The 65,302-nt window shown below is 38.6% G+C and overlaps 4 protein-coding genes and 1 pseudogene across 4 annotated transcripts; 3 read left to right on the top strand and 2 right to left on the bottom strand.

Moving 5' to 3' along the window:
- The first annotated feature begins 20,535 nt into the window (after positions 1-20,535).
- Positions 20,536-24,143, top strand: LOC143586309 (uncharacterized). The gene is made up of 4 exons (XM_077067874.1): positions 20,536-21,479; positions 21,530-21,758; positions 22,458-22,548; positions 23,111-24,143. Exons 1-4 carry the CDS (start codon positions 20,715-20,717, stop codon positions 24,141-24,143), a joined length of 2,118 nt encoding a protein of 705 aa, XP_076923989.1. The 5' UTR covers positions 20,536-20,714.
- A 27-nt stretch (positions 24,144-24,170) lies between these two features.
- Positions 24,171-24,611, top strand: LOC143586307 (putative mitochondrial protein AtMg00240 pseudogene; annotated as a pseudogene).
- Positions 24,612-26,188: 1,577 nt separating this feature from the next.
- LOC143586297 (protein NRT1/ PTR FAMILY 5.2-like) lies at positions 26,189-30,495 on the top strand. Its single transcript, XM_077067864.1, has 4 exons — positions 26,189-26,449; positions 27,517-27,734; positions 28,570-29,129; positions 29,361-30,495. The coding sequence occupies exons 1-4, from the start codon at positions 26,287-26,289 to the stop codon at positions 30,250-30,252; spliced, it is 1,833 nt and encodes a 610-aa protein (XP_076923979.1). The 5' UTR covers positions 26,189-26,286; the 3' UTR covers positions 30,253-30,495.
- A 1,277-nt stretch (positions 30,496-31,772) lies between these two features.
- Positions 31,773-35,351, bottom strand: LOC143586295 (protein unc-13 homolog). The gene is made up of 5 exons (XM_077067862.1): positions 34,670-35,351; positions 33,664-34,521; positions 33,128-33,580; positions 32,850-33,036; positions 31,773-32,763 (listed from the first exon to the last, which is right to left on the bottom strand). The coding sequence occupies exons 1-5, from the start codon at positions 35,144-35,146 to the stop codon at positions 31,808-31,810; spliced, it is 2,931 nt and encodes a 976-aa protein (XP_076923977.1). The 5' UTR covers positions 35,147-35,351; the 3' UTR covers positions 31,773-31,807.
- Positions 35,352-44,101: 8,750 nt separating this feature from the next.
- Positions 44,102-46,100, bottom strand: LOC143586296 (ammonium transporter 1 member 1-like). The gene has a single exon (XM_077067863.1). It carries the CDS (start codon positions 45,785-45,787, stop codon positions 44,309-44,311), a length of 1,479 nt encoding a protein of 492 aa, XP_076923978.1. The 5' UTR covers positions 45,788-46,100; the 3' UTR covers positions 44,102-44,308.
- Positions 46,101-65,302: the final 19,202 nt, after the last annotated feature.

The raw sequence follows: 65,302 nt of genomic DNA, 5'->3' as shown, positions 1-65,302 counted from the left end.
ACCCGCCTGCTCAGCCTTTATTGAGCCACGAGGTGCGCGAGCGTCCCATCCCTGACAAATGCTTCGACCATGTCCTTTACGTCTATGCATTCTTCAGTGTTGTGGCCTTTTGTCTTGTGGAAGTCACAGTATTTGCTCCGATCAGCATCGTGACGATGTCGGATTATTGGAGGCTTTGGCCATGGGAGCTCTTCAGTGGCGAATATCTCAGTGACGCTTTTGGTGAGTGGCGTCCATCTGGAGTTTCGGTGCGACTGTACATTATCCCTTCCGCCCAACCGATGTTGCAAGCCGGATGAGGTGTCAAAGTTTACCCTTGACTGCCAAATGCCTAGCTTTCGTTTTTTATTTAGTCGGGCGGTGAGGACGTTGTCCTCTCTCGTCCTCTGGGTGTAGAGGTTTGTGCTCTGTGGGAGATCTTTACCCAGTTGCTTTTCCGTTTCCGCATAGCGTTTTGCTGCTGTCATGATGCCATCCCATGTGGATGGCATGCCGTCTTTACCCGTTAGGGTGCGGATGAGCTCTGGGTCATGTGCGCCCTGGATGAAGGCAGCGCGAACAAGATCTTCGCTGATATTGCCCAAACTTAGCTTCTTTGAGTTGAAGCGAGTGATGAAGTTTGGCAGAGATTCATCTTCCTCTCGTATGCATTTGAGGATTGTCCATTGCTCCTCGGTATACTTCCGTTGCTGGCTGAAGTGTTGGCTAAACTTCTGTTGGAAGTCTGCACAGTCGTAGATGTGGTTGACCGGTAGACGATCAAACCAAGCTCTAGCAGCCCCAACAAGCGTCATTTGGAACATGTAGCACCACGTGGGTTCCGTCCAATTGCTGACGGTTGCCCCCGCTATGAATCTGTTCAAATGATCGTCTGGATCAGATAAACCGTCATATGTGCCTATGTTAGGCATTTGTTTGGCACTCTTTGGGGCGATTGCTTCCGCAATGTCCCTTGCAAACTTGGACGTTCCTGCATTTGCAACGTTTGGTCTGAACGTTTTGGAGAAGTCTCGTGGACTTCCACCTGTGCTTTTTGGTTTGAAGGCTTGTCCAAAATGCCTTTTCGGTTGGGATTCCGTTTCCTTACGCTTCCCTTTTGCCCTATGGCGAGGGTTCGCGTCGGAGTCGGATTCCTCCGAGTCATCCTCCCAGTATTCGAATTCGTCGGCCTGTTGCACGGAACGCAAGCGTTCGTCCAACTCAGCCTGGAATTCCTTTTGTCGTGCCTCCGCCCATGCCTTAACTTCATCGAGAGTCTGGCGGGGGAGTCTTCGTTTCTCAAACTGGGTATCGGTGGATCCCAGTAGTCGATCATTTACTGCACCTGCCCCAGCTTTGTTAAGTGGGGTAGTGTTCGCAAAATTTACTTCACTTGCCCCGGCTTCGGTAGCCGGGGTAGTGTTCGTAAAAACTGTGTTGCCGGTATTTCCCCCAGTAGCTGGGGTTGTGGTTACCGGAATTTCTCTAACCATCTTTGTAGAAGTTTGAAAAAACTGGAGAAAATTGTAGTTCTAGCTTTATGCACGGATGGCGCCAATGAAGAAACACTAACCGGACCCCGGACAGATTACTGGTAACCTGGGGGTTAGATAGATGTTTCCCACGAGGGGTTAGACCCTGAGAAGATGGTTCTTCTGATAACCTGCAAAACAGACACCGTGAGCTCGTCACTGAGAAGGGGGGGGGGGTTCCTCCTTGTGACCACCCTCCGGCGTGAGAATCAGACTAGATTGCCCTTTAAATATAAAAATATATTAAGAGATTGCTAGAGCAGATATCAGGTATATTGTGATGATATAAGATAATGTAATGTGTCCAGATGATCATACCATTTGGGGTATTTATAGCCGAAGGTAGGTTTCCAAGGAGGTATGGCCGGCTGCAACAGTGTTCCTGTTCATCAACAGTAGCCTACGCACGTGCCCTGCTGGTAGTTGGTGGGTAGGCAGCGGCTGATAGTGACCAGGCCTGCTGTATACTATTCCCTTTCCACCAACTGCCGGCTACGTACGTGGTATGACAGTAGTTGGTGAGTAGGCAGCGGCTAATAGTGACACAGTATAGGAGCATGCTGCTCGCCATACTGTATCAGTGAGCTGTCGTATCCCTGATCAGATCTTTCGCCCATACCTCGTCAGGTACAGTAAAAGATCCTTCAGTATACAGACTGGCTTATTTGGGCGGGAGTATTCCCCTTCCCGCCTCTGTGCGGGATTGCTCCCGGCTTTGCTCATTCCTTCAGGTGACACTGAATGATCGAGAGCTAAGTGCCTTGTGCGTGTAGCCATGCTGCGCGGGTGGCATTCCCTAATGGCTTGTATCCGAGGCTGCGGGGACAGGCGGAGTCCTTCACCATTGGGAGGCATTTCCTGCGGGACCAGCTTGCGTACTGCGCGTAAGGACGTCACGTCTCTGAGCATGGTTGGTCCTGCGGATCCAGTTGGTCTCTGCGCAGACGTCCCTGTTTAAGGTGAGTGTTGCGGGTCCAACTGGGCTCTGCTGGGACCTACCTCTTCAAGAACCTCCTAGCTTTGAGCTATATTGTTGGATTATACTCACTAACTCCCACATGTGAGGGTTTGAACCGATAGTGTCATTCATGTTTGACTGGGTTTGGACACAATTGTTACCACTGGTTACAACTCCAATTGGGTTTTTGTTATTCAACGACTCTTTTCCATGCACGGTAGGGTTCCCACTGATCTCATATTTCAATGCATGTTGTTTAGTTGATTGAGCGAAAGTAACCAAACGACAAGGAAGAAAGTTTATACCGTTTTTCAGTATTTGATGAACTCAACGGATTATCTAGCTTTAAATATTCTAAAGTGCATTTTCTAATAATTAATTTGAATAACGTTCTCATTAAGAATTATTTTCAACAGTCATTTTAATCGTTGAGAGTCTACTAATCCACCCAGTCATCTCCATTCCACTATCAGAAGAAACCCACAATAGATGAAAAAAAAACCCCTTCTATTAATTTCTACTTTAATCATCTCCATTCCACTATCAGAAGAAACCCACAATAGATGAAAAAAAACCCGTTCTATTAATTTCTACTTTTATATAGTTTAAATCTTTTGTTGCAAATTTTGACAGACGCTTTAGTATGTGAAGTTTTCGTGATTGAAAGCGAATTTCCTAGTGGTGTATATTCATCTTGTTGAAAGATGTATACATATACTTTCATGTCTGGCATGATAATAAATATGTTGTCATAGGTTTCAGGATTTCCTGTATCCAAGCCAGTTTCTTATGGATTTAAGATATATATAATTCAAGAATGTCTTCGATCAACTTGAACAGAAACAACAAAAGTAGGGTCAACTGTTATTGGTCAACTTAATTACATAGCTGGTCCAAGTCCATCATAGTCGTTGATTGAAATATCATCATAAATGGATTGAAATATCATCATAAATGTATTTGACTCCACACGATCCTAAAATTCAACTTCCAATAGTAGGCCCCACCCACCACCACAAAATGAGAAATCTAGGATGGACTTGTGAATTAATAAAGACAGACTAAATCTGTCATAAAACTAGAGCCGGCCGGACTTGTGAATTACTGGTTTACTGGTTCCGGCCGTCTACGGATGTAAGAGAATTTATAAGGTTTCACTCGGCTCTGCTCACTTACACCCTAAGTTCCATCGTAATTCGCAGCAGAACCGGATTTATGCAGAATCCTAGTTTAACTAATACTTGACCCGTCCGGTGGACGGGAATATCAACTTAGAAATGTGACGGTTTGTTTACTTTCCAACACATTTTGGGAGTTACGGGTTCACGGGAATAGCAAATAAAATAAAATTGTATTACTTCAACAGGACACACAATGTTTACTTTTTTTTAGAGTTTAAAATCAAAATATTTTAGTGAAGGCAATAGGCCCAAACATTGTGTATGAAAACGTAATAAAGGTTATAAATAACGTTCGTGTTGCGTGTAAGCCTTGTTTTAGGTATTAATGGTATTTTGTAAAACAAATAATGCATCACTCATATCATGATTAAACCTTAATATATAATATAGATATGAAAACAATTATCATAGATATTTATAAAATCTTGAACTGAAAAGCAAACCCAAATTATAGCATGCTAACAAACAGTAAAATTAATTAAAAAAACATGGAAATATGTTGCCTTATTTTGTAGGAGATCATGGGTTATATGTAAAATGGGGTTAGTGGGTGTTAGAAATAACAAAAAGATTTATTAATTTGAATGTTGAACATATAAATCTATAACCGCATGTTTACATAAATGCAAATAATAACATGTGATTAGTAAATAAGTTGAATTTTTTTTCAGTTTGTTTAGAATTAATAAAAAATTAACATGGTCAACAGAACACACGTTTTAATGTGTCCTCAATTTGTGTGAAAACAATTAACACGTTCAAATTTTCAAATCAATATACAACGGGTAGAATGAAAACCGCTTTCTTATATAAATTGGTTCTATAGCAGCATCCAACTCAGTCAGTTGATCCTCTTCAGCACATTTGTTTCATCTTGATTTAAAAGTGTGTGAGCATGACAAAATCTTTCTTTGTCGTTGAAAATCCCGAGGATCCACTTTTGGTACTTTATAATAATTTCATAAATCTATATATTATATATATAGATAATTATTGGAATTTGACCTTGACTTTTGTTGATGGTCATAACGAAGCAAGCTTTAACGGCAAATTGTCTTTGCCTCATGTGAAAAGGCCAACATGTCTCGGTTGGAGTCATATCAACCCTTTGAATAAGAATTTTCTCACCAACATGGGTAATCGTAATGATAATAGCTTTGATAAACGCGCCGACTTATTTAACTAACGACTAAACGGGTACCATCTGTAACAAAAAGTCAACCTAATGATCTCAAAAGACAATTAAGTGAAATACAATGATAGAGAATCAGAATTTGATGAGAATGTGAATGTGATGCAAATTAAAAGTTGTCAGTTATCGTTGGAACAAAACAAAAACATATCTGAATCGAATGTGAATGTGATGAGTGTTGGTTAATATACAAGTTTAACTTAAGAGAATCTGACTACAATCAGAGTTTAGATCAAGTGATGCTGGCATGGGCAAGTTGCTTTAATTGATCATGTTACAATGACATTTAGCTTGTAAAAAGACCATTAATTAAGAATTAAGAACACGAACTAAAGCAACAACTATTGTAATAGTTGTTAAATAATCAAATTGTATCATAACATATTTGAGCCATGCTCAGTAACTGTCTAGGGATGAGCAAACTCGGGACCGGTATCGGTACCGAATCGGTACCAAAGTTTTAAGTTTCGGGATCAGTACGGTACCGGTATTTCCCGATTTTTTACCTCTGGTGCCGGTATAATCCCGGTACCGAACAGAATATTTCGGTACCGGGACTGGTACCAAGAATTAGGGATTTTCGGGATCGGGACCGGTCGGTACCGGTCCGGTACCATGCTCATCCCTATAACTGTCTATAGACAAACTTGGATAGTAGCAGAAGAACACATCCAAAAATCAAATCATCGTATTTATATGATAAATAAAGTAAACAAACAAAGTGCTAGTAAAAAGGAATTCCAGTAAAACTATTTACCTGAGGTTCGGAGATAAGGTTCTATGAGTGCCTTGTTCATCGGATAAACCTGCATTGTGACATGTAATAAAAAAGATCATCAATTGTTACCAAAAACACAAATAAGAAATAAAATCAAACAATAAAATAATCAATCTGAAGTTATTTGGTATAGGCACATCTAATTCTTCACAAATGGAGACAATTGCATCTTTCAAAGTGACATGATCAATAACATCAAAAAACATTGGGAAGTTGTGTAAGAATAAATATATTTTATATATTTATTTATATGGTCATCATTATCATTTATATAATAATAGATCAAAATAATTAATTATACTTTATTATATATTAGCTTGGTAATTGTTGATAGGCCATATTACTCTTAATAGCTAATAAAGGGTTTTCCCTTGAGTGTATATATATAGATAATAAATTAACATCATAACCTAATCCCACACATATAAGTAAATCATGTGTTTCCTCTCTCTTCTAAACCGGGTTCCTCTCAAGAACCCTAACTATCCTTAACTATACATCCTAAAGGGGAACTCGATCAAGATGACAAGCATGTCGACTACATCATACCCTGCTGCGGTTACTATTCTTCATGCTGTAACAGGTTCATAGGTTTAATATTTATCATGTTTTATATTACTTACATGAAGAACTGATCAACAAGTTGATCTTTTAGTGGTTGTGGCGTCAGCTCATAGGCTTCTGCTCCTTCACCACCCCCGCGCATCGATTTTCTTGTGAAATTACCATTTTACCCCTAATATGAAAAAGAATATATATAATTAAAATTCAGCTCCCAAATGATTCAGTTATTCATGACAATCACATCAAAAACCATGATTTTTATAGACCAAACAACTCTCATGCAGAAGTCAACAATACTAAAATAGTCTAATTAAAAAAAAATGAGTTAAATTTGCTTCAAAAGACAAAACAGATTATGATCATCAAATTTTCAATATATCCCAACCATTGGTTTATTAAATTTGCCTTTTACTAAAAGCTCCAAGGATAAAAACAAAATAGCTAAATATGAGTTTTTTAGGTTTCAAGTCAAGTAAGTCTGAAACGGGTAAAATGCCCAAATACGTCGCCGTTAAAAAAAGTATAAAATGATCATATAATGAAAATTTGGGCAAGATATTACTTTAGAGGTTTAGATTCGGATTGTATTTGGCAGTTTGTTGCTGATTACGGGTCTAATCGTGCCATTGAAGGGAAATTCTTGCCAATGTTGCAGAAACTGTTTTGAGTACGAAGCGAGTCATAGATTTTTTTTTTCGAGTTATGCCGTAGCAGGTCAGTTTTGAGGTCTTAGTAAATCACAGCAAACGTGTTGTAACTTATAAGTCTCAAAGTGAAAAGAGTCATGGGCATGTCTTGAATTAGTGTAATGTGCAGTTTTGACCATTTTATATCAAGTTGTACTACTAAATTGAAAGCATAATCGTAACAAAGTGTTCAGTTATATTAAGAGCATAGCCGTAACAAAATGTACAATTATATTAAAAGAATAACCAGAATGTTAACATTCTCTATGCATTCAAGCTAGTACATGTGCAAAGGTCAAGGGTCCACAAGGCTACCGTAACAAAACATAGAATTTGCTTATTAATTGTGTTTTTTATATATTTTTCTTATATCTAATGTATTTTTTAAATTTATGTTCTCAGTAATGTGTGAACCACCTTGGCAGTAGTAGTGAAATATTTCATTACAATTTTTACTATATCAATCAAATATATCATCTTTAAAGATCAAACAAATTCGTTACCACAATGTTCAAATTCTAAATGTGACTTCTTTACCAGTTTGCCCTTGAGATAAATAAATCTCATTTTAATGTAAATAGTACAAATTAACTTACAAATTTACTACATGGTAAAAATATCAGATTTTTGACAAAGTGGTGAGCCAACCCGTATTAACTTTACCTTAATTCATGTGAACAACTTCTGGTCAATGGTTGGGAACTATTAAAACATGCCTACATAAAAAAGTGAGACATGAGATGATGCCAGCTAGTGATTAATATTCATTACTCATAAATTCTCAATAAAAACAAACCTTAGAAATGTAAAGATTGCTACCCTGCAACTCCTTATATGTTGGATTCCTGACTACATATAGAAAATGAAATAAAAACTAAATAAGACCAAATATAGCCTTAGATTGTTGTAATTAGCTGACTACATGCCCATTGACTCCATTCATGTCACAAGAAGCATCACCAACTACCAAAGGATTTTAATATCAGAGTATCTTGCTGAAGAGGTAGGTCCCAGCAGAGCCCAGTTGGACCCGCAAGACTCACCTTAAACAGGGACGTCTGCGCAGAAACCAACTGGATCCGCAGGACCAACCATGCTCAGAGACGTGACGTCCTTACGCGCAGTACGCAAGCTGGTCCCACAGGAAATGCCTCCCAATGGTGAAGGACTCCGCCTGTCCCCGCAGCCTTGGATACAAGCCATTAGGGAAGGCCACCCGCGCAGCAAGGCTACACGCACAAGGCACTTAGCTCTCAATCGTTCAGTGTCACCTGAAGGAATGAGCGAAGCCGGGAACAATCCCGCACAAGGGCGGGAGGGGGAATACTCCCGCCCAAATAAGCCAGTCCGTACGATACAGGAAGATCTTCTGTACTGTACCTGACGAGGTATGGGAAAAAGATCTGACTAAAGATACGACAGCTTATAGACAACAGTATGGCAAGCAGCATGCTCCTACACTGTATGTCACTATTAGCCGCTGCCTACTCACCAACTCTTGTCATACCACGTGCGTAGCTGACAGTTGGTGGAAAAGGAATAGTATACAGCAGGCCTGGTCGCTGTCAGCCGCTACCTACCCACCAACTACCAGCAGGGCACGTGCGTAGGCTACTGTTGGTGGAACAGGAACACTGTTGCAGCCGGCCATACCTCCTTGGAAACCTACCTTCGGCTATAAATACCACAAATGGTATGACCATCTCATCTGATCATATCTTATCACATTATCATCATATTATACCTGATATCTGCTCTAGCAATCTCTTAATATACTTTTATATTTAAAGAGCAATCTAGTCTGATTCTCACGCCGGAGGGTGGTCACAAGGAGGAACCCCCCCCCCCCTTCTCAGTGACGAGCTCACGGTGTCTGTTTTGCAGGTTATCAGAAGAACCATCTTCTCAGGGTCTAACCCCTCGTGGGAAACATCTATCTAACCCCCAGGTTACCAGTAATCTGTCCGGGGTCAGGTTAGTGTTTCTTTATTGGCGCCATCCGTGCATAAAGCTAGAACTACATTTTTCTCCAGTTTTTTCAAACTTCTACAAAGATGGTTAGAGAAATTCCGGTAACCACGACCCCAGCTACTGGGGGGAATACCGGTAACACAGTTTTTACAAACACTACCCCGGTTACCCAAGCCGGGGCAAGTGAAGTAAATTTTACGAACACTACCCCAGTTACTCATGCTGGGGCAAGTGCAGTAAATGATCGCCTACTGGGATCCACTGATACCCAGGTTGAGAAACGAAGACTCCCCCGCCAAACTCTCGATGAAGTCAAGGCATGGGCGGAGGCACGACAAAAGGAATTCCAGGCCGAGTTGAACGAACGCTTGCGTTCCGTACAACAGGCCGAAGAATTCGAATACTGGGAGGATGACTCGGAGGAATCCGACTCCGACGCGAACCCTCGCCATAGGGCAAAAGGGAAGCGTAAGGAAATGGAATCCCAACCGAAAAGGCATTTTGGACAAGCCTTCAAACCAAAAAGCACAGGTGGAAGTCCACGAGACTTCTCCAAAACGTTCAGACCAAACGTTGCAAATGCAGGAATGTCCAAGTTTGCAAGGGACATTGCAGAAGCAATCGCCCCAAAGAGTGCCAAACAAATGCCTAACATAGGCACATATGACGGTATATCTGATCCAGACGACCATTTGAACAGGTTCATAGCGGGGGCAACCGTCAGCAATTGGACGGAACCCACGTGGTGCTACATGTTCCAAATGACGCTTGTTGGGGCTGCTAGAGCTTGGTTTGATCGTTTACCGGTCAACCACATCTACGACTGGGCAGACTTCCAGCAGAAGTTTAGCCAACACTTCAGCCAGCAACGGAAGTATACCGAGGAGCAATGGACAATCCTCAAATGCATACGAGAAGAAGATGAATCTCTGCCAAACTTCATCACTCGCTTCAACTCAAAGAAGCTAAGTTTGGGCAATATCAGCGAAGATCTTGTTCGCGCAGCCTTCATCCAGGGCGCGCATGACCCAGAGCTCATCCGCACCCTAACGGGTAAGGATGGTATGCCATCCACATGGGATGCCATCATGACAGCAGCAAAACGCTATGCGGAAACGGAGAAGCAACTGGGTAGAGATCTCCCACAGAGCACAAACCTCTACACTCAGAAGACAAGAGAAGATAATGTCCTCACCGCCCGATTAAATAAAAAGCGGAAGCTAGGCATTTGGCAGTCAAGGGTAAACTTTGACACCTCATCCGGCTTGCAACATCGATTGGGCGGAAGGGATAATGTACAGCCGCACCGAAACTCCAGATGGACGCCACTCACCAAAAGCGTCACTGAGATATTCGCCACTGAAGAGCTCCCGTGGCCAAAGCCTCCAATAATCCGACATCGTCACGATGCTGATCGGAGAAAATACTGTGACTTTCACAAGACAAAAGGCCACAACACTGAAGAATGCATAGACGTAAAAGACATGGTTGAAGCATTTGTCAGAGATGGGACGCTCGCGCACCTCGTGGCGCAATAAAGGCTGAGCAGGCGGGTGCGTGTAGAACCCCAGCTGGGGAAAACACGAATAAAAATTCCAGCTTCAATATCGAGACTACATGCTGCGTAAAGAACGAGATCCCGAACCAGGTGCGTATCGGCTCGATGGCACTCCCATCCCAACAACATGGAAGGGAGCTCATTTACACAGTTTGCATGTAAATCAATTCCAATTTGTAAAGAAGGCCAAGAGCCACTTCTAATGGAAATGATTCTCTTTAGAACATCGAAGCTGATGATTTTACTTTTCTGCACTAATATGACGATATTCACATTATGTGAAGTCGTTGCGTGGGAAGGCGGTTCTACCCGCACAAACCCAATAATGTGAAAAAACCTTCACGCAGGTCAGTTGAAGGGGAAAGGTTCAGCACCCAAAAATGAAAGTGCCGGTCTATCCGCACGAATCATAATGAGGAAACTGAACAATAACCTATCAACAACCGCGTGTCGAACGGTTAAACTATGCAACACTGGTGACGGCATTCACATTAAGGGAAGTCGTTGCGTGGGAAGGCGGTCCTACCCGCACAAACCCAATAACAGGAAAAAACCTTCACGCAGGTCAGTTAAAGGGGAAGAGTTCAATTATTCCATTAAATGAAAGTGCCGGTCTATCCGCATGAATCATGAAAGGAAACTGAACACTAACCTATTGACAACCGCGCGTCGAACGGTTCAAAACAAAATTCTCAAAAGGATGAGGAAAACCTACACGCAGGTCAGATAAGGGTAAAGTTTTGCCATCCTACTAAGTGCAAGTGACGGTTCTACCCGCACAATCACGAAAGAGGAAGCAAAACTTCACACCTATTATCAACCACGTTCAAAGGTTAACTTATCCTCAAAAGATGAGGAAAACCTATACGCAGGTCAGATAAAGGTAAAGTTTCGCCATCCTACTAAATGCAAGTGACGGTTCCACCCGCACAATCACGAAAGAGGAAGCAAAACTTCACACCTATTATCAACCACGTTCAAAGGTTAACTTATCCTCAAAGGATAAGGAAGACCTACACGCAGGTCAGATAAAGGTAAAGTTTCGCCATCCTACTAAGTGCAAGTGACGGTTCTACCCGCACAATCACGAAAGAGGAAGCAAAACTTCACACCTATTATCAACCACGTTCAAAGGTTAACTTATCCTCAAAAGATGAGGAAAACCTACACGCAGGTCAGATAAAGGTAAAGTTTCGCCATCCTAATAAATGCAAGTGACGGTTCTACCCGCACAATCACGAAAGAGGAAGCAAAACTTCACACCTATTATCAACCACGTTCAAAGGTTAACTTATCCTCAAAAGATGAGGAAAACCTACACGCAGGTCAGATAAGGGTAAAGTTTCGCCATCCTACTAAGTGCAAGTGACGGTTCTACCCGCACAATCACGAAAGAGGAAGCAAAACTTCACACCTATTATCAACCACGTTCAACAGGTTAACTTATTCTACACTTGGAAAATTGCTAATTTAAACTAAGTATGCAAGTCATAAGTTTATAAAGCAAGAAACCCAAAGAAGGAAATAACAATCTTATATGCAAAAAGATTAATATTTCACAAGTGAATTATTACAAGAATGGCCGGGTAACTACCCGCCTACGAAAAGAAGAAAATAAATCTATACAAGCTAAAACTATCCTAGCAGTGGGAAGGGATCTTCAGGATCAGGCTTCAGGGCCACTTCCACCTGGACCAGCCCCATCGGTAGAGCGTGGCAGTTCAAGGAAAGCTTTGAGGATAGCTAGCCCATCATCAGCAGCAGCTACTTGGTTCACCTTCTCCACCACTGGATGCGGGAAGGCGGCGTATTGATTTACTGCTTGGTCGTATATGGCTTCAGTATCAACATTGTACAAAGGGAAGTTGGAAGGCGGGAAGCCTTTCTCAACGAACCCTAGACCAAGCAGGAAGCCGGCCCGTTCCCCATCCTCGTGAGAAGCGTTGAGGGCTGCGCTCATGGCATCATCGTAAGTAGTCTCTGAGAAGACCCGATGCACAACCTACAAAGAAAATATACAAGTGTCAAACACCTTTTCTATGTACAAAGGAAAGCGTGAAGACGTAAAGCTAAACATACCTGAGGCAACGCCTCTCGAAGAAGCCATTCCTTGGCAACCAGAGCTTCTTGGAGGGCGGCTTGAGCTTGGGTGCAGGCGCGTTCGGCTGCGCTTTTGTTAAGGTTTGCAAGTAGCACTTCCTTTGCAGCAGCCTCTTCAACGCCCTTAAGCTTCCGCTCGGTGTGATCAAGCACGCCCCTCTGATCCAGGATTTCTTGAAGCTTCTTGGCATCCTCCATCGCCAAGGCATCATGAGCACGTTGGAGAGCCTCCAATTTGGCCTTGAGCTCCTCGTTCTCCACGCGTAAAGGCTCAGCAACGGCTTCAGCCTTGGTGGCCCTCTCGGTTGCGTTCCTCGCAGTCTCCTTAGCCAGCCGAAGCTGTTCGTTAACAGCTTGGGCAGCCTTGGAGCGGGCCTCGAGTCGCGCTTGAACCTCAACCTCGAGGGCCTTGAAGGCCTTCTCCTTCTCCGCAGCAGCTGCGGCCAACTTTTGGTTCTCCTCCCGAAGAGCCCGCGCTTGAGATACGTCTTTGGCGCGAGCTGCTTTTAACTTGTCGTTTTCACGACAAAGCAGCTCGACGCGTGGCTGCATCCGGGCCTGGAGAACACGAAGCTCATTGGTTAGCCTACCCTCCTGGTAGCTAGCCATGGCTTCCCCCAACGCACCATGGGGAGCAGCGTGGCGAGCCCATTCCACGCACTCCACAGGGGTACGAAGGGTTGTTCCTCGGCGTATGTTCCATCGCGGAACATACACTTCATTGGAATCCGACACTGCAAAAACAAAAAAGCAGTTAGGAAAAGATGATAAAAAATAAAAGTGAAAAAGGGCCAAAGGAACCCTACGCACCTGTAGGGTCTATAACAGGCCGATAGCCGCCGAACCCATCACCTGAACCCAAAGGAAACCCATCCAAAAGGTCAGGCAGATGGGAAGGTGGCAAAGATTGGCGAGTACTCCTATGCGTACCTGATGGGCCGGCCGTCGTTGCCGGTGGCGGGGGCATGGTGGCAGCCGCCGCAGTCGCTGCCGCAGAATCCGCAGCAATCGTAACCGCCGGCTCGGTGAAAGATGCTGTAAAAATCACACTTACCACCGGCGGTGACGTCATCTCGGCTGGAACAGTCGGCTCAAGGGACTGAGCAACTGATCCAGCGGAAGCAGGCGCAGGCGCCTGGGTCGTCGCCTCAGGTAGGCTGACCGAGCCTACCGTCATTGGCGGAGAGGTACTCCTCTGCGCTCCACCCTGGAATGCGTCAACATCCACGCCTGCACAAGAAGATAAGTGTTAATAAATTTATGAAGTATGATAAATCTACAAAAACAAGGATGTTTGTACTTACGGGTTTTCTTGAGCCTGAACGTACGGACGGGCGGGGACGAGCCCGATGGAGCCGGTCTCTTGATGCCGGTCACCGTCGTCGTCAATGGTTCTCCGGAGGTAACAGTCGTAGCCTCCGGAACAGTGGTCTTCTCACCACCGGGGCTCCCCGCCACCTCTTCACTATCTGAGTCGGTGTCAGATAGGAGCACCGGATCAGCTGTGGAGGCCACCTTCTCCTTCCCTTTCCCACCGGCAGCCTTCCTCTTCCGCACCAGCGGAGGACCATCTGCGGATTCCTCAGAAGAGGACAGGATGTCAGGAATTCCAGCAGCGGGTACAGCATTGAGGGGTTGAGGATAGAGTATCGCCTTACCTGGCCGCCGTTGGCTCAGGATCTCGTGGCCCAGCGGATAGACCTCCACAAACCGATCCGCCGTTTGCTCCAGGATGGGCAACTCGTTCTCGTCCAGAGCACGAGTGCCCACCCGCACGGGACCGTCAGCTTCCCGCGGGTACAGGAGCGACTCCAAATCGTTCCCCTCTGAAAGAAAAGAAACAGTTAGAAGACAGACTCATATCAGCAAAAAAGACAAGACATACCATAAGGAATAGAGTTCAAACCGTATTCGAGAAGGATGGGAAACCGGGACGCATCCTTCCATACCCGGCTCATCCCCAGCATCACCATCCCGGACTCCGCAAACCGGTAAACCGGAGATTGGACCCGGGATATCTTCGCGAACCATTCCGCCTTCTGGTAGCTGGAAGCATGAAGGCTCGGAAGCGCTTGCCCCTTCTTAAACTTCATGGCAATAGGAATGGCGCGGGCAGAAACGTAGAAGAACTCCCGCTTCCACGATCGGAGACTGCGCTCGGTCACGCAGATCTTCAAACCCTTAATACGGGTTGTCAAGGTGTACCACCCCTGGATGCACCTCCAAGTATAGAAGGTCATCAGGCGGTCCACATAGGGCTCAATACCCAGAATCCGGCACACCCACTCGAAGTGCCGGATCTTGGCAATCGCCATCGGATGCAACTCGGTTAGGTGCACACCGTGCCTCTCCAGGACACGGTACACAAACTTTGTCAATGGGAACCTAAGGTTCCCATAAACAAAGAATACAGCATATACCCCGATCTTGCCACTGGGGGCATCGTACACAGTCTGGTGGGGTTCAGGAAACTCAGGCTCAAGAGACTCAAGCATGAATTTCCTGACGACGTACTGGTACTGATCGACAGGTAGAGCACACTGGCACTCGCCAGCAGTACTCCTATCGTCGGCTACAGCTTCAGCATCATGGGAAGACATATTGCAGAGGAAGAAGAAAACGATTTCGGGAAAATGCTTGCCTGAAAAGGGGAGTATTTGCCGGAAATCGCTAAGAAGAAGAAAAGAAGGGTGAAAGTGTGGATTACAAAGAACCCTCTCCCCCTTTATATAGTAATCGCAATTAATGCGGTGAATTTAATGCGGAGGAGAGAGAAATAGAAGGTGCAATGAAACTATGACACGTGGCAAAAAGCAAGCTGGAAACAGCTGTTGAAAGGACGTGTGCCAGTAATTTCGCGGCCACGCGCCCGAAAATCGCGCCCACGCGCCTGAAAAGCGTCTGGAATGACCATGTACTGTCACGTCACCATAACTTCCTGCACGTCCTGACACAGTCAGAAGAAACCGTCGCACGACGTTTCAGAGGTTTGGACTGTTCCTATCTTTCCACCAACCCTTCGAATTTCAAAATTCAAATTTTGAAAATATTAAAAAGTAAGCGGGAAAATACCCCTTACCTTGGCAAACAAGTAACCGTAAGACGGATGCGGGTACAGTGTAAAGGCAAAACCCTTCACGTACCTAGCACCCGCAGGGAATTGAAGCCAAGTAAAACCTTGGCAAACAAGTAACTGTAAGACGGATGCGGGTACAGTGTAAAGGCAAAACCCTTCACATACCTAGCACCCGCAGGGAATTGAAGCCAAGTAAATTTTGGCGAACAAGTAACCGTAAGACGGATGCGGGTACAGTGTAAAGGCAAAACCCTTCACATACCTAGCACCCGCAGGGAATTGAAGCCAAATATTCCTCGACAACCAAGTAACTATAAGACGGGTGCAGGTACAGTGTAAAGGCAAAACCCTTCACATACCTAGCACCCGCAGGGAATTGAAGCCAGGAATACCTTGGAAGTAAAGTAACCATAAGACGAGCGCTGGTACAGTGTTAAGGCAAAACCCTTCACATACCTAGCGCTCCGCTGGGAATTGAAACCAAGAAGGATCTTCTGGGCAATGCTTGCGGAAACGGAAATAACATCCCCGCATAGCGGGAACGTCGAGAACTACGTTGTTTGAAGCTCCAGGATGGAATTGGTGGTTTTAACATAATTGATCACTATGTTCAAAACTACCAAAACCTCATGGAGAGTCCACACAAGTGGGACTCAACGCTCCTGACTTGCGAGGAGGTTACAGACCTACCCGCATCATACCCAAAGACCAAGCAGGAAACTCGGGAATTTCTGCAAGTGACAAGGACTTCCGCGGGAAGAATCCCCATGGAAAACCTTAAAAAACCCTTTTCAAAACCCTTTGCTTAAGTCCAAAAGTTCACCTCACTTTATTAAACACGCATGAGAAGAACATTGGACTGGGGGGACTTGAAGAGGTAGGTCCCAGCAGAGCCCAGTTGGACACGCAAGACTCACCTTAAACAGGGACGTCTGCGCAGAAACCAACTGGATCCGCAGGACCAACCATGCTCAGAGACGTGACGTCCTTACGCGCAGTACGCAAGCTGGTCCCGCAGGAAATGCCTCCCAATGGTGAAGGACTCCGCCTGTCCCCGCAGCCTTGGATACAAGCCATTAGGGAAGGCCACCCGCGCAGCAAGGCTACACGCACAAGGCACTTAGCTCTCAATCGTTAAGTGTCACCTGAAGGAATGAGCGAAGCCGGGAACAATCCCGCACAAGGGCGGGAGGGGGAATACTCCCGCCCAAATAAGCCAGTCCGTACGATACAGGAAGATCTTCTGTACTGTACCTGACGAGGTATGGGAAAAAGATCTGACTAAAGATACGACAGCTTATAGACAACAGTATGGCAAGCAGCATGCTCCTACACTGTATGTCACTATTAGCCGCTGCCTACTCACCAACTCTTGTCATACCACGTGCGTAGCTGACAGTTGGTGGAAAAGGAATAGTATACAGCAGGCCTGGTCGCTGTCAGCCGCTACCTACCCACCAACTACCAGCAGGGCACGTGCGTAGGCTACTGTTGGTGGAACAGGAACACTGTTGCAGCCGGCCATACCTACTTGGAAACCTACCTTCGGCTATAAATACCACAAATGGTATGACCATCTCATCTGATCATATCTTATCACATTATCATCATATTATACCTGATATCTGCTCTAGCAATCTCTTAATATACTTTTATATTTAAAGAGCAATCTAGTCTGATTCTCACGCCGGAGGGTGGTCACAAGGAGGAACCCCCCCCCTTCTCAGTGACGAGCTCACGGTGTCTGTTTTGCAGGTTATCAGAAGAACCATCTTCTCAGGGTCTAACCCCTCGTGGGAAACATCTATCTAACCCCCAGGTTACCAGTAATCTGTCCGGGGTCAGGTTAGTGTTTCTTCACTTGCATTGTTTATGGCAAAAAAAAAAAAAAAACATTGAAAAGAATTGCCAAAAAGGCACACTCAAGGTGCATAGGCTTTGGCTGGGGCATAGAAGCAAAGCGCAAAAAAGCGAAGTCCTAAGGGAAAAAAACTCCCTTAAATAAAAAAATAAAAAATATATGGTGTGTATGAAAAATAATACAATTCTACAAATAAAATAAACAAAAGCTATTATATAACATTTAATATCATCGAATTAATATGAAAAGTTCTAAAATAGCCAAGATTCGTATGTAATTCCAAAACTCGAATAATAAAATGTTCAACGTAATTCCTTTAACATCTCCTAGATCTAAGTTTCAGTAGCACTCCCTATTTTCTTTTGCTCGTTTTTTTTATCTTCTCATGTTTATGTCCTAGACAATGCCAAAGCGCTCACCTAGGAACTAAAAGCGCAAGAAGCGAAGACTTTTAATAACTATGGCTGAAACATGATGAATGGAGAATTAACTGACATTGACGGTTGTCGAAGATGATTATGAACGATGCTTGTTGAGCTATAGCATTGACTCTAGCAATCAAAATCATTTATGAGACTCAATAATCGAATAAAGTGAACATTGTAATAAAAAACATTGTGTTAGTATCTGACTAATATACATACTGTAATTAGTAGTGAAAACAATAACAGAATGATTAGAAACTGACTAATATGCAAAAGAGGTAAGTAATTACATGATGCGAGGTGTGTATTTGATTTGGGAGGCAACTTTAGTTCGCCAAGTATCTACGTTGCCTCACTAAAACTGATCTCTTGATGCAGAAAATCAAAGATGATGGATAAATATATCTGTAACTTGAGTAAATATATAATTCCAATTACCAACAAAATCATATGATATATTTAACAAAAATATACAAATTCCCAACTCAAAATAAATACCTGATTGTAGCTCAATGGTAGAGCACTCACTTTACTAGTGAGAGGTAGGGAGTTCAAACCTCACTATCACCAATTTATATGGGAGATATGAGGGATGACCCTGGCTTGCCAAGGTTCGAGTCCTGATCTCACCCGGTTTTACCGGCTCCTCGATGTCGTGCCGTTTGGCGGGCGTGGGGGTCTGGTTTTATCCGGTGAATCCCTCAATAGGTGGACCGCTAGGGGCTCCGTCCGTCCGGACTAGTGGCCGGCTCGGGCTCTTTAGCCAATGAGGGATGCGTACGGAGTACCCGGCGTTACTTAGTTGGCCGTTCAAAAAAAATACCTCATGAAACAGAATTTGCATCTTTAATATAGTGTTTGGAAGACTAAGTATTACAAATTGTGAATTTGATCAATCACGAATTAGTCTATAGTAACTTGACAAAATTCCTAAATAAACAACTGTTAATTTCAAACTGACAATTTAAGATTTAGGGAACAAAAATAGGTAATACAAAACCAGTACCTAGCAAAACATCACGAAGGCTGAGAGAGAGTGTTAATTGATAAGAGATTTCTCATCGCCGGTCCACACTGCCGATTGAACCGTAATAAAAACTCCGGAGTATTGAGATTTCTATAGTAATTTAGGGTTGAACGCTATGGATTATTAATAGAGGAGTATCCTGGTAACTGCTGTAGGATGAGAGGCTGTAACCTCCCACGACGAACATGGACGAAAAAAGGGGGGGTGTGAAACCTCCGGTAACTGCCTGCAAAACTGCCATTTGAGTTATATTATACGGCTAGGATTTAATCTCAGCGATCATCTATGGTGAAGATTCAAGGAAAAAACAGTTATAACTATCTTCACTCTTCTCTGGCTATATAATATATAATTTATGTATTACAAGTTTACAACTGCTAAATTAAAGAAATACCTTGTAATTATTTGCTAGCTTGAATTTCAGAAAATAATAATAAAGCTTTATTTGCTTATATTTTGAATGTTGCTTTCATGACTATATCTGATAGTTGCATAAACAATATTCTACGTTATATAATTATAAATAACAATAAACTAAATAACTTTCGTGGGTTATTTATAAGCAACCTTGACAAAGATGGATAGTGAATGATCCATTTATAAAAAACCCTTGAGGTGTACACTTACAGTTTATAATAGGCCCAAAGTACTATTCAAAGTCTTCTGAAAACGATCAAAATAAAAATGTGATCAAATAGTTCACACTTGACATGCTTGGAAGCAGGACAGTGATTAACAAGTTTTCTGGCTATTCAAACCACAGTTGACTTATTATGCATGTGATTCATGTGGACCGGTAGGTTAACAACCAATTCATGCCGTAAATGCTTAGAAGTTAAAACAACCTACCGACTCATGCTAATTCAATGTTTCCTGTTGGGAAAATTCGTGATAAAACACTTGGATACTTTGGGAGTAATGAGTAAACTTTTAGATAAAATGTTTCGGTGGTTCTCCCGAAATTTCAATCGGATAAGCCTCGGTAATTTAATTGACAACATCTTCGTACGGATTTGTGAGAGAATTTTGAACCAGAGAGCCTGATCAAACAAGCTAGTGTGCACCCCACATCTCTAGACTTGTGCGTTTGATGTATATTATATGACTTGTTTGATGTATATTATGATTTAGATTGGTCGACAAATAAATCCAATTACATTAAATATCTAACATTTGTTGTATACTTTTTATCTAATGTAAACTTTAAATTAGCTCATTATTCACCTGCATGAATTTTCCCTTTAATGTAATGTAATTAATGGTCATGGCGAAACAAAGGTTACTTACGTTAGTAGTGTAGAAGAGAATTATACATTTATCTTTAGTCAACAAAGATGGATTACCATATTGGTTATTACAATATAGTCTTTGATGGAAAATGAATTTGGGCCGGATATGATCGTGTGACAATTGGCATCCTAAATAAATTACGTACCCGCTTTCCAATTGGCATCCTAACTTTCCAATTTAATATAGTTAGTTGACTGTTAATTGTTAGTAAGTTACACGTTTGTCTGTTAGTTTAGCTCTGCTTTCTCCTTGTATATATGTATGTTCCAGATCATAATGAAAGTAATGAATCTTCTTATATTTTGTTTTCTCAATCAAATCAAGATGGTATCAGAGCCAAACTAGCTCTAACCGTTTCTGTTCGTTTTCCGTTGCAATTCCGTTCATTTTCCGGCAGTTCGTTTTTTCCGGTCATCTTCTCCGATCAAATTGATCATCTTTTTCTGTTCAATTCACTCAGTTTCTGTTCGTTTATCGATATTTTTCTTCTCAATTAAACATCTATTCAATCAATTTCCATCTTGTTCTCATAAATCATGTCTGAATCGAGAAACACATCCAGTGCCCTAACTATTGATTCTTCAAATCCTTTGTATCTTCATCCTTCAGATCATCCGGGAATGATTTTAGTCTCAAAATCATTTGATGGAACAGGTTTTGGTGCCTGGAAACGGGCCATGACAATTGCACTCTCAGCAAAGAACAAATTGTCCTTCGTTAATGGAACTTCAATTAGACCGACTAATTCTTCCTCTCTTGCTCAATGGCAGAGATGTAACGACATGGTAATATCTTGGATTCTTAACACTTTGTCTACAGATATATCTGCTAGCGTTTTGTATACTGAAACTGCACATAATCTGTGGATTGAGCTGAACGATCGATATGGACAAGTGAATGATGCTAAATTGTATCAGTTACAAAAGAGTATTTGTGCAATCTCACAAGGCAGTGGTGATATCGCTACTTATTTTACCAAAATCAAAGCAATTTGGGATGAATTAAATGTGTTGAATTCTATTCCTCCGTGTTCGTGTGGTGTTTCTCATCTTCTTGCTAAACGAGAAGAGGATCAACGTTTAGTACAATTTCTTATGGGTTTGAATTCCAGTTATGATAGTATTAGAGGTAATATTCTCATGATGAAACCTTTTCCTTCAATTAGTGAAGCATATGCAATCCTTATTCAAGATGAGAATCAACGAGAAATACATTCCACTAATATTTTTTCTACCGAATCTTCATCAATGAATGTTAATTCTCGAAACTCCTACTCAAGGTTTGAAAACAAGAAATCAGAGGTCTGTACTCATTGTAAGAAGTATGGTTATACATCAAACAAATGTTATAGATTTGTTGGTTGTCCAAAGGATTTCAAGTTCACAAAGACCAAAAGGTTTTCTGCAAACAATGCTTTTGTGAAGCTGATGTGACTGAACAAAAAGAACAGGCGCCACTTGCTTTAACTTCTGAACAAATTGGTGATTTACTGCAGCTTTTACAAAAGTCATATTCTGGGAAATCTGAAAATGGGGATGCTGCTTTCAATACTTCTAAACTTAGTCATGCCAACTTTGCAGGTATAATGGCTTGCAATTCTTCTATTTTAACTACAAATTGGATCATTGACACGGATGCCACTGATCATATGTGTAATGATGAAAGTCTTTTGACTAACATACAATCTCTTTTTCAACCTATATGCATAGGTCTTCCAAATGGACATGCTATTAAAGTTCACAAATATGGAACTTTTATTTTAAATTCAAATCTCTCTCTAAAAAATGTTCTTCTTGTTCCACAATTCAAACACAATCTCCTGTCTGTTCCCAAGCTTTGTGATGATACAAGTGGCATAGTTTATTTCACTAAAACTTCTTGCGTGTTGCAGGACCCCTCAATGAAGAAGCCACTGGTCCTTGGTGAACTTCTTCCTGGGTTGTATCTGCTGCATCCATCTTTACCTTGTCTTTCTTTGAATAATTGTACTTTGTTTTCTCAATCTTCTTGTTGTAATTCTGTTGTCACTAGTATTACATGGCATCAAAGACTTGGCCATTTTCCATTGTATAAACTCAAACAATTACATTTCTTTTCTAATACACATGTGGATCATATTGAACAATGTGAGATTTGTCCAAAATCTAGGCAACATCGTTTACCTTTTTCTCCCAGCCTTAGATCCACATCACATGCATTTGATTTGATTCATGTTGATACATGGGGACCATATTCTGTTCCCACTTATAATGGCTATAAATATTTTCTTACCATTGTAGATGACTATAGTTGTACCACTTGGACGCATATGTTGTCCACTAAAAGTAATGCTTTTGATGTTCTTCAAGGATTTGTTGAAATGGTTGAAACGTAATTCAATACTAAGATTAAGTGTATACGTTCAAACAATGCATTTGAACTTGGTTCAGGTACTAGACAACGCGCTTATCTTCTTAACAAAGGCATTATTCATCAAACCATTTGTGTCGGTGTACCTCAACAAAATGGTGTTGTTGAGCACAAACACAAGCATCTTCTTGAAATTGCCCGGGCTTTACTTTTCCAATCTAAATTACCAATTAAGTTTTGGGGAGATTGTTTGTTGACTGCCATTCATCTTATTAACATTTTTCCAACAACTCTTCTTAATGGGAAAACTCCTCATGAATTGCTTTTTGGGAAATCACCTTCCTATCATCATTTGAGAAGTTTTGGATGTCTTTGTTATGCTTCCACTCTTACTCGTGGCAGAGACAAATTTCAGCCTCGAGCTTTGCCTTGTCTCTTTATTGGTTATCCTTATGGTAAGAAAGATATAAACTCTATAATCTTAATACACATCACATTTTTGTGTAAGATTGTCATTTTTTTAGCATATTTTTCCCTCTGTTTCTTTTACTTCTTCATCTTCTATTTTTCCTTCTTTTGACAGTTTTTCTCCTTTTGTTCCTGATGTTTCATTCACTCTTCCTCTCGAGTACATTCCTTCTCCTACTTCAATCCCAACTACTGATTCTATTCCATCTACTACCCAATTTTCTTATGATGCTTATGGTTCTCCTCCTCCTCCTCCGGTTCTTCGTCGTTCCTCTAGAACTCATATCCCACCATCTTATTTGCAAGACTATGTTTGTAATCATGTTCTTACTGATGTTGATTCTTGTCATCATACTATTACTAATTTTTGTTATTCTTCTACCTCTTTGCCTTTTCATAATCTATCTATGTTCACTCAATGTCTTGATGCTGCTATTAACCTACTTCATGAACCTACATCCTATCAAGAGGCTGCAGGGCACCCTGAATGGCAGGATGCTATGGCAAAAGAATTTGATGCTCTTACAGCTAATCACACCTGGGATATTGTTGCTATTCCAAATAGTAAGAAGCCCATTAAGTGTAAATGGGTCTACACAATTAAGTATCTTGCTGATGGTACAATTGAACAGTGCAAAGCCCGTTTAGTAGTTCGAGGAGATACTCAACAAGCCGGCATTGATTATAATGAAACTTTTTCGCTTGTCATTAAAATGACCACTATTCGCAGTCTTATTGCTATAGCCACAAAACTGAAATGGGATTTGTTTCAACTTGACGTTAATAATGCCTTCTTACATGGTGATCTTGATGAAGATATCTATATGCATGCACCTCCTGGCATGCCTTTACCTTTTGGTCAGTGTCTTAAACTTAAAAAGTCCATTTATGGACGTAAAAAAGCCTCTAGACAGTGGTATGGTAAACTTTCCGATGCTTTAAAATCAAAGGGTTATATTCGATCATCAAATGATTATTCTTTATTTTTCAAGAAAATGGGTGATTCTGTGGTCTATGTAGCGGTTTATGTAGATGGTATTCTTGTAACCGGCAATCATCTTCCTGAAATACAAGTTTTAAAATCTTTTCTTGATGCTACTTTCAAGATTAAGGATCTTGGTCATCTCAATTATTTTTTGGGTATATAAGTTTTACCTGATTCTCATGGAGTTACTATGACCCAAAGAAAGTTTGCTACTGATCTAGTTAATGAATTTCAGTTGCTATCTGGTACTCCTGTCTCTTCTCCTCTACCACCGAATTTACAACTTAAGACTGGTGTTGGAGAATTTTGTTCAGACCCTTTGCAGTATCGAAGGTTGATTGGGAAAATGAATTATCTTACTCATACTCGCCCTGATTTGGCTTTTGCTGTGCAATTTCTTAGTCAATTCATGCAAGATCCAAGACAACCTCATTGGGATGCTGCCTTACACGCATTAGCTTACATTCATGGTACTATATCTCAAGGGTTATTCTTTAATAATGCCCCTGATTTTTCTCTTACTGCTCATTGTGATTCGGACTGGGCCTCTTGTCCAAATACTCGACGTTCGATTAGTGGTTACTATATTTCTCTTGGCGGAAGTCCTATATCGTGGAATTATAAAAAGTAACCGACTGTCTCTTTAAGCTCTGCTGAAGCGGAATATAGATCTTTGCGACGTGTGACCGGAGAACTTGCTTGGCTTACCCGGCTTCTTCATGAATTTAATGTTCCAAACGTTACTCCGGTTCCGGTTAAATGTGATAGTCAAGCTGCGATTCATATTGCTAAAAATCCAGTTTTTCATGAAAGAACTAAGCATATTGACCTGGATTGTCATTTTGTTCGTGAAAAATTACATGATGGGTTGATTACTTTGTCACATACTCCTTCACATGAACAACTTGTTGATCTTTTGACTAAAAGTCTTCATCCTTCTCATCATAGTCTTCTGTTATCCAAGTTGGGGGTTTCACAACCACCAACTTGAGGGGGGTGTTAGTATAGTTGATAACGTTGACCGTTGATATAGTTAGTTGACTGTTAATTGTTAGTAAGTTACACGTTAGTCTATTAGTTTAGCTCTTCTTTCTCCTTGTATATATGTATGTTCCAGATCATAATGAAAGTAATGAATCTTCTCATATGTTGTTTTCTCAATCAAATCAAGATCAATTGATTATTGGATTCTTAGGAAGACTTGAGACAAACTTGTTAATCCAAAGTCAGTCACGCAATTTGAAAAATAAACACCAATTAATTAGTCGTTGTCATCCAGAAGGGAGACGAGTCATATTGTCAACAGGAACTTTTATTTAAAGTCCTAATTTTACTCGAAAAGTCTTCTTTACATCCAAATTACAGTTTCAGTCCATGCTCGTGCTAGTATAGAGATCTTAAATTTTCGTTTTTCCTCTCATTCACATTATGTTTCTTCGAAAAGTTCATATACAATAAAATCCAACTAGGGAGTATGGGTATCCTTATTTGCAAAACTAGGAGAGATTAAACCTACAAGAGAGAAAGAAACATAGTGTGAATGAGAAGAAAATCGAAAGGGTCGTCGCCTAACAGTTGCCACTAAAGGTCCTAAATGCTGTCGCTCTAGACGCCGTTGCTATAGATCAACCCTATGGCATTTCTAAAGGTTTTCCTATAGCACATGATGATTGATCAATTGCTAATAGTATGGGACTAATTTTATGCGACGTATGTTAATGATTGATAATCAGGCTAATATTATGACACCTTAGTACTAGATTTAATCACAAATACAGTATTATATATGAGGTTCCGGAAGGAAATATATAGACTGTCGAACTTCAGTCTGAAATACATTTCGTCTATACTTATAATGAAAACTATCTCAGTTGTATGGGTGATTGATTTGGATTATTTTAAAAATATTTGTTTAAAAGAAAGAGGCTATAGGCTATATATAAACTAGACTAATGAAGAAATGTGAAAGTATAAATATGCAAATTCAAAAATTCAATGAATCTTTTTGTTTATTGGTTTTTAATGTAACATTTATATATATATTATTTTTCTTTAAAATGTACCTTTTCCTTCAACTATTATTTATGGGTTTTAGTTTTTGTAAGATTGCGACTATATTATTGTATATTAAAAGAATATATCTTATATTGATACTACAAAGCGTGAGTTGAATAAGATGAGTTTGGGTCCACATATCGAAAACGAAGGTACAGTTTGGATGTATATATATATGCACATGTGAGAGCACGGCAAAGAAGAGGATATTAGATTAAATATCTTACTAGCTTACTTAGCTACATATATAGATGAACATGATGTTGAATGAGAGAAGAAAAGGTGAGATGGAGGTTGAAGAAAACGGCAACGGTGGTGGCCGAGGATACACCGAAGACGGCACGGTGGATCTCCGTGGAAACCCCGTCCTTCGATCAAAACGTGGTGGCTGGACCGCTTGTTCATTCGTTGTTGGTACGTATATATGTTATATATCTTATCTTTTCATTTTTCATGCCAAACATACCTTTTTTTTTTATCTTTAAATATATATACACTTTTTCATTCCAACCTTTTTGGACCATTTTATGTATTCAACAAGCTCTGATTTCTTTCTTAGATATCTTTGTTTGCTTGGATGTAATTCATGTACGTACTCACCACATGTTTATAGTACTATCATGGGCCATGCTTATACTTGACATTCGTGGACCCATTTCCATGTAATTGGACATTATTGGGTGTTGGAAATTAAGTGTTGGAAATTAAGAAGTAACATGGAAATGTATTTAAGAGATGACTTTGTTTGACTTATAAAAGTCGTTGCAAGAGATAAGAAATGAGAGAGAGAGAGAGAGAGAGAGAGAGCGTATCGACAAATTTATTGGTTTTATTAAACAAAGAATATGATATGCATGAGTAAGTAGGAAACTGGCAAGTCATGCACACTCACCCACGCCTCACACCCAACTCTTGACTCAAAACTAAACTCACCCTAGCTTATTATTCTTAATTAGTAAAGTTTTAAATTGTAATATCATTATACAACAACCGTATCTAGTATATCCCATAAATAACAAAGTTATTGATAGGATCTAAAGAGGATGAGATACGAATAAACCTTACTTCTAATCCTATAGAGCTACCAAAACGAATAACAAAGGTAGGGAGGGAGAAACATAGTAAAATAAAACATATGTATAGAATCAATAGACCACTCATAGACATATATTGTTTAGACAAATTTACATGCAAAGGTCACCTAGAGTTTTAAGGAAATCCAAGCCTCTACCAAGAAGTTAACCCCCCCCCCCCCCCCCACCCCCAAATGTACCATATCTTAAAAGTCACTTTAATCATACGTTTTTTACCATATCTTAATGTATTTTCCGTAAGTTTTTGCTTAAAAATGAAACAACTAAATTATAAATTTATTATTGATTTAACGAACATACGTACATAGCCAAGTAGATGTATGAAGTTTAGATTTTAGTTTAAAAATGAAAAGAGATGAATATCTTGATGGGTGTTTGTACATGCAGTGTATGAAGTGTTTGAGAGGATGGCATATTATGGGATATCATCAAACTTGGTCATATACTTGACGAAGAAGCTCCGGCAGGGGACGGTAACATCGTCAAACAACGTGACCAACTGGGTGGGTACCATTTGGATGACTCCCATTCTTGGCGCTTATTTTGCGGATGCCGTCCTTGGCCGTTATTGGACTTTCCTCATCTCAGCAGCCATCTACCTCTCGGTAACTATTTCAATTTCATGTATATTCATATAGACCTGTAAATGTTAAAATTGGTTAAAGAAAGAATAAGTTATATATTATATGGGATATTAGTATTTATTCAAGGGGTGAGTAGAGAATTTAGAGTCATACCAGTGGAAAAAAATGTGTGCTATATATTTAAAAATTATATTAGTTTAGAAGAAAAATCCCATAGGTCTTTATTATATGAATTTTAACCTTCAAAGTAAAACCAACACTTCCAAACTGTTTATATTAATGCTCACATATTTATTATTCATGTGAAATCTTGACTAAAGAATCTGCGTGTCGGCCAACTTGCAAATAATTTGCGGGACTTGGACTGTAATAAGATACATGCACATTCATTTGAAATGTGTGTAAGTATTTAATATATTCTATAAGCAGGTAATATCATATCTTAGTAAATACAGTAGTAAATAATCTCTTGGCTTTTTAACAAATAAAAAGAAAACGTAAAATGAAATTAAGATCATACATTTAATTAACTTCGTAGAGCACTAGGCCACTAGCCAGGAAAAAAAAAAGAATTCCTTTCATGGATGCTCAAAAGTGTAAGTTGATTTGATAAGAGTTTTCGAATTTCGAACACTCTTCATATAGTTACATGTTTACTTGAGATTGACTTGGGTGAGATATAATTTCTTCAAAAAAAAAATCTATCAAATCTTGTGGAATTGGGTGTGATATTAAGTACGAAATTAAGGAGGTAATGAATTGTATGTTTATGACTAGCAAACAATATGGTTGGACAATAATAAATATTTTAGTTAATTTGTTGACAAGATGAACTTGTGTGACAAACCTGAAACAGGGAATGACCTTACTCACGCTGGCAGTTTCGCTACCAGGGCTAAAGCCTCCCAGTTGTAATTCAGGGACCGACTGCAAAGAAGCGTCCACCTTGCAACTAGGTGTTTTCTTTGGTGCCCTCTACACACTCGCTGTTGGAACCGGTGGCACCAAGCCTAACATCTCAACCATCGGTGCTGACCAATTTGACGATTTTGACCCGAAAGAAAAGGGCCAAAAACTCTCCTTTTTCAACTGGTGGATGTTCAGCATCTTCTTTGGTACCCTCTTTGCCAACACGGTTCTTGTCTACATACAAGACAACGTCGGATGGACCCTTGGTTATGGCCTCCCCACACTCGGACTCCTTATATCTATCTTGATCTTCTTGGCCGGGACGCCTTTTTATAGGCACAAAGTTCCTACCGGTAGCCCCTTCACCAAGATGGCTAGGGTCATTCTTGCTGCCCTAAGGAAGTGGAAGACACCCATTCCGAGTGATCCCAAAGAGCTCTATGAACTTGACTTGACCGAGTATGCTAAGAAAGGGAAATACAGGATCGATTCTACTCCCACACTCAGGTCGGATTACTATTTACGTTTAAGTTCATTTTTATTCTATTTTATTTTTTTAACGACAAATATTACTTATACCCCTAGTTACTCCTAAATTACACCAAATTTACCCTTTCCTATGATTAATTGAACTCAAATCCAAGAGGTTTGCACCTCTACCATGTGGGCTAGTCTCACAATGACACGTTTATGTTAAATAACCTCATATTTCTAAACATTAGTTAATTGGTTGTACAGGTTCCTAAACAAAGCTTGTGTTAGAACAGGAGCAACTTCATGGATTTTATGCACAGTAACTGCGGTTGAGGAAACTAAACAGATACTACGAATGATACCCATCTTGATAGCAACCTTTGTCCCAAGCACAATGATTGCACAAGTTAGTACGCTTTTCGTTAAGCAAGGAACAACTTTGGAGAGGAAAATCGCCAGCTTTGAAATTCCACCAGCCAGCTTAGCCGGATTTGTGACCATATCCATGCTTATATCAGTTGTGCTTTACGACCGCTTCTTTGTTCGAATAATGGCAAAGTGGACCAAGAACCCAAGAGGGATCACCCTCCTCCAAAGAATGGGAACAGGCATGGTCATCCATATTATTATCATGGTGGTAGCTTCCTTAACCGATATGTATAGGCTAAGAGTTGCAAAAGATCATGGTGTGGCTGAGAGTGGGAAGCAAATACCTTTGTCAATTTTCGTTCTCCTTCCTCAGTTTTCGTTGATGGGAATGGCGGATGCATTTCTAGAGGTAGCCAAGATTGAGTTTTTCTACGATCAAGCACCGGAAAGCATGAAGAGTCTTGGGACTTCTTATTCCATGACAAGTTTAGGAATTGGGAGTTTCCTCAGTAGCTTTCTTTTGTCGACGGTTTCTCATCTCACCAAAAGGAATGGTCACAAAGGCTGGATTCGCAACAACCTCAATGACTCCCATCTTGACTACTATTATGCTTTTTTTGCGATTCTCAACTTGTTGAACTTCTTTTTCTTTCTAGTAATGACTAGGTTTTACGTATACAAGGCGGAGGTCTCAGATTCTTTGATCATTCTTGAAGAAGAGCTGAAGTCAAGAACAAATCATGTGGTAGCTAAGCAAGAAGCGGCCACAAGATTCAACTTAGCTTGAAGATTCAATCGTAGTAACTTATCGATCTCAAAGGAAAATAATGATGTAAATTACTGTGGTAGTTCTTTCTTTGTTTTGGTACTCATGTTGATCAGTGATACGTACCACTCCAGATACCCATGGGCAAACCCATACCCGAACCACTAAAGTAAAAAAAGACTAGCTCGTTTATAGTTTTCACTTTTTTGTTTCCACCAATATATGTTGCAAAAACTTTCCCACTTTCTCAGGACTTCTTGCCTTTTCTTTTTCTTATAATGTAATTTCATTAGTGTAATATAATTTACTATAAAACGATTACAATAAATTGGCAGGCAAACGGGCAACAAGCTGTGCCGCAACCCCAGTGTAATATAATTTACTATAAAACGATTACAATCAGTGTAATGAAGGGTGTGAGAACACGTATTGCGGGCTTCCCATGATCTGTTTTTTGGATTGTGACTTCATGTGATCAAATAAACACACAAGTATGATAGGTAATTGAATGAACAAATGAGATACTTGATAATCACACAAATTGCATTCACAAATCAACGTACCAAAATGTTTACAATATACTTTATATGGAAGTTCTCTCTTCTGTAATCGGTTAACACACCGATTCAAAACAAACTGATTGAGCGATATCGTTTCATCCCATGGCATACAACCCGACATCAACTAAACCTAGGACGAACCAAAGCATATATATGCTTCGGCCCATATTACATAAACCCAAATAAATAGTGAATAATACCTCATAAGAGTGAAGGCGCGCGTGACTGCTTGAGCTCGTTTATTTAGACCATCGGTAATGGTTGATGCCTCATAAAGAGCATTTTCAGCTATGTCATCATCATTTTTTAAGCTAAAATATATGTAATGGACTAGTGGTTAATGCCCTTAATACCCCTTCATTCATTACTTTTCAAGCCACAAGGGGCTTTATTGTAGAAACGGTCATGCCCATATAATGCCTCATAAGAATCACTTCTAAAATTAAGCTAATCTTATATATTATATCCATTATTATGCTTTAATTTTTGTTTTCAAAATGATAAAATAAACAAAGACCTTTGGCCTGATGGTAATTATATGTGGTGGTTATGGTTGTCACTCCACAAATTTTAAGGGTTCAAAGTCACCTCATCAACATACATAAAGATGCAGATATAGGGGTAGTTTAGAGAGTGTTTTGAGTATACGGTTTTAACTATAATAAAGCATATATTTTGTGTCTAATAAAATTGATAAACTAGTAATACAAAAGATGATTACCTCTTTTACCCCTTTTAAGATATTATTAACTTTCAGTTACTTACGAAACTGTTACCGCTTTAATCTTAAACGCTAAATTAATCGTTTAACGACTTGTGTTAATATGGGCTTTTATGGGATCACCATCTGCAGAAGAATGTGGGATAAGAAAGTATATATGTGGAATTAATTAATCTGTTGTGTTAATTAATTACATAAAGGAATCATGATCACAAATTACCTAGTCTGCTACAAAAGGCCAATGGTTAGTACTTACTATACAATGCTCAACTCAAGCCCAAAGATTCTATTTAGGCTATCTCTTGGCTAGGTGGAAAGTTGTTTTCAAGAACTGATTTGCCACACGATCTTTCCTATGGCACAAAACGCGCAACATAGTGTTCGCGTCACTGCTACTCCACCTTCCTGTTGTTGGAGGCATAGGCAGTGTTTGCCCTGAACTCACTCCCATGCCACTAGCTTCACAAGCCGCCACTGTAAACTCCTCTATCAATTGCTCGGTCGGCTCCCCCATTAACTTAACCACTCCTTCGACCGTCGCAGCCTCCTTTTCCACCTCATCCTCTGTTAAAACCCCTTCATACCTCGCAAACACCCGTTTCAAATGCCTTAAATCATCCTCAATCATCTCATGATCCGCCTTGGTGAACCCTCTCCCACTCCCTCCGGCTATTAAAACCATAAGGTAGGCCTCAAAAGAAGCCTTCATCACTTCTTTTATAGATAAATGTTGGGCACGTTCGGTAACAATGGCACTCAATAGAGTTAGGTTCTGCTTGAGTACTCTTAGAGCCGGGCTGATTCGTGCATTCGCTACATGACCTACGTAAAGGCTTCCATAAAGAACCGAGTTTGAATCAAGGAATATGAGGCGGTAGGCTGCAACCTCAGTCACATGTTGAGTTGCGGCCATAACTGCCGATCGAGTATGCTCAAAGTGAAGTTGACGACGTTTAGACGATTTGTTTTTCTGGGAAGGAACTATTTTGGAGGAATATTGAGAGAGGCATTTTTCAAGGGATTTGAGTTGGGAAACAATGTAGTGTAAGGTGTTGAGTCGGATGTAGAGACGTTGTGTTCCTCTGCTAGTCAAAGGGCGTGAATTATTGGCTTCATCTTCCAATCCCAAATGATACGGGCTCATCCCTGCCGCCGCACAAGGAGTTGCCTTCTTCCAAAGCTTGATGAACTTGGAGCCTCGGCTACATCGTGTTAGGGGAGGAAGGGTAGGAATATAGTTTTGTTTTGAACCTGATCAATCAATGTAACAAAATTTTAAAATGGTTAAACCGAATTCATTTATGTATTAAGCTTAAAGATTATAGCTATGTACGTACCACATGAAGCCACGAAAGTAGCATAATCTCGCAATATGTTCTCAATTCCATCCGCAAATTCACAAACTAAATCTTCAGATATAGAAATTGGAATGTCGAAAAAGGAAACCATAAGTTCTCTAGACTGCTTCAGAAGCTCGGCTGCTGATTGTGAATAAGGTTCGGTTTTTGACTTGGGATTCCATGTCTGGTTGGTTCAAAAAGTAAACAAATTAATGAGTTGGTAAGTTATTGAGATCAACCATGATTATACTACAAATAAAAAATTGTTAGCTTACTTCACTTTCTTTTGCTTTGTGAAGAACATCTTTGATTCTTTTGAGCCTCCCGGTAACCGATTGTCCCAAAAACTTGACAATAATGGAATCAACCTCAAAAAGAACCATCTCTTTAACAACTGTCATGCCCCCGTCATCGCAGTCCACGGAGTCCTCAACCACCATGTTAACCAAAACCTTTTCAAGTTTATCCGCCCTTTGCAAGATTGTGAGCATCTCATTGTTAATGTCGGTGTTAAGCTTCAAAAACTGCTTCAACAAAGAACCATAGCATGAGTGAAGTGTCACCGCTGCCACTCCAACTGATACCGGGTGCCATTTCTTCAATGCCATGCTGAAACTCCTCTTTTCTTCAAATGCCATATCCTCCGTTTCATTTGCTAATCGAATAAGTGTATCGCAAACTTGTTCGAATGGCGTTTTTCTGCTTATTACATTTCCATCCCCTACCATCTGTATGTTAATATATTATGCATTAACAATTCAACCCCAAATAAAGATATAAGTATATAGCAATGTCAGGAGTATGTATATACCTTAGCGAATGCATTCTTTAAAGAAGATCTAGTGTATTGATCAACCTTATTTCCTGTAGTTACGTCGCCTTTGGTTCCATACCCCGGCACATTTTCTTCCAAGATTCGGGTGGCCGTGAATACCAAAGGAAGAATATGCTCCATCACCTCAATCTTTCCCTTGCTAAAACTGTGATGGTAATCCATCAATCGCTTCTCACACCACTTGGTCATTGAAGTCAACACTTGCGACAACATCTCCATATACACAGCCTCTCTATAAACTTTCTTTGAACCATTAGCAACTTCACTTAACATGGTGAATGAGGCACAGAGCAGATCATTCTCTACTTGGCCAGTCAAAACATATTGTTGAAACAAAACCCAAGTGAAACACAAGTCATGCATGGATTTGTTGAACCCCAAAGTGATCCATGTTTTCTTCATTAGCTCCAATAGCTCATCCACCTCGTTAAGGACACACGTGCCGTCTTTCAAATCGAATATAGACCGAAGAAGAGACATATAAAGGTTGACATTTAAAGGGAAACCATCAGCCCAGTGACAAATGTCTGTTGGGGTAACATCCGCGCTTCTCCACGCCAATGAAACGACACAATTACATATGGTCCTCATGGTCTCAGAGTTTTTACCCGTGTCTATGGGTTTGAGGTCGCTACTAATAATATCGGTAAGACACGTAGCCAAGCTGTCATTTTTGTCCAAGGGGTTGGAGGGGTGAAGCAAGAGCCCGACCTCAAGGATCTTGGGTTGGCGCTTTTGCCACATGTGATATTCGTTTGAATCATCGACCTCTGTCGGCTTTAGATGTCGAAGAAGCTCTAACGGCAGAATTATCGTCTCCGCCCGTCTCCCCATCTAGTAAAACAAAACAAGAAACATTCATAATAGGTAAGTATGAATGTGACCATGATATAATAATTACTGTTTTTTTTTTCATCTAGTATCTTGTTGGTCGGTGCTTTTTAATAAAATACCAGTAAAAAAGTGATATAATTATAATTACTTGGCCAACAAGGGTTCTCATGAGGGTCTTTCGAAGCCGATTATCACAAGCCTCAGACACCTTCATCTGCTGTCTCATGATCTCCGCGGACGTCAAGGGTCTTCTAGACCTCCCTCCGGGTACGGTAGAGAAACCAATCCCGGGGCTAGAAATAGCCGGAGACAAGGGATTGTTCCCACACGAGTTGCTCCTTCGCGAAGAATGAGACCGCTTATGCATCTTCAACCCAAGCGCCCTCTTAATTCGGCTAGCTACTCCCGTCCCCCCTCCCGGGCCACCCTTAGCAGGAGGCCTGGCCCCATTCTCACCATTACTAGCATCAGACGAGTAAAACTGTATGGCGTTACGACCTCCAAAACCTGGGGACGACCTGCATGACGTGAAGAGTAGCTCGTAAGCGGTGGCTTGGACGTCGTCCGGACTAAGGCCGTCGAGCGTTTCAAACGGGCATGAAAGGTCGAGGTCGGGTGGGAGCATGGTGGTAAAGGGACGTCAAATTCCGTCGATGAGATAATCGTTAGATACCCGGCGGAAAAGACAAACGAGGAATCATTTCCGAAACTGAAGTGGTTTCAAAAACGTACGTACGATTTTCTTGAACTAACTACTTTTTTTCAACAGCAAATTTTTGGTTTTGCGTATTTAACTCGGGGCCTTTAGTTTCTTAATTTATTGGATTCTCTCTCAAATGCTAAATAACTTTTAACTTACACCATGCTCGATCCTTTTTCTTTTTTTTTCATTTTTATGATTTGTCATTTATTTAGTCTATAAACGTAATTGATGAAGGCAAATTAAAATGTAGCATTTCAATATCATCTAACTATCATATATAAATAAGGCTAATATATTTCTGAAAAAAAGAATATAAGCTAGTTATAATTTGTTTTACGCTTTCTCCTATTAAACTAGGTGGTCGTGGCCTTTGTGGGCGGGCACGTGTTCCAGCGGTGAAATTAACATGAGCAAAAAATCAGTTTAGCTTGTTACAATACTAAAATTCATATAGTTCATGATACCAAAAAAAGGTACTATATTTTAAACGCAGCTATGTTTTTAACTAACATTATTGAAACTGGAATTGGTATATTTGATAATATTTGATAATTTTAAACGCAGCTATGTTTTTAACTAACATTTAGAAAAAAAAAAAAAACCAATGTTTAATCAGAATTGGTTTGGTTAACTTTTAACTGGTGACTTCACCGGTCCCTATCGAGGGTTGGTTATTTTTTAGACTTGTTTTTACTCATAATTAATTGAATGTTGTATTATCAAAGTTAAAAACAGATGATGAGTAAAAAATATTAATATTTGATATATAAAAGTTACAACTAAACCATCAAATGTTGTTTACACAAAATTAGTTTGAGATTTATGAGTTATTTTATATTGTGTAATATATACTACTCAGATTAATATATGAGTATAGTCGTTTCCAATATGGTGTAGTGGTAAGAAGTTTTGGTTTTTTTATGGAAACTCAAGTTTAAACTCCACTATTTAGAGGAGGCGGGGGTGACTCAATGAAGGAACACTGTGATCTTTGTGATCTCTAGTTCGATCCTGAGGGTGTTCAGGTTTTACCACCAGTGGGCCTTCGGACAGGTGGGTTTTACCACAAACTGGAGATAACTTGGAGTGGCTTAAGGACTCCGTACGGCCAGGTTGGGCAGCTAGCGATGACATTTTGTCATTGGGTCACCCCGTACGGAGTACCTAAACAATTTTGTTTGTTAGCCGTTTAAAAAAAATACAAGTATATAAGTTAAGCATATTTTTCTATTTCACATTTTGTTATTTGTAGGGGTGTATGGTGTGGGTTAATTTTATAACTTGGGATCCCTGATTCTTCAGGATTCCTAATCTCCGCGAGATCCTTGCTAGGATCCTTGATTCCGACTTTTTTTCAGGATCCTGAGTACTAACGGTTTATATTGATCTTGACTTTGATTAATTCTTACAACTAAATATTGGTGACTTAATTCGCGTTAAAGGCTCACTAAATAACTAAAGAAAAACGTGTGAAAAAGAGTTATAACGGATAAGAGTGTTGACGAAGTAATGCTTCGGGATCCTCGTAGTCAGTTGCTTCTATTTACTAGTTATACTTGCAGGCTACTCTATGTGAACTGTTGTAAAACGGCTAATTGACTAATTCTACCTAAAAAACCGAAATTATAGTCAATAAACACATGAAGAAAGTGTGCAACAAGGCTCTAACGGTCATAAGAGCTAGGGATTCCAGATTAGTCGGATAGTTAGTTATTTTTCATTTCTATATAAAGGGGCTTGATAAACGATGTAGGACACATTCAAAACACTCATAACACTCACCATTGTACTCTAGTCGTTGTTTTCATCAAAGTTGTGGAGTTGTAATCTTTGTTCATCATTAATAAATTGAGACAATGGATAATTTTTCCCTCCTAAGGTTTTTTTTCCAAGGATCCTCATCAGGTTCTAAGGTTTTTCCTTGCTATATCGTGTGTCAACCATTAAATTTTACCACTCATTCACTACTTTATTGAAGAACACACTACCTCACATATTAGATTTGTACACAAAATTGTTTCGTTATTTTTTACCAAAACAATGTAAACAAGCCAAGCCCCAGTTTGACTAGCTTAAGCTCGACTCTTTTTGAACTACCAGAGCTCAAGCTTGGCTCCTAAATTGTTTTTTCAATCTCAAACTTGGCTTGTTTAGTGATTGCTAATTAAAGTATATATGTTTTTAATTAATTAAAATATTTTATGAAATCCTTAAGTGAGCCAAAGCTTGGCTCGAGCTCGGTTGTGCAATGTGAAACTAATGCATAAAAGCCAAAAAGATGTAAAACTTAAACATACATAAGACTCAGTAAGGCTCGACAAGCCTAAATGAGTTTCCCATACAAGGCTAGAGCTCAGGCTCAATAACTAAACGAACTTTATTTGAGGCTCGGGCTGGACTCAAACTCAAAAAAGGCTCACCTTTTTTCGAGCATTTTATCAATCAAAGCTCGGGTAGCTCGCGAGAAACTTGGCTCGTGTGCACCCTAGTCATTTTTTCAACATATTTATTTATTTCACATTCTGTCATTTTTTCAACCCGTGTGGTCTATGTGCATCTAACCTAGTATACATTATTATGTTTGGAAAAAAAAGATAATTATTATGTTCGAAAAAAGATAAGCTTTAAATGTGTGAAGGTCATAGTGCCTTTTATATATTGTGTTTTCTTTTCTTCTCCTTCTCTTATTTGGTTAAGCATCGCTTTTTTGGTGCATCTTCTTTTGTGTTAAGGTCTTGGTCGTTGCTACCTTTTTAAGTCTTCCTAGCTTGTCGTTAGCTGCTCTTGCAAAGTGAAAACCACAGTAACAGTGATACCTAAGTTTTGATTAGTAATGATTAGGCATAGATGTGATTTGTTTCTACTTGATCATGAACAGAAAGCAACTTTTCTACTTTCTAGCCATCAGGATTTAGTTGGGAACTATCCACGACCACTCCTTTTTCAAGATAATTACCCATTTGTTGTAGCACTAATCACGTTTTATGGTTTATTTCCGAAATTTTGATTTATAGATAGATGATTACAATATTTTGAGTTCAAAACCAAATATTTTTCTGCACAGATTGAAAATAAATCAGCATTACTCCTAAAGATAATAACCCAATCAACGGGTGAATATGTAATGGGTGTGTAATGTTGTTCTAGTCAAGCTCTTTTTGCTAAACTAAATTGTTGGTTTCTAATATAATTGATCGTTCAAAAAAATAATAATAATAACCACCAAAGCATTGAGATTCACATTCTATTGCCCGATTTGAAAATATTGTCTCATGCCGGCTTAGGTTGTGTTTGTTTTTGCTTAAAAGGTCATATGTTTGCGGACGCGCAGACATAAATATATGAAGTCTGTTTGTTTTTGTTTTTAAAAAAGATCTTAAATGTGCTTTTATTATTTTAATAAAAAAGCTAATTTCAACATCTTCACATTGCTTTTTTGTCTCTGAACATCATCTTCAAACCCCTAAAAACACACATTTTTTCAAAGATCTTTACACTCTTCGATCCCTAAAAACACACTTTTCCAAAGATCTTTACACTCAATAAGAAACACCTCCACGTCTCCTCCGTCGCCCGCCGCCGCCGTCGGTGCCGGCGTTGTTCGTTATCAGTGACTCGTCTGTTGACGGCGGGACGAATAGCTTTCTTGGTACGCTTGCACGTGCGGATCATCTCCGTATGGGTGTGATTTTGACACGCGTAAACCCACTAGACGGTTCTCTAATGGCAGGATTCCGGTGGATTATCTTGTCCTGCTATTAAAGTTGTTTTGCAGCCTCCAAAGGGAAAGAAGAAGAAAGGAGGAACGGGTCAAAAGGCAGGATTCCGGTGGGTTTAATTTGTTGTAGATGTGTGTTTGATAATATGCTGAGTGTGTATTGGGTTGCTTTTGTTGATTTATATATTTTTGAGTAATTGCAGATGAGGTGTTTGATGAAATGCCATGGTATGTAACGGTCCATTGAGTTAATTTTGTTGAATTATTTCTGCTTAAGTGATAAAGTGTTTGATGGAAGGTCACAAATATCTATTGGCTTCGGTTGCAGACGGTATTCAGTTTATTAAACAAACAGTATTATATTTTCAGATTGCAGATCTTCAGACCACATCTTCAGTTGCAGACATAAAATCAGATAAAATAAGATTGCAGACAGTTCTTGTCTTAAAAACAAACAACACCTTAGTATATGAGATATGAGGTATACTCACTAATTTGTTTTTAAAAAATTGCTACATCACTTACTATTTTTATATAATTTTCTTATCCGGAAATAAAAAATATCAAATAAAAACGTTATTTCTAAACAACATTTATCGATTACTTGTTTTTACTGTATTTTCAGTTTAAAATCAGATATATTTTTTGAGATGGATTACTATTACTAGGAAATTTAATTATCAATCATTTAGACGATAATGGGACGGATTTTAAATGAGTACTGATTATTTCAGTTGAAACTAGACAAAATACATGTCTGATATCAAGAATATCAACTTGTAGATATTTCTAAATGCATTTCTTGCTATTTTAAATCTGGTACAATTTTATTACAAAGCAAATTAGAAATATAAAAACTAAATTATTAAATTAATCGACTATTCTTTTGGCGGACAACGGAAAATAAAAACAAGAAAAATATGTGGGAGTACGATTCGTATAGACGGATATATGTTTTCAGTAACCGGTTTGGATATTTAATTCTATACCCATCTTGCACACGTGAAAATTTAATAAATACTCTAATGTTGGTCTCACATCGAATATCCGTCCTACAACCCTCCACAAATGTTTTAGCACTTGAATTTAACCTCAAATTCGGGTTACGTTTCATATGGCATCCGTAATCATCATTTAGAACACCCACAACCACAACAACAAACTGTCACATCTGCTTCAACTCAGTTCAAAGTCAGATTCCAAACTTCTTTAAAAACAATAATTTCTTCTACAATCATAAACTGTCACCCTCTTGACTAAATAGAAATTGTCCTATTTGATCATGTAAGGTTTCCAAGGCTACCGCTTTTCATTCCATAAGTTTTTGCATTTGCTTGGTGAGTTTGTGATAGCATTTCGCTCTCCTTTTTGCGTTTTCCTTTGACTTATTTTGGCCGATTGGGCGAGGCAATTTTTCAAATTCATTAACGAGATTGATCGCAATTTCCTCATCCGTAACTAGAGCAGTGTGTGTCAGGAGCTGTTGTGCTATAGTCCCATTTGGTTTGAAAGGGGGACGGTTCAGAACTTTGAATTGTTTTTACGACATTCCAAACATGCTCGTACCTAAAAACTGCCTTTATCTCTTCTTAGTACTCTTAACTACTTTTCTTTGCACGTTGTGTTGTGGTTGAAAAACTCAGTAAACTTGTTAACATGACCTGCCATCATTTGCCATTGTGACTTTAATTTTTTGACGAATCGAGTAGGAGTTTACAGAGATGTAAGTGTATGCATGGGCTAGAACTTCTTCACAATCCATCTAGTTGTTGCAACTTTTGCCTTAGAAACTCAATGAAGCAGTCTAGGATGGGAACAAATCCTAACAACTGAGTAAATATAGGGCATGAAATCTTTGTGTACGGATTAAAAACAGCCGAGATATCATGGTGAAAATTGAAGTTAAAGATTTTGAACATGTTGATAATTCTGAAACTCGTAGTTCAGGTTTTCGAAGGGTGGAAAACCTGGTTGTTGTAATTGGCCAAGAAACAAAGATGCTGAAATTTAACCAGGTTTGGAGAAAGGGGGGGGGGGGGGGGGTTGTGTTTGGAGTTGTGATGTCATTTAAGAGTTCTTGAAATTGGATGTTATCATCAACTTGTTTGTTGAAAATGGGTGGTTTTTTTTATGAAAATCACATGCTATGGTGGTTGAGAGAAAAATAAGAAATGGTCCGTGTGAAAGTATGAAAATACGTGGATGATAATTTATAAATTTTAACTTTTTCTAAAAAAGTTAGCCGTTAAAAGGCTTTGTTTTAAATAATTTTTTTTTCTTAAAGCTAAATATTATCGTTTGAAATGAGCCCCACCCACGTTGTCGCTCTTCATCCGGATTCATGGACTTGCCATCCACGCTTTGAGCCCACAACGATGTGGGTCCACCTGCTCCTTGTTCGCTCGAGCTTCGTCTGCTAGACGACACCCACAAAGCTACCTTTCCGAGTGGTCGTACCAAATCAACTAATAGTTAGTCTCCTTGTGACATGCATGCTTATCTAGATTGTCAACAATAATAAAAAAAAATGAAACATGCTACTTTAATTTGTTTTTGAAAAGTATAATTACACCAACTTTAGACTTCCGACTTTTATAATCTGCTTACTAATTTTCTTTTCAAAAAGGCGGCCTACATTTTGCACTTTATGTTATGTTTTTCTCTTCAAATAATAATTCATTTGTGGTAGTAAAATAATCGTTTTTACGACTAACTTTGTTTATAACATCATAACTTTTTAAATTTCTTTTCCAAAACATTATTAATTTTACTTTTCATCCATAAGTAATTTAATGTTTAACGAAAACAATCAACTACCAAAAGGCTGTTAGCCAAGCAACCTCAAAATGTTTGATAAAACAAGTGTTGTCAAAAAAGAGATGTAACATAGGAGTAAGTTAGATTTGTTGTTTCATAATAACAACGAACTATTTATGAATTCATAAATTAAATTAAAACATGTGGTATAACTCACTGAAAGACAAATTTTTTTTGTACTTTTTAAAACTCATGATCTTTAGATGTTTAAGAAACTTTGTCTTTTATCACTGGGTCACCAAACCCCCTAAACACTTGTGTTTTCCTATTAAAACTAAAAGGGTTAACATAAGTCACATACTTGAATTTGTTACTTAGGGTTGATTTTGGTAATTAGTTAATTATATATTATTCCAATAATAAAATGTTTATTTAATGAAATTAAAAATGATATCAAAGAGAAAGCAATCACAAAATATTGCTGACCATTTTATGGATTATAATAAAAAAAATGTCATTGAGATGTTCAACAAAGCGATTTTCAAGTTATTCGACTTAACCAATCTACACTCTACCAATTTACAATTTAAGCTGTTTTTAAACCACACAAACCTAGAAACTTGACATCTTCAACAAAGACAGAGAAAGTAGTAGCCCTAATCGGGACAACAAATTATGTGTACCTATTTAAGAGTGGCTGTATATATGTTAATGCCAGAAAGAAAAGTCTCATAGGTGTGAACACAATAATTTGTTGGAAAGTATGGACCGGTCCGATTAAATTAACGCGGCCGGCCGAGTTATGAACCGTAAGAGTTACACCTTGGGCAACGAACATTAAATCCGCTTAACTCGCTTAACCGGTAATGACGAACATAAAACGAATTTATTATTTATACTAAATATAAATATTATGTTTATTTACTAGCTAAATAAAATGATTCGGGCTTTAAACGGGAGTTGGATCGAGTTGGATATTGAGGCCCGGCTGTTATCTTATTATGATTATATATTATCATAATCATAATAATAAAGAGATAACCTAATTTTTCTTACTCCATGTTTTGGAAGAAAAATCGTCTCTGACATGCCGTGCCGCGCCACTATGCGACCTGCCTCCGCTGCTGCTCGCTGCCGATAGCGATGCTACGCGTTGTCGGTGCCGCCTACACGCCACCACCATATGTTCTTGTTCGGTTCGTCACCTAGCGCTAGTTTGTTGTACCTCGGTGTCTCGAATGGTTAGTTATTAACCACAAAGGTATATTTATCTCATCGGTAATTAGATAGATTAATTGTTATATTTATACCGTGCTCGTATCGTATGTAACCGGATCCTGTCGGGTTTAGTTTTGGTGTTGATTACTCCTTTACTTTTCCGCTGCGCATATATTAATTAATTGGATTAATTCTTATTTGTCATGTTTATTGAACCGGGTTTTAATAAATAAGTTTTGACTGATCACCACCGAAACCCAACATAATTATATTGAAGATTTAAAGAGTTGGGAAGAAGAATAAGCAATACATAAATATCTGTCATGAAATTATCTGTTTTAATACACAAATATGGTTTGCTACCAACCACCAGGATGGCAGGATCGTTTAGATGGATGTCAAACCAGTTTTTTGTTTTTTTCTAATACTAGCCTTCGAAAAATCACACGTATATTTTTATGTCCATAATGTACGGTATGCCTACTATTGACAAAGATACAAGTAACTATCATTTTTCACAATGTAGAGGCTTTTTGAAGATGAAGAAGGCAGGAGATGACTTCCACTACACATGCTCTTATAAAACACATGCTCTTATAAAAAAAATGTCCTATCAACAATAGCTAGCCAATAAAGATGCAATACTTATAAGACATTTACTAGTGTATCATCCTATAATCCACTTTTTCATGTATGGGTGTTGAAAGTGCCAAACATGATTCTTGATATAATGCATGCCTATGTAAAACTCAAACATAGCATTTTATCACAAACCAAAATATTTGAAGATCGGATTGCGTGCTATCACTGCTATGCTTGAATGTTTGTGTTTGTTAGCTAGTCACAGACTTTATCGGGCACAGCCTCAACAGGATAATCTACACATACATGCCTCTTTATCATGAGTCGTTGTTGCTAATCTATGATTCTAGGGAAAACGAAACCAATAGACACTTATCATAATCAGAATGGATTGGTTGGCCTTCAGGCACCACAAGAAGTCAGGAAGATTGACCCGTAACAATTTGCTATATAAAAGAATGAATCAATATCGATCATTGAAACTATTTAAACAAACCTAAAGATCAAATACACAAACATAGAGATAGATCATAATATTTGGGAATTGGGAGGTTTCTTTGCAAAACGGTGATATATCCAAACATACAAGATAGCAAATCACATTGAAAAAGTCAAATCAACTACGAATTTTATGTCTTAAATTTATGAACTACCATGTGAACAATATACAAAAACGGATCAAGACCATAGAAATATTCAAATGCAAACAAGTCAAAGGCTTGAATAATAATGTAGATGAAATAACTTTTGTACTAAAACATAGTAAACTAAAATCACACCAAACAATAATTTAGGAAGTAAACAACATATCAAGTTGAAGATGCCGGTTCAATCTTCCTCATGGGGAGGCCTTTTGGATCATCACTTTCATCATGGTACACATAGGCAAAACCACCATGTCTCGTCATATCCATACCCGCGGTTTCATCTTCTGGAGAGATCCTTAGCAATTTAAGCTTACGAAGTATCAGAAACAAAGGCCCCATTGTTGCACTGACGAACCCGAATATCACTAGAATCTGGATCACATGTGCACCCAACAATTTTCCCCCACCTCCCATAAACAACCCGTATGGCCGACCTGGTTTTCCCCCATACACCTCCATCACATATTTCTCCTTTGCGAATAAAGCCGTGAATATAATCCCCCACGCACCGCACCCACCGTGGAGCTGAGCCGCTTCCAGCGGGTCATCATACTTAAACTTTTCAGCCAATTTATTACACCCGGTCAAAACACAAGCAGCTACAAATCCACATATCACTGCGGCCCACGGGTCAACGACTGAGCACCCCGCAGTTATAGCTGCAAAACCCCCTAACAAACCATTGCACACATCGACCACATTCCAATGTCCCGATAATATTCTTTTTCCAAACAAAGTGGTTAGGGCCGCGGTACAACCAGCCAGGGTCGTTGTCACTGCGGTCCTACCAACTGCACTCCACTGACCATAATACTGACCCGACTCGTACGCAACCAAAATCTTGTTAAACGAACCCGGGTTAAACCCGTACCATCCGAACCACAACAAAAAAGTCCCCAAAACCACCAAAGACGCGCTATGTCCTCTGAGCGCAACCGAGCGACCACTATGGTCAAATCGCCCGATCCGGGGGCCTTCGATTAATGCACCATACAACCCTGCAATCCCACCAACCATATGAACCACACCAGATCCCGCAAAATCAATCACGCCAGATCCGAATAACAAATTATCCGAATTGAATGCACTCGCCCACCCGTCGACAGACCAAAACCAATGGGACACAACCGGATACACAAACCCGGTCAAGAAAGCCGAGTAGATCAAATACGCAACGAACTGTGTCCTTTCCGCAATTGATCCAGATGTGATCCCAGCAGCAGCTATAGCAAACGCCCACTGATATAAAAAATAACTGTAATCAAAATCAGAAGACGGTATTGATTTCAAAGCAAAGTTATGCTTTCCGATGAACCCGTTTGAAGGAGTCCCAAACGCGAAAGCAAATCCAAACAAGTAATAAAACAACCCGCCAGCCGCAGCGTCAAGGACGTTAGTGAGCATGATATTCATGGTGTTCTTGGCACGGACAGAGCCGGCACAAAGCATGGCAAACCCAAGTTGCATGGAGAATACGAGGTAAGCCGAGAACAGAAGGTATGTGCTGTCGACTGCATACGCAGTGTCGGTGAACTTGTCGGAGACGGTGTTGAAGTTGTTGCATATGAGGGTGGCGGCGCCGACGGCGTTGGTGATGTTTGGGCCGAGCATGGCGGCCAGTGTGTCGGCAGAACACTCCATCAATAATAATATTATTATTCTCCGGCAATAGCAGAGAAGATTATTATAATTATTGATATTAATATTATTGATGGATGTTAAAATGAGGGGTTGGTGTGGTGAATATATGAAGAGCGGAAGGATTGGAGAAATATTGGCGTGTTTGACCGTTGACTTTTGCTTCTATGAATCTGTGATTCCATTTTTCAACATATTTTTATTTTACTCCCTTTTAGTTTTTAAATGGTTGGCGGTTTGGTCCTTTGCGTTTTATTCAACACGTGATATTTACAGATACGATGAAACATTTGCTTTTAATAGGATATTCCAGAATCAAATATATTAATTAAATATATGTAAAGTGGAATCAAAGTTATTAATTTTGTTCAGTGTGATTGTGTGACAGGCTTTTCTTTGATTAATTTTTAAGTTAAAAAGAGTATAAAATAAACGTGTGTTTTGTGAATAATAAATGGTTTGTTGTTTTTAAACCATGGTTATAACTATTAATTGTTTTGCCTGGTGATATAGAAGGAAGTAAGAGTGTAAGACAGTTGTTCATTTCAAATGCTTAACTGTCAATTGTGTTCTTAATGATATTTAATAAAATAATATATTGCAAATAAGTTAATAAAACAAATTAATTAATGGTAGCATTCATGTTTTGTTTGAATAATTCAAATAACACAATCTTCAATGTAAATAAGTTATTTTATATAGTTAGATAACAATATAAAAAAACTTATTTTTATATTCGTATTACGGAGCTATTTTAAATTATTCATTTTCAATAATTATATATTTTTTTGAATTTTTATTTTTTTTATTGTAAGAAAGTTAATAATATACTTATAATTTTTAAGGGTGTTTTGATGGATTGTTGGAATGAGATTGATTTTGAATTATGTGATTCCATCCTAATATTATTATATTAAGGATTTCAAATTTCTTTTCTCCACGGTCCCTGTGTATTCTAATCAAAACTGTGGCTTAATGGTAGGATGTTTGAGTTCTTAGTGAAGAGTCAAGTTCGATTCTCACTTGTGTCATATTTGGTGAATTATGCCAATGAAATATTTGAGTTACGCCTTGCGAGGTTGTTAGCTCAAAATCCGAGCCAACCTGGGTTTTCGTCCCACCATGTGTTACGTCAGAGAGTTTTGTTTTTGAGTTGACACAACGACTATCAAGTGACAGTCAGTGGTATGGCTTTCCAGGGGGAACATTCAAAGGATGGACCCGGTTAAAACAACACGGTCTAGCCGGAGTGGAGGAACATAACTCTTAAAATTAGAAGTGCGATGGTAAACAATAAAGTATTTGTTAGGCCATGTATAGTGGTTCAAGTCCATAAAGGCATTTTAAGCCTTGTGAACGCTATGTTAGTATGGAAATTTTTTGCTAAATAATGAGATTTTTTTATTTAATTATTTTCTAAACTAAAACGAAACCTAGAAATACTTAATAAAAACATAAAATACTTCATTAAAAAAATAAAACCTTTTGACATAAAATATTTAATTTGTCACCATTGAGGCCATATTTGTATTTGATTCGTTCATGTAATTTGAAGGTGAGGCCACGTTTTGGTCGCGAATGATGAGTAACATGTTCCTTAAACTGGATCGCGAGTTAAACCACGCTTAATTGCATCATTGATTGCATTCTCGTTAGAGAACGAACTATCATCACTAGTGATGATGATGAATAATATTCAATTCTTTTATAAAACAACCAGTATATATTATGCTTAAAGTAATAAAATTCTCAAACGGTCAACTCAAAAAGAAAAAAAAAATTAAGTTTAAAAAATAAAACAAAAAATCTCAAAACAGAAATATGGGTGTAATTATTGATTGCAATGGTTGGTTGTAGTTTTCCATAAGGCTATGTGTAGTGGAGGGACTACAATTGGGGGCGAATTGTGACACGTAGCGCCCAGTCAGTATGGAGTGGAAATTTGTTTTTAGGGTGTAATGGGATTATTTTATTTTTATAACTAAAATAATTAAATAAGAACCAATTTATTTAAATAATTAAATAAAAATGTATTGAAATTAAAAAATAAATACAAAAAATACATAAACTAAAAAATAAATTATAATAAAAAATACACACCGAAATAAAAATATACATAAAAAAACTAATCTATTCGTCTTCATCTTCGTCTTCGTCCCCTTCGTTGTCATTGTCCTCCTCCTCGTCTTTGTCTTCGTCCTCGTACTTGTCTTCGTCCTCCTCAGGACGATTATCCCACACGTGTTGAACCGAATCCGCTTTCAGTTGGTATGTATATCACTTGATGTGAGCTGGTGAATGTTATACGTTCGTTGGTCTTGGGTTGGTTCAGGGAACTGTTCTGGAACGCTTCCTGGTATATAGTGTTGACATATTGTTTTTCCCTCGTCTTCTAAAATCATATTATGCAATATGATACACGTATACATGGCATCGCTCATTTTTGCCAACGTCCATACACGACAAGGGTTTTTCACATAATGCCAATGTTTTTTCAGAACCCCGAAACACCTCTCGATATCCTTTCTCGCGGACTCTTGCTTCTTCTTAAAATAATCTCTTTTTTCTTCGATAGGGTCTTGAAACGTCTTGACGATGATCGAATACTCTTGATATATCCCATCTCCCAAATAGTATCCGTGACGATAGAAGGTATCGTTGGCATAAAACGGTAAGACCGGTATGCTACGGCTGATGTAATACTCTAACACGGGTGACGCGTTGAGAACGTTTATGTCGTTGTTGGACCCATGTAACATCCCGAAATTTCGAGATAATATTAATTATATTACTTAACAATAGAGGGAAAGATTACTCGGGTTATCAGGAAATAAATAATAGAATAGGAGTTGGTATGGGTCGGGCTAGTGTTGGGAAATGTATGTGGGTCTTGGACTTAGATTGCGTAAGATGGGTTAAATGAGAATGGGCCTTGGGTCCGTGGGCTTGAGAGAGATAAATACCCATCCCAAGCCCAAAATATCATTTATTTCCATCTTTCTCTTTTACACTCCTCAAAAACACACACATAACCGACCGAGATTCGAAGCCGAGACCCGAGATTCTGTTGAATAGATCTGAGTTGATAAGGTAAGAACTAATCCAACAAAGCTAATATTACTGAAAATGGTTAGGATTGGATGGGTTAACCGGACCCGAAACCCAACTGCCCAAATCGGACCCCTAAAACGTCGATTTTAGGCCGATTTGATGGTTGGGATTTGTAGGCGCCGATCATACGATTCCGTGGGTACCAAAATCGAGTTATTTGGCTAAGAAACGAAGGAGTTATGGGCAAACAGATCTGCAGCGCGACAACTTCGCCTTCATCTGGGCAACTTCGCCTTCAAGCGATGAACTTCGCCTGCAAGCTAAGTTCGCCTGATGAACTTCGCCTGCAAGCCAAGTTCGCCTGATGATAAGTTCGCCTGAAGCCAAGTTTGCCTGATGGCAACTTCGCTGAAAAGCTAAGTTCGCCTAAATGGTAACTTCGCCTAAAAGCCAAGTTCGCCTGAGGTTTAACTTCGCCTAAAAGCCAAGTTCGCCTAAGGTTTAACTTCGCCTAAAAGCCAAGTTCGCATGAGGTTTAACTTCGCCTAAAAGCCAAGTTCGCCTGAGGTTTAACTTCGCCTAAAAGCCAAGTTCGCCTAAGGTTTAAACTCCGCCTGAAGCCAAGTTCGCCTAAGGTTTAACTTCGCCTAAAGTGAAGTTCGCTTAGAAAATAAATTAAAAACCTAATGGAAAATGTGTTAAGGCAGTTAATGTAAATAAAATTTTTCCAAGCTGACCTGGCAGCTTAACCCCAGCCAGGGGCTCTGCCCCTTGGACCCCGCTAGGGGCTGCCGCCCCTAGAACCCCGCTGCCAGGGGCGCTGCCCCCGGACCCCCGTTCGTTGTGGGTCATATATAGATAGAAATACAAAACGAGTAGTAGTAGTTAATTGATATATGTAAATATTATACAGTTAGCCGAGCCCAGTTAAAGAAAGGAATTACGATCAACGGCGAGCGTAACAGGATCCAGGTGAGTTTCTAGCCCCATTTATGTGTTATGTTTTCGGGGCTGTGTGCATACTCGATATGTTTGTTAATACGCTTATCCTAAGAGATAAGTGTATGCCTTATGTGAATGATATGATATATAGGAATGATTGCTTGATGGTACGTGAACGATCTTCGGATATTGCACGTACTGTCAGGTTGTAACACTATGTGTAAGGTAAGTATGATATGTATGTTTATGTGTATGAACATGATAGAGATAATAGAAGAAAGAAATGATAATGTATGGTTACGAAAAGGGTACCGAGCCCTACTAATACTCGAGGTATGATGTATGGTTGTATGGTGACGAAGAGGGAATCGAACCCTTCTAATATTCGAAAACAAGGGACCAGACCCTTATAATATCTGTGATGTTAGGGACCAGACCCTTATAATATCTGTGATGTTAGGGACCAGACCCTTATAATATCTGTGACGTTAGGGACCAGACCCTTATAATATCTGTGACGTTAGGGACCAGACCCTTATAATATCTGTGATGTTAGGGACCAGACCCTTATAATATCTGTGATGTTAGGGACCAGACCCTTATAATATCTGTGATGTTAGGGACCAGACCCTTATAATATCTGTGAGGTTATAGGGCGAAAGGCTCTTTAAAACGTATGAATATATGAATGTATAGAAGTATGAAAGAATAAAAGTATGAATACATGAATGTATAGAAGTATGAAAGAATAAAAGCATGAATACATGAATGTATAGAAGTATGAATGAATAAAAGTATGAATATATGAATGTATAAAAGTATGAAGGTAAGAAAGTATGAAATGCAAGAATGTATTGTATGATTATGTGATTAACTAGAACTCACTCAGCGTAGCTGACTTTTAGTATGCACGCAGGTGAGCTGATTATAGAGTTAGCATGAGGATGGCATATGGCATGGATTGAACGGCTGGCATCTGAAGAAAGAAGTAAAGATGTTTTAAATATAAAGTTTTGGTGTTATGGTATCAAGGAAAAGATTTAATGTTTTGTAACAAATGATTGACGTTTTATATTCCGCGAAAAGTTTTAATAAACTCTGATTTGAAGAACTGTGTTTATGAGTAAATCCGACACGACAGTAGGGTTACCGGTAACGGGGCCTTACAACCCAACTCAGCCGAAGAAGGCTGACCAAATCCAGAGGTCGTGTGAACAAATGGCTTGAAGACTAACCGTTGGCACTCCATGGTCACCACGGGTGTATTGACCTCGCCATGCGGTTGGACAGTTGGCCCACTCCCAATGCATGCAATCTATACTTCCGATCATGCCTGGAAAGAATGTTTGCTTTATTGTACATCATATATGCGAGTCAGGTCGTTTGAAGTAGGAATCCTCAGATAACGACGAGAGTATAATTGTATTATCCCTATACAAATAAATTATTAAACAATATTTATATTAAAAACAATAGTTAATACAAACAATTTAAATATTACCGATGCAAAAATTCTCCAACGCATCTCTCGTTGTTTTCTCAGCCATCTTTAAATACTCGTCATTGATATCGGTCGTGTTGCCGTATGCAAGGATGCGTATAGTCGAAGCACACTTTTGGATGGCGGAGAATCCTAAATATCCTCTTGCGTCGCGTTTCTGTTGAAAATACTCATACTCCTGCTCCATATCTCCAACGACGCGCAAAAATAAACGCTTGGACATCCGAAAACGACGCCGAAACATAGTGTCGTTAAATGTAGGTGTGTCGTCGAAGTAGTCATTCATCAAACGAGCGTTCGCTTGCGTACGATCCCGAATGATATATGACCGTCTACGTGGTGCCGTAGATGGAGCAGAGCCGGACACCATGTTATTGACGACGGCCCTAACGCGTTCGTGACCTCTAAATGCTCTTCCGCCACTTGTCGGTGAATCTGATGAATTCTTCGACTCTCGTTTATTAATTAATCCAAAATCTCGGCAGAGTTTGTGAAATCCGGGGAACTCATTGAGTTTGAAGAAGTATGAAAATAATAAAAATGATTGGTATATTTATGTTTGTGTTTGTGTATGAGGTGAAAATGGTTAGATAAAGTTTGATATATATATTAAGTTTTTAAATTAATTTTTTTTATATATAGCCGTTACCCAACGGCATTATTATTATACTATTTTCTTTACATCTTCGCAGGCGACAATATTTTGCCGCCCCGCCCCTTTTCGCCCAATTATCACCGGGGGGCGGTGTTCCTCCAAAAAATCGCCCAATATCGCCCCATATTCCCGCCCGGTACATACACCCTAAAAGATGGAGCGTTTATTCAAAAACACCACAATTTATTTAAGTCCTATTATTGTACTCTTCCACCGATTGATCCAAAGTTCCAAACACACTTATGCTTCCAACACAAACCCTTTTTCTTTCTCCCTATGCATCTTTTATCTCCCAAACCCAAACCCTAAACTGGGATAACACAGCCGTCATAGAACCAGCAGCTCACATTCACCATTGTCACCACAACTAATGATAATAAAAACCTTAGATCTGACATTATTAATCGTTTTTTTCCCTTACATTTTGTTCTCAATTCCCAGATCTGGGCATCTTCTACCGGCGTTACGGCTGATGATGAATCGAAGGTTTTAAAAAAGCAACGATGAAAAGTAGATGTATGGTTTGATTTTTGATGGGTTTTGATTTTTTTCGAGTAAAAGCTTTTAAAAAAAAGAAAATGAAAATGCATTTACCGTTTCAACCGCCAACCGTCAAAAACGGCCGTGTTTTTAGAAAACGGGCTAACTTCTCTCATTCTCAGATCAACACCGCCATCGTGACGTCGGGGTCCGGTATGTTCCTGGTGGCGTGTTTCATTTTGAAACCCTAATTTACAGATTCACTTGGGAGGTATAAAAGTTTCATTATATGTGTATTTATTTATTTATCTTTTACTTTAATTTAAACACCTTACATCTTGATCTTAATATGAACTTAATTAACACCTTTCTACTTATTAACGTAAGATGATGATTTAAAACAAGAATCTATACATAAAACTCCAGTTTCCATGAATATGCTGCTTTTAGTGGCTCTGGAAGCCAATTGATAGTGGCCCTCAATTTTTGCCTGAGGCTTATCTTCCTATTTCTGTTTCTGGTAAAAAATAATATGCATCTCTACAACATATGAGACATTTTTCTCAAAGATTAAACACCTGTTGTTAGTACACATTCTGAACGCAATTGCTATTAACATTTATTATTATTATTATTATTATTATTATTATTATTTCAGCAAGTCGTAATATACTTTGATCGGGCTTTCGGTTTTGCTTATATGTTGCACTAGATTAAGCATTTAGTTTTCAACAACTTGAGATCTAAAGGGTTTAGGTCGAAATAACAACAATTTTGTGGAAAAGGTAACCGGAACCACCAACCAGGGGTGTTCAAAATTATCCGAATCCGTATCCGAATTATCATATTATCCGTATCTGAAATTTCGGATATCTGAAAATTCGGATATTCGAATTCCGAATATCCGAAATTTTGGATTCGGGTATCAATTTTAAATTTTTTCGGATAGTTCGGATATCCGAAATATTAAATTTAATATTTTTTGTTTATTTATTATATTTGAATGCATGTAGATAATTTATGATATATTGACTTTTCAAACACATATGCTCCCTGCTCATTCACGTGGCTCCTTGCCTTCCCAAATCCCATGACTTCATTCTCTTTCTACATGTTCTCTCTAACCCTAGATCTAAAATCAAAACGACGGCGACTATCACGTCGTGTCTTCACCATCAGTCCACCACACCGTCTCCATTCACAAGCCCCATTCTTCAGTTCACCTGGTTGAACTAGCCACCATAAACGAGTAATTCTGGCAACGGATCTGATTTGCCATGGCCGCAGCAGATCTGATCTGGAATGGACATGGAGATGGAATGGAGATCTACGAGTAAACAAGGTTTGTCCTTCATATGTAATGGAGACTGAAAGGGACGAGCGGCGGCGGCGGCGGTTGGTGGATGATGGCGGATGCTGATGATGGACACCAGCTGTTCAAGTGATTTTGTTTTGAAAAGATTAATGAATGTTAGAAATGGCAGATTCATTTTTGAAATTTTATGTTTGATTTGTTGGATTTGGAGACGATGTATGGTTTTTGTTATTTAAATAGGTTTTTTTTGGATATTCGGATATATCCGAGGTTCGGATATCCGAAGTTTCGGATGATTCGGATAGTGATTTCACTATCCGAAAGGTTCGGATATTCGGTTTCGTATATCCGAAAGTTCGGATATCCGTTTTTGAACAATCCTATCACCAACGATGCGCTATGTCCTCTAAGCGCTCCGAATTGTGATCGAAGTGTCCGATCTGCGAACCTTCAATTAACGGTCTGTACAACTCTGCACTCCCACCAACCAAATGAACCACACTAGATCCCGCAAAATCAATCGCACCAGATCCAAATAACAAATTATTCGTATTAAACGCACTCATTCACCCGTTGACAAACCAAAACCAGTGGCTTATGACCGGGTATACGAACCCGGTCAAAAAGGCGGAGTAGATCAAGTACGCAACGAGATGTGTTCGTTTCGCAATTGATCCGAACCTGATCCTAACAGCAGCTATAGCAAACACACATTGATACAAAAAATAACTGTAATCAAAGTTAGAAGAAGATATAGATTTCAAAGAAAAGTTACGCTTCCAAATAAATCCGTTTGATGGAGTCCCAAACGCGAAAGCAAATCCAAACAGGTAGTAAGGAGACCTCCTGCCGCATCGTCATGTGTTCTTGGCTTGCCTTGTATTCTCCATGGAACTTGGGTTCGCCATGCTCTGTGCTTTCTCTGTCCTTGCAAGAACACCATGAATATCATGCTCACTGACGTTCATGACGCTGTGGTGGGTGATCTGTTTTACTAGCTGTTTGGATTTCTTTCGCGTTTGGGACTTCATCGAACAAGTTTACCGGAAATCATAACTTTGCTTTGAAATCTATACATTCTTTTAACTTTGATTACAGTTATTTTTATACCATCGGGCGTTTGCTATAGCTGTTGTTGGGATCACATCCGGACCTATCGTGGTACACACACAGTTTGTTGCATACTTGATATACTATGCTTTCTTGACCGCGTTTGTGTGCCTGGTTAAGTCCTTTGGTTTTGGTCGACAGACGGGTGGTCGTGTTCATTTTGTACTGAAATAATATTTTTTTTTGCTTTTCATGTAATCTGTTTTCTTTTGGTAGCCATGTTTATATTAATCGAGAAATAGACTTGGGTTTGGTTTTCGGTCGAAAGCGAGTTGGGTTGTGGGTTCAAATAGACCAAAACAAAGTGCCAAAACCCAAAATCCAGCAAGTTTGTGTTAATCAAAGAACTGCAGTTCGTGAGTGCGCTCATAGTGAAGAATGACTTCACCATGTTAATCTACGCTGCAAATCACAACACTATATTTATTATACTGGCCCCTTTGTGCTTCATAAGTTTAAATAATTTGCACTTAATTTATGCCAATCAAAATTAAAGTACTAAATGTTCTTTGATGATTTAAACTTGTAGTCTTGTATAGTCTTATACAATATTATAAAGTACTAAAAGTATTTGGTTATTACTTCTTTAAAACCATCAAACATTATATAAAAAAATATGTTCATGTTAAAGCATTCTAATTAGGCACCCAGGGCACCCCGTGATGGAGGCATGTGATGAAGCAGTGATCACCGCAAGCCTCCGCAACCACATCCATCACGGCAAGATGGGTGTTTTTCATTTTAGTGATCATGGTCTTGATGCATAAACAAGTGTTGTGATGTGGTTTGTTATGTAGTGTTAATTACTCATCATCAGAAGTACAAAGGGGCCATATTATTGTAAATAGTCAAAAGTATGTGAAGTTGTGTTTTAATAGAGTTTGTAAAGATCAAGGACTAGACGTGTCAAGATGAAAGATTACATCTTCCATGTTTAGATTTCAATTTAGGGTTGACTTTAAATGGTCGTGACTTTAACGAACGTACCGGTTCTTGATGTATAAATAGGGTTAGAATGTTGTATTTAAGATTTATCATATTAAAAGTTTCAATTAAATAGTTAGTTTGTTTAATCTTTGTTAATCCTATTCTTATTGTCAAATCAATTGCAAAGATCATCAATTGGGCAAACAAGTTATTGGTGGAAGAAGTGTGGGGAATTTCTTAGGAAGCAGAGATCATGACCCCCCCCCCCCCCCCCCTTCTCTCTCTCTCTCTCTCTCTCTCTCTCTCTCTCTCAATCTATGCTCTCTTCTCTAAAAAGTGATGCCTTGGATGCTAGCAACTCTCTTGTATGCCCCTATAGTTTTAACTACAAAGCCCTTTGTATATGAAGGACTCTAAGATTGTTTCATCAAACATAAATGCATATATTTTTACTTTTAATGATACCATATGAGTTTACTTCAACTTGGACATGAATCTAACGTTAACAACAAATACAATGTTATGTTCGGCATTGTTCATTCCAAACATTAAACGTAGAAAAGTAATTACCATACAGTATAAACATGTCACAAAGTAAAGTACCAATGTTTTTTTTTTTGGCTCATTTTATATTTCATAGAAACATCCAAACGATTTACAATGAAGTGGCAGGTAAGCGGACAACAAGCTGCGCCGCAACCCCCTTTTGGATAGCAAACTCAATCCGACTAAAAACAAAGTTTTGATTCTTATGGGCTGATACGTTACTATACACGACTTTCTGAACCCTATTCAAAAGGTCCACGGCATCCGGAGCTAAGAAACCAAAAGTGTCAAAGGCGAAGGGGATAAACACGTGTTGATTCTCCAAACAAGCTCTCTCGTGTTTAGCAACCTTGCCCGATGCCGCATTCAATGCTGCCTGGCGTGCTACAAATCCAGTGTCCCTAATCCCAACAAGAGGGGATACTCCTGTGAGGTCGACACAAGCGTGTTTCCCCCTACCCACCCAAAAACAAGTATATCGGCCGGTTGTAATGTAGATCTTCCTTGAGGATCCGTAAGAAAGTTTACGGGGGCTTCCTTTTTAGCCGAAATTCCGGCTCGTTTAAGAACATCGCATAGAACATTCCTCACCAAATCATGTCTGTACTTAAACCCAGACAACTCTTTGCAGTGAACCGCATGCTCGCCAAAAGAATCCAAACAAACCTTACGGCAAACCGGGCACGGCTCATCTACCGGAAACAAAGGGATCATTAACTGATACTTCAGAATGGCCCGGTACTCCAAAGCCGACATATGTTGGCCCAATCCTTCAATAGGGAGAACACTTAAGAAATCTTGAGCCCAAGGAGCCCGAAGACACTCAAACACCACTTTCTGACGAGGGGATAAATCAAACTTCAGACGAGGAGCCCGAAGACACTCAAACACCAATAATATTATTGTCATAATACAGCAAGGGTTTCTTCACTTTCACTAACTGCTTTAAATCTAAAAAAATGAATGACAACATCAAAGCTGCATACCCACCAGATTCATAAGTTAATTGGATAAGTTTTTGATGTAAGAATAGTTAAAATAATATGGCTTGTGGATGCAAAAAAGCTCCTCTAATACAGGCTTGTTCTGGATATTCATCTGCAGTAAAGTTAAAACATAAACAATTTCAGTTAATACTCATCCAACATGGCAATATTATCAATATTCATGTCATTTTCTTTGAATTAAACAAAGCCTATAATATGATTATTTAAAATAGTAATTAAAAATCTATCATTCCAAAAGATTCACTTCAACTTGAATTTTATATTTGTCATAATGTATTTTAACTTAGCTTAGCATTCTATCATATAAAAATGTAACTTAGCTTGGCATTATATCATATAAAAATGGCAGGTTTGTTTTATCACAATGGGATATACTTCAACGTTTGATCAAGGGATGAGATCGGTATTGTTCCGATACTAAGACAGTGCCGTACCAAAAAAATTGAAACTATCCAAATAACTATTGATGAAGTTTTGAACACGTTGTCCTGTTCCACATAGTTGAAAGCATTTAAACATACATTGTTTGTGGTTTAAAATTCATGAAACAAATTGATCCGTCATGATCTGAACCAAATCAATACCTTTTTAAAATGACTCGTTGTGACCCGAACTATAACATCCCGTTTTCTCGTTTCGGTTAATAAAATAAAAATATGAGTTATTATGAATCGGACTAGTGTTGGGTTAAATCAATATGGGTTATGGATTCGGATTAAAAAGGAAGGAAGAAAAGACCATGGGTTTAAGCCCATGACCCATAGTATATAATCCAAATTATGCATTAATCCATTCATTTCCACTAATCTTATACACCATAAAAAACACACACGTAAGCTCTCTCTCATATTTCTCTCTTTCTCAAACCGAAACCAAGAAGAAGAATTGATCTCAACCCGAGGTAATGATAGTATGATATTGTACAGATCCAAGCCCGCTAGATCTATTCGCGAAACGAAAAGCCAAAGATGAACTTAGAGGTCACCATAGCTCAAATCTGGATTGAACGGGACAAAAAACGGTGAAAACGGTGCCAAAATACGTTTTTCTGGTGATGGCGGCGCGGAAAAGGTGTACGAGGTAAGGGAATGTCAGAGAATGTTTCTGACATTCTCTGACCTAACCCTAATTCGCTAACTGAGAAGTAACGAATCGAATTGACAACAATTCGTTATGTCAATTCGTTAATGAAGAATAACGAACTAGCTTCATTCGTTAAGCAATTCGTTATGTTATTTCGTTAAGGAAAGAATGACGAACTAACCCCAATTCGTTAAGGTTATTATTTAAGTAAGGGACGAATGAAGCTGATTCCTTATAGAGTTCATTCGTTAGCCAGATCAAACGAATGAGTCCCATTCGTTATGAGGATCAGTTCGTTATAAGGGTCAGTTCGTTATGAAGGCCAATTCGATATGAGGATCCACAAGTGACCATTCGTTATGAAGTAACGAATGAGCTCATGAGCCCCCATTCGTTAAAGAACTGGATAACGAGTTTGAAGTTTAATAAAATGATAGAATGGTCCTTGGACTTAGGAAAGAATGGTCACTCGACCCCAGCCAAGGGCTCTGCCCCTTGTACCCTGCTAGGGGCTGCCACCCATAGAACCCCGCTGCCAGGGGCGCTGCTCCCGGAGCCCTGTTCGTTGAGGGTTATAATTAGACTAGAAACGCGATATGGGCAATTATAGTTAATTGATACGTGTAATTGTTATACAGTTAGTCGCGCACAACTAAAGAAAGGAATAACCATTAATGGTGAACGTAACCGAGTTCAGGTGAGTTTCTAGCCTCACTCCTTGTTATGTTACACCTCAACTTCTTGCCGGTAGTGTAAAAAAAGTATTTTAGATCGGTTTTCGTGTTTCATTACCTCTGGAAAAATAAAGGTTCCCCTATACGTTTTAAGCCCAACAAATTCAAAAATTCAACCCAACTAAAGCCCAAACAAAGGTGTAAAGCCGAAACCAATAAAACTCATTAACCCTTAAAAATATATGTTACACTTAAAATAATATATATACACTTGTTGGACAATATTTTAGGCCTCACAAATGCTCTATCAAAGCATCTTCAATAAAAAAATCAAGACTTATTATAAGCGTTTAAGCTGATAAGCGGGACAAACCTAGCATTGAATAAGACAAAACAGGTTTGACAAGATCTTGGCTAGAGTGACATCTTTTTTGTGAAAAAAACAAGATTAAGGTGTTAGATATGACGGAAAGTTATGGTAATCAACGAAACCGAAAGAATATTATTACTAATCAACTTCATTTTGAAGTTGATGTTTTTAATACCGTTTTGGATATGTAAATTCAAGAAGTTGGAATTAGATAAAGTGAGGTATCAACTAGTTTGATAGAAAATATGGCCGGTTTAAATCTTTATGATTCATTTTCTAAGTTTGACATATCGAAGATAGTAACATTTTCTAATATGTATCTGAATGACTTTAGTAATGTAGAAAGAGGGTGTATTTCGGGTGATATTACGACCTTTTATCACACTTTAAATAAAGATAAATTTGCAAAATTGGGTGGAATGTGTGACCTTGCTCGTGTAATGGTGGAAACCGGATAACACACCACTTTTCCTTTGATTTATCGTATAATGAAGCTGGCGTTGGTTTTACCAGTTGCAACTTCAACCGTTGAAAAATGTTTTTTTTTCTAAAATGAAGCTTATCAAGACGGATTTTCACAATTGAATGGGTGATGATTATTTGAACAATGCTTTAATTTGTGTGGTCGAAAGAGAAACTCTTTATAAAGTAAAAAAAGAGGGTGTAATGGCTCGATTTCAAGATTTTAAAAACCGAATGGAGAATATGCAGTCCATGTGTTTAAATTTATTTATCATCGTGTTTCTATTTCTGTTTAGTTTACATTGTAAGAAATCCGGTTAATTTTTTTTGAACGTTATCCCTGACATTTGGTTCTAGATCCGCCAGGGTGAAAACAAACCTGCCATGATCGAAACTAATCTATGATGCATGCATAAATTAAGGGGATTTGTTGATGACTTCTTTTCACTTCATAAATCCTTCTGGTTGGGCCGATGGAAATAGATAACGTTGTTGATGGCTCGCATGGGCTCTTTTCTTTTGTGTTCTTCTGCAAAGCCCAAATGGCCTTGGAGCCTAACCATTGAATATACATGATTACATTTGCATGGTAATGAAAAATAACTAATAATCCCAAAAATTCGAACCTTCATGTTTTTTATGTCTTGTTTTGTAGTTGGGCATCTGTTACATCCATTTTTTATGATTTACATCTCTACTTTTACTGATTGATAGTATTCTTCAGATGACAAAACTTGTGTTGTGACAAACAGATCAAACACGACACGACACCACATGACATTTTTAACATGACTAGCGGACCCGAACACGATACCATTAAGGCATTAACTAAACGTGTCATTTTCTTAAACACTAGCACTAGCATCTTTTAATAAGTGAATATCTGACACATTTAACACATTTAAAGGTAACTAGTTCAATAACATGACTGACACAACACAAAAAGTTCATTACGAATCTAAGAATAATAAAGATATGAATATTGCATGTAGTGTAAGGATGATTGCGCGTACTGTCAGGTTAATAATAAAGATATGAATATTGCATGTAGTGTAAGGATGATTGCTTGTCGATACGTGAACGATCTTCGGATATTGCACGTATTGCCAAGAATAGTGATGATCGTCTCCTTATATAGATATTAAATGATAACTTATATATAGAGTTCCCTCTACGGATAATATATAGTGTGTTCCTTTGATGGAAAGCACAGTGTTCCTTTAATGGAAAGCCTAGTGTTCCTTTAATGGAAAGCCCAGTGTTCTTTAATGGAAAGCATAGTGTTCCTTTAATGGAAAGCATAGTGTTTCTTCTATGGAAGTATATAGGATGCTCCTTCTATGAAGAATATATATATATATATATATAGAGTGTCCTTCTATGAAGAATATAAATAGTAGGGTAATAGTAATAGTTCTTTTAATAGATGTTATGTGACGTCCTCTTATGGATATTTATATAATGTTAAGATATGTATGTATGTAATATATGTGCATGTATTGTATGTCGTCTGATTAACTAGAACTCACTCAGCGTAGCTGACTTTTAGTATGCACGCAGGTGAATATGATTAAAGAGCTAGCATGAGGTTGGCACATGGCATGGATCGAACGGCTGGCATTTGAAGATGGAAGAAATGATGTTTTAATATGATGATTTATGCTATGGTTTTAAATAGAAGATTAAATGTTTTGTAATAAACGGTTAAAGTTTTATATTCCGCGAAAGTTTTAATAAACTCTGATTTGTAGAACTGTGTTTATGAGTGAGCCACCGGGAACGAGACCTTACACCTATTATCCTTATATTATTATTATTATTATTATTATTATTATTATTATTATTATTATTATTATTATTATTATTATTCTACTAACTTAAATGAATTTTTCTCACGTGAATAAATAATACATTAAATATTATTCATAGAAATTTCAGGATGTTACACGCGTGACCATAAAAAAGAAGTGTGTGTGTGAGGGGGGGGGGGTGTTACCATTCATAACATAGTAGTAAAATAAAATAAGACCAAAGAAATGGATGACGTGGCGCAACCACACGCAGTCACGTGGATCAGGTAAAAGTTTGCGACATTAAACCATGCTTTTTTTATCTGTAGTATAATGAAGACTCTTCATACAACACATTTACCAAAATCTCTAAAATACTCTTGTGCAATTTTTAAAAAAATCTTATGAATGTTAAAATATTTAAAAATAAGAAATACCCAGATAACCTACTATCCACGTAAACTATTTAAGATTGTAACACAAATAAAACTTTAGTGGCCTGATTGAACAAAATATTTTATAAGTAATCTTATTAGAATAATTTTAAAACTGAGTTACTATTCTATAAAAGTAATCCCTTTATTTCAATATTTATATTTTTAAATTCCCATTTCATAATTTTACGATCTACTATGTATTCTTTTTAATTCTATGATTTATTACTTAAATGAATATAATAATAAACATTAAATATATAAGCATGTTTGTAAGATATCATATTATAATTATTATACGCAGAATCAATCATTTATTACTATTACTCTTTTCAAATCTTTTTTCTATACTAGCAAAGTCCTATATATACCCTTCACAAAAGCTTCGAAGGAAGTATCAAAAATTGATTATAGAATACTAAAAAAATGGCATGTTCCAGATTTATTGTTGTTCTTCTTATACTAACTGTAGTATCATCGGTTTCAAATCATGCTACTGCCATTGGTTTGCTACCATTTCAGATTTCATGTATTATCGAAAATATTGTTTGATTATAATAACTTTATTGTTTTTTTCTTCAGGCCCAAGGTTTAGTTATTGTTTGCATTGTTGCAACGTTGTTGACTGTCATGCATTTTGCAACCAATATACAGGTTATGGAAGGTGTATAACACCAGATCCTGATCGTGTTTGTGGTGATGTAGAAGTGTGTCACAGTGTTTCATGAAATGATCCGCACCTCTTAAACTTTTGCTTTTTAATATTATTATGTTTTGTTTCCTTATTAAAATATTCCTCATTTATTTTTAGAGGCGATTTCTAGAGAGAGGGAGAATACTTTTAGAGAGAGAAAGAGCTGTGAAAAATGGTGTGAGAAGTGAGAGGGACAAAGGCCTCTATTTATAGGCTGATCAGGGGACCCATCGCGATACGCAATAGGCCCAGACATAGCCGTCGCGTATCGCGCGTAGCTATGTTGCTACGTTGCGCCATGTGGCGGAACGTAGTGCCACCTTGTAACACGTGGCGGGACACGTCGCGATGACGTTGGGTTCTGATCCGTCGTGTATCGCCCAATGTCCGTTTCTTGGGTTTTGAAAACATTCCCACCGCGATATGCGATGGGCTTCCTTCTGATCCGTCGCGTATCGCGACGGGACAGGAAAACAGAATTTTTACATTTTGGTCCTTTAGCTTTCAAACTTGGCATTTTTTGTCCGAACACGTGTAACATTTCGGGTTTTCTGTTTCCTTTTGGTTTGTAATCATTAACCGACCCGAGTTCGGGTTCGGGTATTTTATCAATGAAGAGCGTATTTGTTTAATATTTTATTTATTTATTTATTTGTTTTATTGATTATAACTTTGAACATTCTGCAAAATCGACCCTAAACTAACAAAATATCCACTTTTGAAAAATCAACCATAGATCAAGGACATGATTTAAAATATTATTCAATTTCCTTCTTCCTTCTCCTTCCTTTCCCACTGCCAACGCAACACCCCCCCCCCCCCCCCCCCCCTTTTCTTGGACCATGATTTACGGGTTAAATTAAGTAACTAACGAAATTAATCTTGTCAAATCAATTGTTGACCAAAAAACGCGTCACATCGACACTCTATTCATGGTAAGCGTTAATAAATTGACAGCTAACATACCAAAACGAACCGCGGCTGACCTCGTTTCTAAAACCCTATATAAACTCGTTTAAAATTCAATTAATTGTGCATACACACTCCTTAAACCAGCGCAGATCATAACCCTAACCTAATTGCAACATACGAGTTCGTTAATATCATATTCGATAATCAAGGTTAAGCCGTAACCCTAAGGTGTCATTAACCCTTAATCCGCTACTGTCTCTGGTAATTAATTCATGCTTACAATTCGTTTATAACCCAATAACATTAACCCCAAATCAGTTGTAACAAACATGGATCAATTATACGAATGTCGAATTCTAGGGTTAGTATATGAATTTGGGGATTTTCTTTTGAGTGTATGTTTAAATATATTGCTGACTACATCTATCACAACCAAAAGCAACAGCCTGATGGCTGGTGCATGTCCTTTTAAAACTCTGAAACGGTTCAGGGCGCGGGTTCGAACCCCCTGGACCCGTTTTTGTAGATATTTTTTCATATTAACCTTCTTTTCTTGATTTGTGATTATTATTATTACTTAATAAATTTTATAAATATAACTTTGACAAAACCGAACCTTCGAGTCCCCTAGAACCCGGTTTTGTATTTCATTACTTATAAATATTAAGTAATAAACGTTAATTTTGTCAAAACCAAATCTCTAAGCCTCATGAAACCCAGATTTTTTCAAAAACCTTTTTAATCAAAATTTTACATCTACTATATAATACAATATTAAATAAACATTACTTTGATAAACCGAACCATTTTAGACCTTTCATGATAAATTTTCTTTTATATCACTTTATAAAACATCTATTAACGCAAACATGAATAATACTAGTAATAATAAAAATCATAATAATAATAACAACAATATTAATGACAACAATAATAACCCTTATAATTATCGAAAATGTAACTATCAATATTTTGAACCACATCGAAACCCGTCATAAATCTTAATATTTCGTTTTTAACACACTTTATCGTTAACAACTAGGATTATTTGTCGGTGAACCTCGAGGAGCTTGACCGCTTTCATTCTAGTTCCTTTATTATCTCGTCCTAACTTAATCCACTCATTAAAGGTAAGTAAATTCACATCCCTTTTTTTACCGTTTTAAGTTTTGGGGGCGTTATGCGTTCTCAATCAAACGTGTTTTAGATTTTCACTACGATTCCAATATATGTGATTATTGAAATTGCTCGATTAGTTGATATGTGTAAATGTGACTATGTGTTTACTTTTGTTGTGGTGGTTGATATCTCATCCTCATCCTTATTAGTATGATCATACGCCGTCGAATTAACTCATTATCAATATGATTCGGGTGAAAAGACAACTTTTATTTATTGTTATACTAGTTGTAGTGATTTACAATTTTCGCATGGAATTGTCTTTTTAAATATTAAATATACACAAAACTGTGATTTACTTGCTCAACTTTATGTTGACAAATATATATATTTTCATGCATGACGCAGGTAGCTTTATGGGATGAATCAAGTATCGAAGTTTAGAT

This window comes from Bidens hawaiensis, unplaced genomic scaffold, assembly GCF_021521415.1.
Source record: "Bidens hawaiensis isolate Kalapana, Puna unplaced genomic scaffold, B.hawaiensis_p1.1 tig00034606_1, whole genome shotgun sequence".
Classification (NCBI taxonomy): Eukaryota; Viridiplantae; Streptophyta; class Magnoliopsida; order Asterales; family Asteraceae; genus Bidens; species Bidens hawaiensis.
Note: the sequence above shows the minus strand (reverse complement) of the source record. Positions and strands in the feature narration are given on the sequence as shown.

Excerpts from the sequence above, each read along its gene's own strand:
- LOC143586309 (XM_077067874.1), top strand. The coding sequence starts at position 20,715 with ATGTCTGAATCGAGAAACACATCCAGTGCCCTAACTATTGATTCTTCA. Across the intron at positions 21,480-21,529 it reads TTGAAAACAAGAAATCAGAG|ATTTGTTGGTTGTCCAAAGG; the intron begins GTCTGTACTCAT and ends CAAATGTTATAG. Across the intron at positions 22,549-23,110 it reads TTTGTTGAAATGGTTGAAAC|TTTTTCTCCTTTTGTTCCTG; the intron begins GTAATTCAATAC and ends TTCTTTTGACAG.
- LOC143586297 (XM_077067864.1), top strand. The coding sequence starts at position 26,287 with ATGAACATGATGTTGAATGAGAGAAGAAAAGGTGAGATGGAGGTTGAA. Across the intron at positions 27,735-28,569 it reads CAGCAGCCATCTACCTCTCG|GGAATGACCTTACTCACGCT; the intron begins GTAACTATTTCA and ends AACCTGAAACAG. Across the intron at positions 29,130-29,360 it reads GATTCTACTCCCACACTCAG|GTTCCTAAACAAAGCTTGTG; the intron begins GTCGGATTACTA and ends TTGGTTGTACAG.
- LOC143586295 (XM_077067862.1), bottom strand. The coding sequence starts at position 35,146 with ATGCTCCCACCCGACCTCGACCTTTCATGCCCGTTTGAAACGCTCGAC. Across the intron at positions 33,581-33,663 it reads TAAAGAATGCATTCGCTAAG|ATGGTAGGGGATGGAAATGT; the intron begins GTATATACATAC and ends ATTAACATACAG. Across the intron at positions 32,764-32,849 it reads TACTTTCGTGGCTTCATGTG|GTTCAAAACAAAACTATATT; the intron begins GTACGTACATAG and ends TTGATTGATCAG.
- LOC143586296 (XM_077067863.1), bottom strand. The coding sequence starts at position 45,787 with ATGGAGTGTTCTGCCGACACACTGGCCGCCATGCTCGGCCCAAACATC.